At 39.1% G+C, this 64556-nt stretch overlaps 2 protein-coding genes and 1 pseudogene across 3 annotated transcripts; 1 reads left to right on the plus strand and 2 right to left on the minus strand.

The window, feature by feature from the left end:
• Positions 1–1424: 1424 nt before the first annotated feature.
• Positions 1425–34683, minus strand: LRRC66 (leucine rich repeat containing 66). Its single transcript, XM_050790563.1, has 4 exons — positions 31225–34683; positions 17201–17370; positions 5528–5717; positions 1425–3974 (listed from the first exon to the last, which is right to left on the minus strand). Exons 1-4 carry the CDS (start codon positions 31718–31720, stop codon positions 2368–2370), a joined length of 2463 nt encoding a protein of 820 aa, XP_050646520.1. The 5' UTR covers positions 31721–34683; the 3' UTR covers positions 1425–2367.
• On the plus strand, positions 17849–18780 carry LOC126954752 (40S ribosomal protein S2-like; annotated as a pseudogene). Its single transcript, XR_007725714.1, has one exon. The product of XR_007725714.1 is annotated as a 40S ribosomal protein S2-like (transcript).
• Positions 34684–34763: 80 nt separating the features above from the next.
• Positions 34764–52017, minus strand: SGCB (sarcoglycan beta). The gene is made up of 6 exons (XM_050790616.1): positions 51762–52017; positions 46938–47147; positions 43235–43420; positions 42277–42468; positions 41824–41955; positions 34764–38187 (listed from the first exon to the last, which is right to left on the minus strand). Exons 1-6 carry the CDS (start codon positions 51795–51797, stop codon positions 37984–37986), a joined length of 960 nt encoding a protein of 319 aa, XP_050646573.1. The 5' UTR covers positions 51798–52017; the 3' UTR covers positions 34764–37983.
• Positions 52018–64556: the final 12539 nt, after the last annotated feature.

Genomic DNA, 64556 nt, shown 5'->3' on the forward strand with positions numbered 1-64556 from the left:
CAAGAGAAACATGAATGGACCCATGACCTTGGGTCATGAGAGGACACGAATGAGGGTAGGTGTGCACATAAGAAGTGCACATAGCTATGGAGTAGGTGAGTGAGGAGCTTCTTCCTAAATATTCTCAGTGAAAATTCAAGGACAGTGAAAGTTCAAAATAGCAATTGGGGAGAAATTGATAAGGGGCCCAGAAAAGGTCTAAAGGGTTTGCTGAAATAAATAAATGATTAATGTTACATGACATAAACCAGAATGTAGAATGTGCAGTTGAGTGACAATGTGATGAGATGAAGTCGGAAAGGTAGGGTGTGTCTAGATTATGGAATTTGGTTTTTATACAGGCAGTGGGAGTCATCAAAAATTTTTGAGCAGGATCATGATGGGTTAGATATAAGATTATTTAGGGGTGAATGAGGGTCAAGGAGAAGTACTAAAGGTCACAATAATCTAGGTAATAGACAAGGGATGTGCTTTATTTGGGGATTGAGAGCACATGTAACAAAGTTAAGAGTCATTGAGGAGTTAGATCTGGTTGGACTAGTGATGATGCCAACAGGTGGACTAGGGGGCTCTTAAGGCCCTTCCACAGAACCCCAACACCTTCAACCTTAGTCTACCCTAAGTAAATATACACTGTAAGTAAAAACAGTGTGTTTTCTATGCAAACAATGGTTTAACACAAATTGGCTAGCCCTCCTCCATATTATCAAGCCTAAATGTCCACCTGTATAGACATTCAGGAACTTCCACCACACAGAGCTTAGAGGCTGCTCAGATATAGAAAATGAAAAGGAGACAGATAAGTCAGAAATTTTAACTGGGTTTACTGGGTGGATGTTATGATACTGTTGACCAAGAAAGGGAATATGAGAGATTATATTTGTGAAAGAAAAAGATGAATTTGGCCAGACACAGTGGCTCATGCCTGTAATCCCTGCACTTTGACAGGCTGAAGCAGGAGGACTGCTTGAGCCCCAGAGTTCAAGACTAGTCTGGGCAATATAGGGAGATTTTGAGTCTATTACTATTTTGTATAAAAAAACAACAATGAATTTTAGATGCTCAGATGACCTATATGAATTTGGGCAACTAGGGTTAAGAATGCGAGTCTGGAGCTTGGGAGGGAGGTAGGACTTGCCATGCAGGTCTGGCGTATCTGTGTAGAGCCGGTTGCTACACAGTGAGGTTCAAGGAGAAAGGAATCATAAAGAAAGACTAGGAATAAACAAACACCCTTGAGGAGTGCTGTCTTTAAGAGGGCAAGCAGAGGGGGGATATCAAGAAGGAAGATGAGAAAATATTGTGAAGCAGAGGATGAACAGAAGGACACAGCTCATGATGGCTAGAGTGTAGCAAGTCATGCCAAGGAAGGGCTAGGCAAGGATATGCCAGAGAATCTTTTTCTTTATAGAAATCATCAATTCTTTTCTTGAAAATTGATTTTTTTAATTTACACTTCGTTCTAAAAAGTGGTCCCACTTCTCTTTTAACATAACTTATTTAAAAACATTTATAATTACTCAGGATTTTCTCAATTTTGCAGTTTCATGATCAGCCTCCAAAAAGTTGTGCTAGTGTGTGTTCAGAATTCATTAAAATCTATCCAGCATTTCCCCTTAAGTGCTTCAATATGTATGAAAAAATGTCACTTGAATTCTCTTTGATGATAAAGTTGAACATCCTTGTCTTTGTCATCCTAAAGCTGTTCTTTTCAGAGAGCCAAATCCCATCAGATTGCTCCACGTCTGTATTTGAGAAGGAAAGTTAGAATCATTTTGTCTAACTGCAACAGATTATCTTCTGAATATTTATCCCAATCTATTGATGAAGTGCTCCTGTGTTCTTAGTGAACTGGTTTCATTTGGGAGCTCTTGTAATAATGGTGCATGGTTCTTGGAATGATCTCAAAATATTCCCCTCTTTCTCTTTCACACTGAAGAGCAGGTTCATCCCCACAGGATGTTAACAAGTGTGTTTAGCTTATAACCCTTCTAGAATCATCCTCCTCAAGTGGGCCCACAAAACCCTCATTTGCATCAGTGTCCACCTGGTTGGAATTCATGTTGTCTCCTTCAGGATCTTGTTGTGAAGGTTTTAGTTTTCCCCTGCCATGATCATTAAAGGAATATTGTTTAGAGCTGTGAATATTTCCTTAATGAAAGTTTCTTATTTTAAAATGTCTGAGTCCCTTTCATGGAAGGCAGCCTTATCAGGATCTGAGGGAACTTCAGCAGAACATGGTGGTGTTTGTTGTAAAACATCCACATTAGAAAATTCTAAGTCTCTAAGTGAGCAATGCCATTCTGCTGCCTTGGACTGAAAAGCTGTGTCATAATTATAAGTAAACATGCCCGGAATCTTATCCCCTCAGGGACTATTCCCCAGTGACCTGGGCCAGGGTGATGGGCCCTCAGATCTGTCAGTGTCAGAGGCATTTTCCAGATGAGTCTTGTACACACCAGAGTCTGGAGTGGAAATGAGAGATTTTTCAAAGTGATCTTCCTGATTCTTGCATTTCCCTGCAATTGTTTGGAAGGTGACATTGTCCTCAAGACTGTCTATAGCCGTCACATTGTCCTTGCTTGCCCCTGAGCTCTCGTCCTGCAGGGGCTCCTCGTCAGGTGCTGCCTCTTCAGTCTTGCTCCTCGCACCTTCTGAACTTATGGAGCTCAGAGTGAACAGAGACCCCTCATCAGAGTCACAGTCACTCTCCAACTCACAGCAAGTGTCAGAAAGAGTGGATTTCTGCACTGGTTCCTTGTTAGCAGGAGTGATATCCAGGCCACCATCCCATCTTGGAGGAAAGACTGATGGATCCATGTCTCTTGGGTCACCGTGTGGAACCTCGCTGTAGTGGGCTGAAAGTGCTCCCTCAGCACTTGCCCCCGAGAGCCTTGGCTGCTGTATGCTCAGCAAATCAATGGATGAACTCACTTGCCTTTCCTTAGAAAATTCCATCTGCAAGTCCCAAAGTGACTGTTCGGTGCCCCCTCTTTCCTTACTGTCTCCAATCCTCTGTGCTTCTGCATGTGTTAGCATTTTACAGAGGGAAGCTGTCATTTCTCCGGAGAGGGACGGGTCTAATTCATTGGAATCATAACAGCTTGAGCCAGAGGCAGCGTGAGAGGAGCCAGAGACAGCACGAGACGTGCCAGCTACAGAAGAGACGCCCACTGAATGTGCACTGAGAGACTCTTCCTGGGCCACAGTTTCATAAGTCCGTTCTCCAAGAACATCATTCCTATGGATGTGATCCTGTGTTGCTGACATTAGTTCATGGTTACCAGCATGTGGGTGTCTCTGGAGAATGGAATAGACTGCACTATCATTTCCACTTCCTGTCCCGGTGTTGTCCCCGCACTGTCCTGAGCTCTGCGGACTGCCAGGATCCTTCCTGCTGCTTCCCAGAGTTCTATCAGGAATTATGGTGGCATGTGAGTGTGGCTGTGTCGCCCAGAAAGGGGTCTGGTTCTTGTAGAGGCTTAGATGAGGAAATGCTTGGCGCAGATGGGACTCTGGGTGTGGTGTGTGCCCCACAGCTTGGATGTCATCGTAAAAGCCCTCGTTTGAACACGCGTTGTCCAGGCTAGGGCTTTTGTTCTGGCACTTTTGTTGCCACAGTCTGTCAACATAAGGCCTTGTGAAAGCCCCCAGACAGAAGGCGACAAGGAATGTGATGAACACTGACAGGCACACTGCCAGAGCCAGGTCCTGGGGAGCGTCCTCCTTTCTGCTGGCAGCCTGCACATCGCGGGTGCTTCTAACACTCCTTGGCAGCCATCTCTGCTTCTCCCTGAGACCAGAGCTGGTCCTTGCCTTCTTCCCCAGAGTGGAAACACCCATGTGCCTTCCTCCCTGGGGCCTCTCTGCTTTGCTCCTTATGAGGCTTTTCACGGGATGCAGATGAATGGGAGGAAGGCTGGTTTCCCTGGAAATCCTGCTCTGAGGAGTACCCCCATTGGCCTCCTCACTCCCTGAAAGTGGGATTAAAAAAATACACATTAAGCAAACATTGAAATAAGATTGCAGGGGCTTTTCTTCTTTCTTTTTTTCAGAATTGGGGTCTCTGTCACCCAGCATGGAGAGGGGTGGCACAATCATAACTCACTGAAGCCTCAGACTCCTGGGCTCAAGCGATCCTCCTACTTCAGCCCCCAGAGTAGCTGGGACTACAGGTGTGTGCCACCATGCCTGGGCTGCTTTTTTTTTTTTTTCCATTTTACAGAGACAAGGGTTGTAACTACGTTGCCAAGGCTGGTCTCAAACTCTTGGCATCAAGCGATTCTTGTCCCTTGGCCTCCTGAACAGCTGGGACTACAGGTGTGAGCCACTGCCCCCAGCTCCAGATTCTAGGGGTTTCAGAAGCTTCTGTGAGTCCTCCTCAGTCCTTATCTAGCTACAAGTTAAAGTGTACATTACATCACGATCAGCAGTTTAAAAATATTATTCATTCATTCGTTTTTGTTTAATGCCAACAGCATGTTTATGGTTGTATGCATTTATACATGGCTATCAGGCTGAGGTCTGTTGCTGAGAGGTCCTGGAGGTTGTATGTACCTTAGGCTTCCTGCCTCACTGCTGCCTGTGGGAGGAAGAAGCCAGACTAGAGGGACAGCCACATGTACATGGCTTCTCCTTCCTCCATAATCTTACCTACTCCATGTACTAGTAAACAGCAAAAATATTCAGTTTTCTTTATTGGTTCCTGACATTTTGCTCTCTACCCTCAGAATGTCAGTTGTGGAGTGAAACAAATGTAGCTGATGACATTAAGACTTCTCTCTGATCTTCATGAACTTCCTCTAAACCTGGTAGGCATGGCCATGTTCCTACTTGAATGGCAGTCCTGAATAGAACAGAATCTATGACTCATTTTTTTTCATGGACTTTTTTTTTTCTATATATGAGGTTGAGATTTAGCCAAGGTAGTTAATGTAAAAAAAAGCTTCCCAGAATGTTCAACCCCAGTAACATATTCCAGCACTTTGGGAGAGGGGCAAGGAACAAATTAAAGGAAAATATGCTTTTGTAATATGTGTGTGTGTTTTATGTATGTAGAGGATCACACCTTTAGAATGTTAGCAAACATCTAAAATAATTATATTTCTAATTTTAAAAGTTCTTTCTTTAATAGGTTATTTGTTAGGAATTTGGATAAAACTGTGACATTAAATTTTACTCAATTTTTAATTCTTGTCTAATGCCAACAGCCTGTCTAGGGTTCTTGAGAATAAAGTTTGGTGTGTCAGAACAAAACTCTCTTCTAGTGGAATTCCTCCTTTTGACCAAATCCAATTGATGCTGAGTGAGTTGAACTGTGTTTCTTTGACCACATGAAGAAAATAATTGATGAACTGAGGAAAACAGTTATTTGGCACCAGTGATTTTTCTATGACACAGACTGACTAATGCCAAGGATCAGCACTTTTGCTTTCAGGGGGACTGTCATTATTTCAAATGAGACTAAAATGTTTATGTGCATTTTTCAGTATAAATGGAGCCTTTCAGAGAGACGTTACTGACTTACCTATACACCTGTTGCAAATGACATTCCACGTTTTCCTCCAGGATTCAGAAATAAAATTTTGAAAGACTGTCACACTATCATCACACTGCCAGTGATTATCAGCCAAGTCAACCACTAGATGGGGAAATTCTAAAGCTATGATCATCATTGGTAGGATGGTGGACAGATCATTGTTGCTGAGGTCTACGACCTGTTTGAGAAGAAAGAAGTTTAGGATGGTCTGTGGATAAAGACATTTAGAGATAAAATAAATGAGTTACAGAAAAATACTGTTTATGTCTCTGTGGAGGCAATATGGATTTGACACTGGTTTACAAGTCACGGAATAGTGGGTTTTAAGTCTCTGTTCTACCCCTAAAAAGTTTACAAGTCTTGACAAATTGTTTACTTTCTATAAGCCTCCCTCCCAGGGTTGCTGGAAGCATTAAATGTATGTGAAAGCTTTAAGTATCATGCCTATATTTGATGCTTAATCATTTTCTCTTCCTTCTTTCCTGAGTGTAATTTGTATTGTTAAATAAAACCTAGATGCTCATGTTATCAAGGTCTAGAATTGGATACCAGGTCAAGAATTTCTAGAACTACACCAATCTTGAAAGCAGCAGAAAATACTGGATGATGAAAATATAGAACACAGAACTGTGGTTGACCAGAAATCTTATTTATTTATTTTTTCTGGTAGAGATGAAATCTCACTATGTTGCTTAATTGGACTCAAATTCCTGGGCTCAAGTAATCCTCCCAAGGCCTTGGCCTCCCAAAATGCTGGAATTACAGGCATGCACCTGGCCTCAAAGAGAGGTCTTTTGAATCAAATATTATCTCAAGAGTAGTAATACATTTCTCTGCATCCGTGGCTATTCAGTACATGCAGTATGACTAATTTTTCTAGTCTGATCAGAAATCAAGGGGAAAGGGGAACAAGAAGGATCCAGTGTCTCTAGAAACAGAAAGCAGGATCTGTAGACGTTGGACATGACAGGAGCATGACATAGCAGGGAAAGCACAGTTAGGAGGAGCTTTAGCTGCCATTTGCAGAGCCCTGCTGGGTCCCAGATATGCCAGTAGGTACTTCACATACATGACCTCTGATCTTAACAATTTCTTCATTTTCACCTATTATACAGAGGAAGAAGCTAGGTTAAGTCACACAGTATATCCTACATAGACCCTAGCACCTAGTACACAGCAGGTACTGTGTAAACAACAGAAAGGAAGGAAGGAAGGAATGAAACGGTAGAGCTGAGATCTGATCTGCCTTCACAGTTGTGTGCCTTCCACTGCAGAACATACCCTCTTGGAGTCTGAGCCCCTGCAGCACTTGAGTGAAGGAAGGGCTGCGTTGAGGAGGCCTGGGGCAGAGGCACCAGAGTGGCTCATGAGGTTTGGGGAGAGGCAGGTGGTTATTAGGAGAAGAGAAAATCATAAAAATGAAAATACAGTCCTTGCTTTCAAAAAAGAGGATGATGAATAAAAGCTAGAAAGGCTGACTGTTATCAAGGCCAATTGTTTTATAGACACCTGGGAAAAATCAGCACTTACGTTTTGGGTTATGTAAATTGCTAAAGAAGGGCTTATTCAAGCAAATAATCAAATAATGCCACAAACAAGACCATTACATACAGAATCACAATTTTTTTTGTGAATTTGGGTAGTAAGCATGAATTTTCCATTAATGAATAGCCAAGCAGTGTTGACTCTCAAAAGAAGGTTGCCAGAAATTGGAGGTAGGAGACTGTGGGATTGGAAAGAAAAAATATTTGGCTTTAGCCTCATCTTGGTGAGGATCAGTAGCTTTCTTATATATCGCTTGACAACAGATTGAAATATTCTGATGTTTTTCAGGTAATTATTTTCTTTTAAGTGCATGTCTGCATTTATTTTTTGTCCTAGCATCTTACTATATTACAAATAATGGAACCAAAAGCAAAACTGGAGGGAGGATAGAAAAATTAATAAAATGACTCAGGAGGAACAATTTCTGAGAGAGGAGTAAAACAGAATGGTACAATTTGGCTAAAGAAATACCCATCTACCAGCATTTGAAAGGGGTATACATTAAGGAAAGATTGGGAGAAACATATATAATATTGCTTCACAAATCACTGCATTTAAGAATGGGATAAGATTAGGAAAAGAAGTGCTAATTTGAAATGTCAGTGAAACTTATTTCATCCATCAAAGCATGGTGATGAATTTATGCTTGAAAAATCTATCTGGCTTCTGAAAAGATTTCCACATGGGAAATCACATAGAATAGTGCAAGTATTAAATTCATTGCCCAGAAGAAAACAACATCCATTTTGATATTCAGCATTTTTGGTACCAAATATGTTCATCATGTTCCAAAACCAGATTTAGAGATATTGCCAAACATGCAGAAGGGATATTAGAGGAGAAGAAATGGTATGATTCTAGGGCAGTTACAGTGCATTGAGAATTACAGCTGTATATAAAACATCCTCGAGGTTGATTTTTAGTCTGGCTGTGGCATCCATTACCTGTGAGCTGCAGAAGACTCATAGAGCACAATAAAATGCACAGGAAATACAACAGATGAAGGGCAAATTACATATACAAGGAGTATACAATATACTACCAATTAACTACCAAATTAGGTGGACCTTTCCATCTGTCCTCATGACTACTGTAGCAGACAGACTCTAGGATGGTCTCCAATGATCCTGCCTCCTTGGTGATCAGGCCCTTGAGTACTGTCCTCCCCTTGGGTGCAGGCAGGACCAGTGATTTGTTTCTAACGAACAGACTATGGAAAACAATGGAATGCCACTTCCATGATGACATTTATGAAGAATTATAACGTTCTTGCTAGCAGACTCTCTCCCTCACTGGCTCTGAAACAAGCTGCCACATTGTGAACCGCCCTATGGAGAGGCCCACATGGCATAGGACTGAAGGCAGGCTTTGTCCAACAGCCAGCAAGAAATTGAGCCCTTACTCCAGCAGCCCACAAGGAACTGAACCCTGCCGACGGCCACATGAACTTGGAAGAGAATCCTTTTCTAGCTGGGCTTTTCAGTTAGATGCTAGCCTTTGCCAGTGCTTTGATTGCAGCCTCTTGAGAGACCCTTAAGTGGAGACCCCAGGCAAGCCATGCCTGGATTCCTGTCTCATAGAAATTGTGAGATAATCTATGTGTGTGGTTTTAAGTTCGTAAGTTTGTAGTAATGTATTATGCAGCAATAGATAACTAATACTTCTATCCATGTCCATCACCAATTTATTCATTCCTTTGTTTATTTGATAAGTATTTTAAAATATGTGTTAGGTACCAGGCATATGCTAAGCATGGGAAAAGAAAACAGATACGATGTATGTCCTCAAAGAGCTTACCATAGGGTAGAAGGGTGTGAGGGCACAGGCATTAAAAACTAATCATACCTAAAACTAAGTAATTTCAGCTGGGACAAGTGCAATGAGAGGAAATGTATAGCATATTATAAGTGTTTAGGAAGGGGAATTAATTTAATCTGGAGGCCCAGGGAAGGCCTCCATGAGGAAATAATATTCTAGCAAAACTGACAGGATTAACAGAAGTTGGCTCCAGGCAAAGGACCAGCAAGTGGGAAGGAGTTGAAGTGAAAACAGAGGCAGGAGTGCAGACAGCCAGGGAAGAGGCTTGAAAGGAGACTGGAGAGGCAGTCAGGGGTCAGGTCCTTGCAGTGAAATCTTGGAAGGGTTTTAACCAAGAAGTGGCAGAATCAGATTTCTATGTTAAAAGAGCAGGAGACAGTGGCCATTTTAAAATTTCTATACACAGACTACATTTATAAAGTGCTTACTGTATTCTAAGCACTGCTCTAAGCACTGTATATGTATTAAAACAATTCTCACAAAACTCTGAGAGGAACTAAATTATCTTCATTTTTCAGAAGAGAAAAGTGAAACACAGAGAGATTTGATAACTTGCTTAAGATACTGTGGCTGGAAAGTGGCTGAGGTTAAGTTTAAGCGCAGGCAGCTGGCTCAAGGCCACACTCCCCATCACTGCTTCACTAGTCTCCCTTCTGCAGAAGAGGGATTCCAGGAGCCATTCTGGTTGGAAGTGGGGAGTTGGAGGCTTATCTTGCAGCTATGCCTGAATAGCACTTTGCAGAACACTGGGAAAACCTGTTTTCTATGTTGGCATTGCTTAATATGATAGCCACACCAATAGATGACTAACACACCTATCCGTGTCCATCAGCCACTTATTCATTCCTTTGTTCATTTAACAAGTATTTAAACATATGTATCAGGTACCAGGCGTATGCTAAGCACTGGAAAACAAAACACATATCATATATGTACTCAAAGAGCTTAAACGTGGCTATCGAGCAATTAAAACAGGGGTGGTCCAAACTGGGATGTATGGTAAGTGCAAAATATCCACCAGGTTTTGAAGACTTACTATGAAAAGGGGATATGGGGGGGTGCACCCAAGATGGCCGAATAGGAACAGCTCCAGCCTGCAGCTCCCAGCGTGAGTGACACAGAAGACGGGTGATTTCTGCATTTTCAACTGAAGTACCGGGTTCATCTCACTGGGGCATGTCAGACAGTTGGCACTGCTCTGCGGCTGCAGCCCGACCAGCGAGAGCTGAAGCAGTGCGAGGCATCGCCTCACCTGGGAAGTGCAAGGGGGAACGGAATTCCTTTTCCTAGCCAAAGGAAATTGAGACACACAACACCTGGAAAATCGGGTAACTCCCACCCTAATACTGTGCTTTACCAAGGGTCTTAGCAAACGGCACACCAGGAGATTATATCCCACACCTGGCAGGGAGGGTCCCACGCCCACAGGGCCTCCCTCATTGCTAGCACAGCAGTCTGAGATCTAACTGCAAGGCGGCACCGAGGCTGGGGGAGGGGTGCCCACCATTGCTGAGGCTTAAGTAGGTAAACAAAGCCACTAGGAAGCTCGAATTGGGTGGAGCCCACCACAGCTCAAGAAGGCTGGCCTGCCTCTGTAGACTCCTCCTCTGGGGACAGGTCATAGCTAAACAAAAAGCAGCAGAAACCTCGGCAGAGGTAAATGCCCCTGTCTGACAGCTTTGAAGAGAGCAGTGGATCTCCCAGCATGGAGGTTGAGATCTGAGAATGGACAGACTGTCTGCTCAAGTGGGTCCCTGACCCCTGAGTAGCCTAACTGGGAGACATCCCCCACTAGGTGCAGACCAACACCTCACATCTCACACAGTGGGGTACACCCCTGAGACGAAGCTTCCAGAGCAAGAATCAGACAGCAACACTCACTATTCAGCAATATTCTATCTTCTGCAGCCTCCGCTGTTGCTACCCAGGCAAACACGGTCTGGAGTGGACCTCAAGCAAACTCCAACAGACCTACAGCTGAGGGTCCTGATTGTCAGAAGTAAAACTAACAAACAGAAAGGACACCCACACCAAAACCCCATCAGTACGTCACCATCATCAAAGACCAAAGGCAGATAAAACCACAAAGATGGGGAAAAAGCAGTGCAGAAAAGCTGGAAATTCAAAAAATCAGAGTGCATCTCCGCCTCCAAAGGAATGCAGCTCATCGCCAGCAACAGAACAAAGCTGGATGGAGAATGACTTTGACAAGTTGAGAGAAGAAGGCTTCAGTCAATAAAACTTCTCAGAGCTAAAGGAGGAACTATGTAACCAGTGCAAAGAAACTAAAAACCTTGAAAAAAGATTTGACCAATGGCTAACTAGAATAACCAATGTAGAGAAGTCCTTAAAACAATTGATAGAGATGAAAAACATAACACGAGAACTATGTGGCAAATACACAAGCTTCAGTAACCGACTCGATCAACTGGAAGAAAGAGTATCAGCGATTGAAGATCAAATGAATGAAGTGAAGTGAGAAGAGAAGTGTAGAGAAAAAAGAGTAAAAAGAAATGAACAAAGTCTCCAAAAAATATGGGATTATGTACAAAGACCAAATCTATGTCTGATTGGGGTGCCTGAAAGTGACGGGGACAATGGAACCAAGTTGGAAAACATTCTGCAGGATATCATCCAGGAGAACTTCCCCAACCTAGTAAGGCAGGCCAACATTCAAATCCAGGAAATACAGAGAACGCCACAAAGATACTCCTCGAGAAGAGCAACTCCAAGACACATAATTGTCAGATTCACCAAAGTTGAAATAAAGGAAAAAATCTTAAGGGCAGCCAGAGAGAAAGGTCGGGTTACCCACAAAGGGAAGCCCATCAGACTGACAGCAGAACTCTCAGCAGAAACTCTCCAAGCCAGAAGAGAGTGGGTGCCAATATTCAACATTCTTAAAGAAAAGAATTTTCAACCCAGAATTTCATATCCAGCCAAACTAAGTTTCATAAGTCAAGGAGAAATAAAATCCTTTACAGATAAGCAAATGCTTAGAGATTTTGTCACCACCAGGCCGGCCCTACAAGAGATCCTGAAGGAAGCACTAAACATGGAAAGGAACAACACATACCAGCCATTGCAAAAACATGTCGAAATGTACAGTTCATTGATGCTAGGAAGAAACTGCATCAACGAGCGAGCAAAGTAACCAGCTAATATCATAATGACAGGATCATGTTCACATATAACAATATTAATCTTAAATATAAATGGACTAAATGGTCCAATTAAAAGACACAGGCTGGCAAATTGGATAAAGAGTCAAGACCCATCAGTTTGCTGTATTCAGGAGACCCATCTCACATGCAGAGACACACATAGACTCAAAATAAAGGGATGGAGGAAGATCTACCAAGCAAATGGAGAATAAAAAAAAGCAGGGGTTGCAATCCTAGTCTCTGATAAAACAGACTTTAAACCATCAAAGATCAAAAGAGACAAAGAAGGCCATTACATAATGGTAAAGGGATTAATTCATCAGGAAGAGCTACCTATCCTAAATATATATGCATACAATACAGGAGCACCCAGATTCATAAAGCAAGTCCTTAGAGACTTACAAAGAGACTTAGACTCCCATATAATAATAATGGGAGACTTTAACACCCCACTGTCAACATTAGAGAGATCAACGAGACAGAAAGTCAACAAGGATATCCAGGAATTGAACTCAACTCTGCACCAAGTGGACCTAATAGACTACTACAGAACTCTCCACCCCAAATCAACAGAATATACATTCTCAGCACCACATTGCATTTATTCCAAAATTGACCACAGTTGGAAGTAAAGCACTCCTCCGCAAATGTAAAAGAACAGAAATTATAACAAACTGTCTCTCAGACCACAGTGCAATCAAACTAGAACTCAGCGCTAAGAAACTCAATCAAAACTGCTCAACTACATGGAAACTGAATAACCTGTTCCTGAATGACTACTGGGTACATAATGAAATGAAGGCAGAAATAAAGATGTTCTTTGAAACCAATGAGAACAAAGATACAACATACCAGAATCTCTGGGACACATTTAAAGCAGTGTGTAGAGGGAAATTTATAGCACTAAATGCCCACAAGAGAAAGCTGGAAAGATCTAAAATTGACACCCTAACATCACAGTTAAAAGAACTAGAGAAGCAAGAACAAACACATTCAAAAGCTAGCAGAAGGCAAAAAATAACTAAGATCGCAGCAGAACTGAAGGAGATAGAGACACAAAAAACCCTCCAAAAAATCAATGAATCCAGGCACTGGTGTTTTGAAAAGATCAACAAAATTGATAGACCCCTAGAAAGACTAATAAAAAGAAAAGAGAGAAGAATCAAATAAACGCAATAAAAAATGATAAAGGGGATATCGCCACTGACCCCACAGAAATACAAACTACCATCAGAGAATACTATAAACACCTCTACGCAAATAAACTAGAAAATCTAGAAGAAATGGATAATTTCCTGGACACTTACACTCTCCCAAGACTAAACCAAGAAGAAGTTGAATCCCTGAATGGACCTATAGCAGGCTCTGAAATTGAGGCAATAATTGATAGCCTACCAATGAAAAAAAATCCAGGACGAGACGGATTCACAGCTGAATTCCACCAGAGATACAAAGAGGAGTTGGTACCATTCCTTCTGAAACTATTCCAATCAATAGAAAAAGAGGGAATCCTCCCTAACTCATTTTACGAGGCTGACAGCATCCTGATACCAAAGCCTGACAGAAATACAGCAAAAAAAGAGAATTTTAGACCAATATCCCTGATGAACATCAATGCAAAAATCCTCATTAAAATACTGGCAAACCGAATCCAGCAGCACTTCAAAAAGCTTATCCACCATGATCAAGTGGGCTTCATCCCTGGGATGCAAGGCTGGGTCAATATATGCAAATCAGTAAATGTAATTCAGCATATAAACAGAACTAAAGAGAAAAACCACATGATTATCTCAATAGATGCAGAAAAGGCCTATGACAAAATTCAACATCCCTTCATGCTAAAAATTCTCAATAAATTCGGTATTGATGGAACGTATCTCAAAATAATAAGAGCTATTTATGACAAACCCACAGCCAATATCATACTGAATGGGCAAAAACTGGAAGCATTCCCTTTGAAAACTGGCATAAGACAGGGATGCCCTCTCTCACCACTCCTATTCAACATAGTGTTGGAAGTTCTGGCTAGGGCAATCAGGCAAGAGAAAGAAATCAAGGGTATTCAGTTAGGAAAAGAGGAAGTCAAATTGTCCCTGTTTGCAGATGACATGATTGTATAGTTAGAAAACCCCATTGTCTCAGCCCAAAATCTCCTTAAGCTGATAAGCAGCTTCAGCAAAGTCTAAGGATACACAATTAATGTGCAAAAATCACAAGCATTCTTATACACCAGTAACAGAGAAACAGAGAGCCAAATCAGGAATGAACTCCCATTCACAATTGCTTCAAAGAGAATAAAATACCTAGGAATCCAACTTACAAGGGATGTAAAGGACCTCTTCAAGGAGAACTACAAACCACTGCTCACTGAAATAGAGCAGGACACAAACAAATGGAAGAACATACCGTGCTCTTAGATAGGAAGAATCAATATTGTGAAAATGGCCATACTGCCCAAGGTAATTTATAGATTCAATGCCATCCCCATTAAGCTACCAATGACTTTCTTCACAGAATTGGAAAAAACTGCTTTAAAGTTCACTTGGAAGCAAAAAAGAGCCCGCATTACCAAGACAATCCTAAGCCAAAAGAACAAAGCTGGAGGCATCACGCTACCTGACTTTAAACTGTACTACAAGTCTACGGTAACCAAAACAGCATGGTACTGGTACCAAAACAGAGATATAGACGAATGAAACAGAACAGAGCCCTCAGAAATAATACCACACATCTACAGCCATCCAATCTTTGACAAACCTGACAAAAACAAGAAAAGGGGAAAGGATTCCCTATTTAATAAATGGTGCTGGGTAAATTGGCTAGCCATAAGTAGAAAGCTGAAACTGGATCCTTTCCTTACTCCTTATACGAAAATTAATTCAAGATTTATTAGAGACCTAAAACCATAAAAACCCTAGAATAAAACCTAGGTAACACCATTCAGGACATAGGCATGGGCAAGGACTTCATGTCCAAAACACCAAAAGCAACGGCAACAAAAGTCAAAATTGACAAATGGGATCTAATTAAACTAAAGAGCTTCTGCACAGCAAAAGAAACTACCATCACAGTGAACAGGCAACCTACAGAATGGGAGAAAATTTTTGCAATCTACTCATCTGACAAAGGGCTAATACCCAGAACCTATGAAGAACTCAATCAAATTTACAAGAAAACAACAAACAACCCCATCAAAAAGTGGGCAAAGGACATGAATAGACACTTTTCAAAAGAAGACATTCATACAGCCAACAGACATGTGAAAAAATGCTCATCATCACTGGCCATCAGAGAAATGCAAATCAAAACCACAATGAGATATCATCTCACACCAGTTAGAATGGCAATCATTAAAAAATCAGGAAACAACAGGTGCTGGAGAGGATGTGGAGAAATAGGAACACTTTTACACTGTTGGTGGGACTGTAAACTGTTAAACCATTGTGGAAAACAGTATGGTGATTCCTCAAGGATCTAGAACTAGAAATACCATTTAACCCAGCCATCCCATTACTGGGGATATACCCAAAGGATTATAAGTCATGCTGCTATAAAGACACATGCACACATATGTTTATCGTGGCACTATTCACAATAACAAAGACTTGGAATCAACCCAAATGCCCATCAGTGACAGACTGGATTAAGAAAATGTGGCACATATACATCATGGAATACTATGCAGCCATAAAAAAGGATGAGTTCCTGTCCTTTGTAGGGACATGGATGCAGCTGGAAACCATTAGTCTCAGCAAACTATCACAAGAACAGAAAACCAAACACCGCATGTTCTCACTCATAGGTGGGAATTGAACCATGAGATCACTTGGACACAGGAAGGGGAACATCACACACCGGGTCCTATTGTGGAGAGGGGGGGAAGGGGGAGGGATAGCATTAAGAGATATACCTAATGTAAATGACAAATTAATGGATGCAGCACACCAACATGGCACATGTATACATATGTAACAAACGTGCACATTGTGCACATGTACCGTAGAACTTAAAGTGTAATAAAAAAAGGGGGATATAAAATATTTCATTAATAATTTCTATATTGATGACATGTAAAATATAATATTCGGTAAATAACACCACTAAGATGAAATTCACTTGTGTATTTTAACTTTTTCAGTCTAGCTACTAACATTTAAAACATTTCACTCTAGCTACTAACATCTAACATTTAAAATTGCATGTGTGGCTCACATTCTATGTTTCTATTGAATGATGCTGGCCTATATAAAGAATGGGAGTTGTGGTGGAGGTTATGGAGATGGAGGACTAAAGACTCTTCCAAACCATCTCGTAGTGCTACACTGCAGGCCACTCCGGTGTTGCTAAAGGACCACTGAGAGGAGATTTTACAACATTCTCCCAAAGGGAAGGGTGTGGAGAAAAGTGCTTGGAGGAGAAGAGGCTGAAGCTGCCAGACCTAGAACAGGGCTTCAGGAGTTCCTTAACGCTTACAGCTATTGGCACCTTGGGAGATTAACTGCAATGCACCAGAGACAGGAACTATGGGGCCAAAATGTGACATAAATCTCCCCAATATGGGTTTGGACATTTAGAACTACATGTGGCACATGTGTTATACAAGTAGGGAAATATTATCATTATCATTTTTATTGTTTTGTGTCCAATTTTGAAATGGAAGCAACAGGGTCACTGGGTTTCAGAGGCCCATCTAGTCCTGGGTCGTTGACATCTTAGCATCAGCCAGGTTGGTTTACAGGGGCCTCCCTAAGCGTTCCATATTGCATAAGACCCCTGAGACCTTTCACCAATCTTGTAGCTTAGGGAGACAGCCTTACTAATAACTAAGATTTAATTTCTTGCCAACTGGTAAGTGGAATGTAGGAGTTGGATATAATTTGATTTAGAAAAATAATGTGTCAATTCTTGCTGTTGAGTATTATGTTGGAGTAAAATTCATGTCCCTTATTGTGGCCTTTGATTTTTGAGGCAAGAAAGAGACTTGAGCTCTTTAAGGGATCTTAAAATAGACTAACAGTTTTTGATTAATAGCCAGTACTACTGGACATGAAGAAACTCTTCAACAGAAATATGCTTCTAATGTAATTGCCCATGTGTCTTCCTTATTCAAATATTATAAAAATGATTTTAGAACCTGTAATTTTTTGAGGTCCTTGAAGGCTTGTGGGTGAATTTTGAATATCTTGTTGCTCTTTAAATAGAGATTCTCCAGTTTCAGGCAGTTGTGAAAATCAGACCACCCTCTTTGCAATATCCCATTGAATGACAGATCCAAACTCTGCAATGACTTCAGTTTCCACAGTCCTGTTAAAATGAAAAAGTAAGTTAAAATCTAAACTGGTGAAATTTACTGCAGCACTGTTTGTAATGTTGAAAAATTGGAGACAACATTAAGAGTTCTCAACTGAGGTATTGCTAAACAAAGTATAGTATATTAATACTATGAAATAATATGTAATCTCAAAGGATAATGAGACAGATCAACATGTAAACTGACTGAACAGGAAGAAAAAAGTTAAGTACAGAATAGTATAGAGTATAAGTCCAATGTCCTTGGGAAAAAGAGCCATATGCAAACACATACATAGATTTTGAGTGAGCAAGAAAAGGCCTGGCAGGAGATAAACTCAACTACTAGTAGTTACACTTAGAACTAGGATGATTGAGGGAAGTGAAGAGGGATAAGAAAAGAAACGTTGTTTTGAACACTTTTGAATTCTTTCTTTCAATGAGCATGTACTACTTTTAAAATAAGAGAATCACTTCTCCAAGAAAACACCAAATGGCAGATGATGCCGGTGCAGCGGGGGGGTGGCCCGGAGGCCCTGGTGGCCCTGGGGTGGGGAAGGGCGGTGGCTTCCGCGGAGGTTTCGTCAGTGGCATCTGGGGCTGGGGTCCCGGCTGTGGACGGGGTCCGGGCCGAGGCCGCTGAGCTTGCAGAGGCAAGGCCAAGGATAAGGAGTGGATGCCCGTCACCAAGCTGGGCCGCTTGGTCAAGGACATGAAGATCAAGTCCCTGGAGGAGATCTACCTCTTCTCCCTGCCCATTAAGGAATCTGAGATCATTGACTTTTTCTTGGGGGCTTCTCTCAAAGATGAGGTTTTGAAGATTATGCCGGTGCAGAAGAAGACCCGTGCTGGCCAGCCCACCAGGTTCAAGGCCTTTGTTGCTATAGGGGACTACAATGGCCACGTCGGCCTGGGTGTTAAGTGCTCTAAGGAGGTGGCCACCGCCATCCATGGGGCCATGATCCTGGCCAAACTCTCCATTGTCCCCATGCGCAGAGGCTACTGGGGGAACAAGATTGGCAAGCCCCACACCATCCCTTGCAAGGTGACAGGCCGCTGTGGCTCTGTGCTGGTGCGCCTCATCCCTGCATCCAGGGGCACTGGCATCCTCTCAGTGCCTGTGCCCAAGAAGCTGCTCATGATGGCTGGTATAGATGACTGCTACACCTCAGCCCAGGGCTGCACTGCCACCCTGGGCAACTTCGCCAAGGCCATGTTTGATGCCATCTCTAAGACCTACAGCTACCTGACCCCTGACCTCTGGAAGGAGACTGTGTTTACCAAGTCTCCCTATCAGGAATTCACTGACCACCTTGTCAAGACCCACACCAGAGTCTCCGTGCAGCGGACCCAGGCTCCAGCTGTGGCTACAACATAGGGTTTTTTATACAAGAAAAATAAAGTGCATTAAGCCTGAAAAAAAAATAAGAGAATCAGTTAAAAATATAACCTTGATTGAAAGATATGAAAAATATTTATTTGACTGAACTATATAGTAAAACTAAATAATCTTGCTAAACAATAGAGGAAAAAAGTTGTTTTGATGCTTTATTTACATGGATAAATTCTTCCAGTTTTAAGATTTTTCTTATTCTATTTTTTTCTGAGGCAGAGTGTCACTCTGTCACCCAGGCTGGAGTGCGGTGGCACAATCCCCACTCATTGCAACTTCCACCTTCCAGGTTCAAGTGAGTCTTCTGCCTCAGCCTCCCGAGTAACTGGGATTACAAGTACCTGCCACCATGCCAGGCTAATTTCTTTTTTTGTATTTTTGGTAGAGACGGGGTTTTACCATGTTTGTCAGGCTGGTCTTGAACTCCTGACCTCAAGTGATCCACCGCCTTGGCCTGCCAAAATACTGGGATTACAGGCATGAGCCACCACACCCAGCTGTCTTATGCTATTTTGTAGCCATGTCCTTTCTTGTAGCTACTTATTGTTGACATTATGACTATTTCCTAGGCATTCTTGTGTTTTCCAAAGGTAGTAAGTTATAGCTAGATTTTGTTTTCCAGCAAAATAATCAAATTGAATTTTGGTCTCTGCCTTTGTATTTCACTTGATTTCAGAGAGTAATCAGGAGGTCCATTTGGCACTGAAAATAAATAAAGGTTCAGAAGGAGGTGCTAGTCATAGCTGTCTTTCAAATTTCATTTCCCATATGGGTTTCAGAAGGAAATGTTTGCATTTTTACATTTCCTTCTGCTCTGTTCTTGCATGTAGCCTGTGTCTTTAATCAACAGAACAAGATCAGGTTGGTTCAATTACAGGAGGCTTTATTCCTTGCCTACTGTCTGCAAGCTACTTATTGTAAGATTGATTATACAGGGAGATGACTTAATTTAAATGGCTGCATCATCAAGATTGTCATATGTTCATTTAATTGTATACATGCTAAGCAAGAGATCATCAGGACAACGAATCGATCAAAACATTATGGGCAAGGCAGTCAGTGCTGAGGACAAGCATGGACAACATGGAATCTTTACTCTTAAGAATTTAATCTGATCCAATGATAAGACATAAACTCAAGGTAAAGTTATTAGTTATACAGAGTAGTTCATCACATGGACCGTCCGACCATAAAATTAATTTTTATTTGTTTGTTTGCCTATCAGATGATCAAGTCCTCTCAGGGCAGAATTCACATCTTTGAACTTTTGCAATGCTTGGTGGAATATAGTATACATTCAATAGGCCAGAGGCCACCATGTCTGGCTTGCATAGAGATTTAAAAATCATTGTACTGACATTAAAAATTCAATAAAAATTTGCATTTCTGGCTTCTCTTAAGAAAACTGGAAGTTCTAATTGGCACAAGATGACATTTGGCTGGAGCTGAATGAAGGCTGCCTGCTGTCAACGAGGGTATGAGCTTATAGAAGATTATCATTTCTTTGTACTCATGTCTCTGTCAAAAACAAGAAAACAGACTGGGCACAGTGGATGATGCCTGTAATCCCAGCACTTCGGAGGCTGAGGCGGGTGAATCACTTGAGGTCAGGAGTTCAAGACCAGCCTGGGCAATGTGGTGAAACCCTGTCTCTACTAAAAATACAAAAATTAGCCAGTGTGGTAGTGTTTGAGTCTAGGAGGCAGAGGTTGCAGTGAGTCGAGATCCATACCACTGTACTCCAGCTAGGGCAACAGAGTGAGACTCCGTCTCAAAAACAAACAAACAAAAAACAACAACAACGACAATGACAAAAAAACAGGAAAACAAAGGATAGGCCAAGACGACTTTTTTTTTTTTTTTTTTTTTTTTTTTTAATGGGAGAGAAGTAAGACATATTCAGCTTATTCTGGTAAAAAATATTTCCATACTGGTTTGGAAATGACCATTGCCGAAGTCCCTGTGCACTACCCTGCTGCCCTGAGCACTTACTTCAGTCTATCTTCTCCTTGCCCCCGGTCCAGCTGCACCTGGCTCCAGCACTACAGCCAGGAGGCATCCAACTGTGGAGCCCAGGCTGAAGGCCAGTTGTTAAATATTTTGAACATAACCTCTGGAGAAAAATGTTTCTTTGTGCATAGAAGCATATTCCTACATCTTTTAATATGCAAGCATATGGGTCTGTCAGAAAAAAATGCAAAATAAGACACCAATATGAAAGAAGCTACAGCGTTCTTAACATTTTCATGATACCTGCCTGGCCTATATAGGGATGCAAACTCATGATTCCTAAAATATCTCAGTGCTTAATTGAATTGAGTAAGTGCCCTAGGAGCTCAGTGGAGGCAGCGATCATGCCTAGCTTTAAAGTGACGGAAGAAATTATTTTTAAACTCCTAATTGTGTACTCTTTATGCTCTAAACATTTCACAAACATCTCCTTTTAGCCTTCACAAAGCCTGAGGAGTTATCAATATTTTACAAACGAAAAAAAACTAGGTTCAGCAAAGTTAAGAACTTTCTCAACAACACCATGTTGGGTGGAGCCGGAATCAAAACCCAGATCTCTTAACCATTACCCTTAACCACGCCCATCTTTTATTAACTAAAAACAAACAAAAACAAACAACCCTCCCTCAAAGCCACAAAAGGGTGGTCTGGGTCATGGAATACATAATGAAATTGCCAGATGTATTGGAGGTTGCTTAGTTAATCTGCTTGTGTCACGGAGTAATAGGATGCTGGAGAGGAACTTAAGAGACTGAGGTTTATTCCACCTTTATTTGTGAGTTTTTGTTTGGTTTTGTTTTGAGACAGGATCTTGCTCTGTCACCAGGCTGAAGTGCCATGGCACAATCATAGCTTACTGTAACCTCGAGCTCCTGGGCTCAAGCGATTCTCTTGCCTCAGCCTTCAGAGTAGCTTGGACTACAGGTGTATGCCACTATGTCTGGCTATTATTTTTTTTCTTTTAATTTTTTGTAGAGATAGAATCTCACCATGTTACCCAGGCTAGTCTCAAACTTCTGGCCTCAAGCAATCCTCCCACTTTGGCCTCCCAAAGTGTTGGGATTACAGGTGTGAACCACTGCTCTCAGCCCTGTTTGTGACTTTTGATGTGAGCCAAAGAAAATCACTTAAGGCCTCCATGCTTATTACATTCCTTAAAAATGGTTTTTCATAGCTGGAATTGAGACATGTCTTTGATTACTATGATCTTCAAGCTTTTGGAGTTCAGTGGAAGCCAGGTCCATTAGTTTGGATGATTGTTCATCAAATATTCATTGTCCTGTGGGCCAAATACACTTCCCCATCCCACTGAGTTGAGTTTGGCCATGTAATTTGCTTTGGCCAAAGGAATGGCAGCAGAGGTGGTGTGAGCAAAGATCTGAAACACGCTTATGTGGCAGGGCTTGCTTTCTTGGTTTCTGCTAGTGTCATTAAAATAACATGGCCTGGTAGCCTGCTGGTCCAAATGAGGGCCTTGTGGAACAGACTGGGACCCATGTGTAACTTTCAAGATAATAGGGATGAGCCCTTGAGGGATAACAACTAACTATATTAGAGTAGGGTTAGAGCTCTTGACTGTCATTTTTTTTTTTTTTTTTAATGTATAGAATCGAAGTTGTTTAGTGAGATCTGGCGGGAGTTCTACTAGCCTCAGGTGACTATGTGTGAATTATGCTGGATTAAGTTCTGTTAAGTTCTGACACTATCTCGTGAATGGGCTGATGCTAGGATGAAGATGAAGACAGAATCTGTTTGATAGGCTAGAATCGAAGATGGCTTCCCAACTCTGGTCTGCAGAAAATTCAGGGCATGATACCTAGCTGGCCCTGACTAGTGGGGATGAGATGCTCTGATATCAAGTTTTCAGGAAAAGAGCTCCTGATTAAATAATTTGACCTGGGTGAATTCCAGCGATCCGCTGCAGACATTATTATAATCTCCACACAACAAAGTAAATTTCAGTTGGATTATAAGTATAATATGCCTGAAAAATCTTCTCTGACAATTTTGCCATCCATGGAGTTAAGGCACATATAAATAAAATATTGGTGTAGTTGCACATGGGGAAAGCTGTTTTTGAAGATTAAAAAAAAGAAATTATGAAGGAAAATATTAGTACATTTGATTGCCAAAAATTTAAATTGAGTGTATATCAGGAACACTATAAAAAGAATAAAGATAAGGATGAGAGTAGATTTCTTATTGGAAATAATGCAAATTCAAAATAATGGAGCAACATTTAAACAAACTGAAAATCTTTAAAAAGGTCAGCCTAGAATTCCTTATTGAGTAAAAATATACTTGAAAAACAAAGGCAAATAAAGACCTTTTCAATAAAGATTTGAAAGCATTCATCAGGAGAAGACCTAGACTAGAAAAAATGTTCAAGGAAGTCCTTTAGAAGAACAATGAAACCAGATAGAAGTCCGGATATAAGAAAGGAACAAAGAGCTCCAGAAATGTATGTACATTAATTTAAATATTTTTTCTTATATTTAAGTTTCTTTAAAAGCAACAGTGAGAAGCAAAGATAGTAAAAACATATTGTGGAAATTATAACATATATAGGGGTAAAATGTAGGACAATACTTGCACAAAGGACAGAAGAGGGGAAAAAATGGGAGAACGCCATTGTAAGGTTCTTATGTTATAGGCAAGTAGTATAATACCAAATAAAAATAGACTGTGATCTTAAGATATATATTGGAAACCCCAAAGCTAGAACTGTAGGATATCCATAGATTATTGGATATTCATAACACACTTCTAAATAACCCATGGTACAAAGAAAAATCAAAATAGAAATAAAGTATTTTGACTCAACTAAAAATGAAAACATCACATATCAAAATTTGTGGGATGTAGCTAAACCATTTTTAGAGGGAAATTACTAATTTATTATTAAATTGCACTAAATGCCTATTAAAGAAGAAATGCCTCAAGTCATTGACTTCAGCTTCTCCTTTAAGAAACTTGCAAGAATGAATGAAATTGAAAGTAAGCAGAAGAAAGGAAACAATAAAGACCAGAGAAGAAATAAAGTAGAAAATGTAAAAATAATAGAGAAAAATCAATAAAACCAAAAGCTGGTTCTTTAACAACAATAAAATTGATTTAAAAAGACTTCTAGTCAGGCTGATCAGAAAAGATAAGATATAAATTATCAGTATCAATAATAAGAGAGGTGGCATTACTACAGAGTCTATAGATATTAAAAGGATAATGAAACATTGTGAACAGCTTTATGCTAATAAACTACCAATACTCACTCAAAAAGCAATAATGTGAATACCCCTGCATCTATTAATGAAAGTAAACTTGTAATTAAATACCTTCCATGAAAAAAACTCCTGTTCAGATAGCTTCACTGGGGAATTCTATGACACATTTATGGAAGAAATAAAGCCAATTCTAAACAAACACTTCCAGAAGACGGAAGAGGAATAAATATCTCCCAACTCATTTTATGAGGCCCGCATTACTCTAATACCAAAACTAGACATCAACAATATAGCAAAAGAAAATAATAACCCAATATTCCTCATGAACACAGATGTAAAATTTCTTAAAATTTTAGCAAATTGAATCTAAAATATATAAAAAAAGATAATAAATCATGACAAAATAGAATTCATCCCAGGAATGCAAAGTTGATTTAATATTAGAAAACACAATTCTCCAAATTAACAGACTGAAAAAAACCCCATATGATCATCTCAATGGATCCAGAAAAGGTCCTGGGCAAACTGGGAATAGAGAGAATTTCATTAACCTGCATACAGCATTTATGAAAGATCTAGCAGCTTTATTTTTAATAGCTAAAAAGACAACCTAAGTGTCCATCAACAGATAAATGAATCCTCAAGATGGAATTCTACACAGCAATGAAAAGGAATGAACTTTTTCCCCACAGTTCACAGAAGTTTTTCTTTCTGTCTTATTTTTAAAAATAATGTCAACTTTTATTTGAGAGTACATGTGCAGGTTTGTTACATAGGTATATTGCCTGATGCTGCCAGGTAGTGAGCATAGTACTCAATAGGTAGATTTTCAGCTTTAGTCTCCCTCCTCCCACACTCCTCCTCCTTCTAGTGGTCCCCAGTGTCTATTGTTCCCATCTTTATGTCTGTTTGAACCCAATATTTAGTTCCCATTTATAAGTGAGAATATATGGTACTTGGCTTTCTGTTCCTTCATTACTTTGCTTAGGATAATGGCCTGTAGCTACATCCATGTTGCTGCAAAGGACATGCTTTCCTTCTTCTTTAGAGTTCTGTAGGAGTCCATGATGTATATGTACCACATTTTCTTTATCCAATCCACTGTTGATGGGCACCTAGGTTGATTCCATGTAATTGCTATTGTGATTGGTGCTCTGATGAACATATGAGTGCATGTGTCTTTTTTGTAGAATGATTTATTTTTCCTTTGCATATACACCCATTAAGGGGTGTGCTAGGTCAAACTGTAATTCTGTTTTTAGTAGGAATGAACTTTTAATATACACAATGACATGGATAAGTCTCAAGATAATTGTGCTGAAAAAATAAGTTAGACCAAAAATAAAAGCATATATTGTATAATGCCTTTTATATAAAATTATAGAAATGCAAGTGAATCTATAACGAAACAGAAAGATCAGTCGTTACCTGGGTTGGGGAGAAGGGATGGGTGGAAAAGATAGATTACAAAGGGGGATGAGGAAGCTTTTGGGGTAACAGTTCATTATCTTGACAGTGGTGATGGTTTCATGAGTCAATGTAGTTCAGAGAGTCAGAGGACAGATCAGAAAGTGCTCAGAAAAAGGAAGAGCAGGGGCTTCCAATATTATGCAGACCTATATTAATATCAACAGAGGCACCAAGACTGTTGGCAAATACTCTAAACATCTGAAGACAGAGAATGAGAATCCCCTTTAATTATCTATTGTGCCTGAAATCAAGGAAGTTACCATTATAGTAAAGACCAGGGCGAGAAATACAGAATTAAAGACTCAGGACAATCAAGTGGCACTAAAGAGGAACTAACACTTTTGAACACCTGTCGTGTGCCAGGCACTATGAGAGATGTTTTACATGTATCATCACTCTATGTGTTATAGTTTTGATATACACTGTCTCTAACCCTCACACCAACCCTATACATATAATTATTCCTAGTTAAAGATAAGGACCAGGAAGCTTTTTTAGGTTAAGTGACTTGTTTAAGGTCAATAAACAAGTAAATAGAGTAATATAAGATGTGTAAAAGAATTATAAGAGTAAATAGGCTGAGGATGGTGGTTGATGCCTGTAATCCCAGCACTTCGGGAGGCTGAGGCAGGTGGATCACTTGAGGTCAGGAGTTCAAAACCAGCCTGGCCAACATGGTGAAACTCCATCTTTACTAAAAATACAAAAAAAAAAAAAAAAAAAAAGTTAGGTGTGGTGGCAGGCGCCCGTAATCCCAGCTACATGGAAAGCTAAGGCAGGAGAATCTCTTGAACCCAGGAGGCGGAAGTTGTAGTGAGCTGCAACCATGCCATTGCACTCCAGCCTGGGTGACAAGAGTGAGACTCCGTCTAAAAAAAGAAAAAAAAAAATTAGTAAATAAAAAGAATGGGAACTGAATGTACCCAAGCATGTGGGGAGAGGGTGATTTTGATTTTGAATGCAGTTATTAGAGAATCCTCTTATTTAACTCCCCTCATAATATCAAGCCGAGATTTTCCAAGAGGAAGGTACATTTCTTCTGGAGATGAGAATAAAGACCAGGAAGTTCAGTTACTCCTCCTGGATGAAAACTTTTCCTTTACTTTCAATTTTAGATAATTAAGATTTTTTTTTTTTTAAGGGAACTGGTTTGGTCCTTCAGATAACCTGGTTTGTTTAGGGTCTCTCAAAATGGAGTCGGAAAATTTAAGAAAACTCTTTCATGGTACTTGATTACACTTCTCAATGGGAAAATGTGTTCTTTTAATATTTTTGCTTGGTGAGCCAATGTTCAGAGGGTAGTCAAATGAGTGAAAGAGGCTGTATGGTGCATTCATGGCTGGGGCTTGAACATCAGGGGTAGATTTTATGTTTCAAGAGAGGAGAGTTGAATGCCGGGAGGAAAATACAGAGGTACTTTGTGGAAAGGGAATTATTTATTGAACTGCCTTCTAAAGATTACAAAGGCCACAGTAGGCAGGAATTTTATTAGCCTTTGCATTTAAGTGGCCAGAGGCAGTTTTATTATTTCCAAGAAATGATCTATCAGAAAAAAAAAGGCCATAGAAAGGATACTCGGACATTACACTTAGTAAATACACCCTCTGTACTATGAACTTCTTAAGTGCTCTCCCAAGTGTGATAACCTGATAACATAAAACAACAATATTCAGGGATTGTGGCTTTTAGTCCAAAGAGCAGTAAGAATTGGAATAGAGTCTAGAATGGTCCTGGGTAAGATATTTGATTCATTAGGTCAGATCTTACTGTGGTCAAATTATGTAGGTGAGCCAAAGGCCTTGCCTTCTTAGTTTAGTGTCTTACATACTTTTTGTTTCTTTAGAACCTGAATTAGTTGTCAGTACATTGCTTATTGATAATTCCATAATCCAGTAGCAATCAGGATGAAATCTTTAATTTTCTATGAATAAAGGAACATAATATACTTTACTTTTTAATAATACATTGTGGTTTTTTTTTTTTAATTCCACCAGTTTCAAATGTTAGGTACTATTTCATCTTATTTCTAACACATTTATCTCTTGGGTTCTGGAACTTAGTTGGTTAATGTGAGGCTGCTACATTTGGTCTATCAACCTAACTGGAATCCCAACAAGATGTTGTTCCTGCTACATTTCCAGTTACTCTGTGAGCACTCCAAAAATACCGCTTGATGAAGGTAAGACAGATTAACCAGAGACTGATCCCATTGTTTTCAAGTTTTAAAACTAGTTTTTCAATTATTGATGCTATACTCCAAAAATATGGGAGGAAGGTGGAAACATTATTAAGATTAAATTCATGGTTGGCTTCTGTTTTATAAATTGCATTGGCCAGCACCTCTTCTGGGCGTTTTCCCAACATGAAGCTTATTGATGACGCCACAACTGACTCTGAAGACAGGGTTAGTTCATGTGATATCTCGCCCTTACAAAAGTGGGCTTTCCTGAGTGAAAGAAACTTTTCATTGGTTCTAGAAATAGTCCCCATTTTAAAATATGTGGTACATAGTTATGAAGGTTGCTTGACTGTTGCTTTCTGAGATGTCCCTAATTTATTATTATTATTTTAGATGAATGCAAGTGCCTATATAGTCAGACACAAATAATTATCTGCTCATGAATTATAGTGGGCTACTACTGCAATAATTGTTTAACATTTTAAAAAATAACTTGACGCCGGGCACGGTGGCTCATGCCTCTAATCCCAGCACTTTGGTACGCTGAGGCCTGCGGATCACCTGAGATCAGGAGTTTGAGACCAGCCTGACCAACATGGAGGAGCCCCTCTCTCCTAAAAATACAAAATTAGCCACGTGTGGTGGCACATGCCGGTAATCCCAGGTGCTTGCGAGGCTGAGGCAAAAGAATCGCTTGAACCCGGGAGGTGGAGGTTGCAGGGAGCCGAGATCATGCCATTGCTCTCCAGCATGGGCAACAAGAGTGAAACTGCATCTCAAAAAACAAAAACAAACTTGAGATTTAGACAAAAATTAATTATTTGTTTCTAAATATACTGTTATTCTCAATTTATGACAAGAGAATAATAAAAACTAGTATTTCCAAGATAAATCTTCAGACAAGATTCTGAAGTACTTTTCACATATTTAAATTATGACAGTTTATTATGCCAAATTCCATGTTAAGTTAGGTCTTTGAGATACATTTTTTCATTTGATCCTCACAATGATCCAATGAGTAAATCTTATCTTATCCAGATGTCACCTATAAATAGACTTAGATTGAAGAATTAAAGAACAAAGAAATAGGCCAAAAATAGGGTATGCCCTAGGCAGCATCTCTCTCTTACCAGCAGTTCCCTTCAAAATGAGATTTCAAAGTCAGAGCAACCCAGCCATAGTCACAGAATCATAAAATAGGAAAAGTTGTTAGAGGAGACTCAACCTAGTGAAAACTAATATGATGATTATGGGAAAATAATTTAAATAACAAAATACTATAGATAAAAGGACTCTGAATTATATCCAATCAGACTCATGCCTTACACTGAACTTCCAACATTTATATCTTTTCATTCATCTCTCTATGACTTCATTTGCTAGAATTTTAATAGAATTTCAGATATAGAATTTGCTCACTTCACTTCTTTTTTCCCCCTCCTCTTCAAGTTGAACATTTTTCTTGATCTTTTGGGAGGCAATAGCTTAACTCAAAAAAAGATGGATCTGTATCTGCATTTATAGGGATATTTGGTCTTTAAGTGGAACTGTATTAGTCCTAATCCCCAGTTAGCTCAGGGGAATTCATTTGCCTTAAGGAGAGAAACTCAGCACTTCCCTATTTACTCTTGTGGTGGGATCATATTTTGACCTGTTAATCTCTTACCTTCCTATATTTTCCTCTTGCTCTTTCTCTCCATTCACACAGAGACTAGGCTCCACGTTCATTGTCCCAGGGAAGGCACATGGCAAGGCAGAAAGTAGCTGAGTCTACAAGTCTTTCTGGCTTTCGTTATCCAAAACCCTAAACCTTTAGAAGAAAGTGTTTGCCAGACAGAGGGTTTTGAAGAAAAAAAAAAAACGGAGAAGAAATTTTCTCCAAACTGAAGAGACTGAAAAGAAATATTCTCTGGCTAGCAGGGGTAAGGAACATTCACACCTTGATGACTTGTTACGAGTATACGACTCTTGAGCTGGGTACAAATCCGGGCAAAGGCAGAGGAAAGCTGATGAAAGACTGATGTTAAGTATCCCTACGACTCCCCCTAATGGGGGCTCAGAATCAGAAATTATGTTACTACAGACAATAGAAGGTTATATCTCTAGTACACTTAAGTTTGTGGATTGAGATTCACATCTACCATACCAGTTAAAAATTTTTGTTATATTACATGTCTATATGTAGCTATAATGACGTCCATCAAAAAACAAAACCTGGAAATAACCTAGTGCTTGATTAAACCAGTTATGATATATGCATATATAAAAACTATTCAACTATTTGAAATATTTGTGAGGTGGCTTATTATATAAAGATATTAAAATATTCTACGATATGAAAATACAAATAAGAAATATGGACAGTATGATCCAATTTTAAAAGAAAAAGGTACAAATAGGCATAAATAATAAACTAGAAGAATATATATAACATGAGTGACTTTAATTTTTCCCTTTAAATTTGTCTTCAGTTGTTAAATGTTCTATAAGTAACAGGTATTCTTCTTGTAATAAAAACAATACAATAAAAATCATAAAATAAAATGCATTTCATTTACACTGAAAATATGACACACTACTTTTATGGAGAAGGTCAGGGACAGAAGACTCCAACCCTTCTCAAACAATTCTGCTGACATGGTGACTGTAATAATTCCTATACCTGCTAGGCTATTATTGCCAAAATAATGCTTAAAACAAAGCTGGAGAAAGAGCATGAAAATAAAAACATGAAATGTCAGAACTGGATAATAAGAAAAACCAAATATGCGCAACTTGGAATGGAGAAAGAGAACAATATCCTTATACATTTTTTTGTATAATGTCTTATATAAAGTAGGTGCTTAGCAAAGAGTGAATGAGCCTGGAAACAAACAAGGAAAGGACATTAATTGTCTAGCACTCTGGAATATAAAAAGGGCAAAGGAAGTTTTGCTTTATTAACTTGATATATTTTCTAAAGAAAACATTGGTGTTTACTGTTAAGGATCTCCAACATGGAGACTATTGAATGTCAGATGAGAATTTATGATAATAGGAGGCTATCTGGAGTACCCTGTTAGAAACTAGGATAAGGAATTCTGATTTTGACTTGATAACCAGAAGATTTACATACCAATATATAATATTAGGATACTTCTGCTGTACTTTTGGAGGACAACTAGATAGACTGAGGCAAAATGTACTCAAAGAAGAAAAATATTATGAATATGACATTTAATTTGAATTGCATTACATATTAAATATATTTGAACTAGTTATTGCTCAGTGCTTTTCTATATTAACAAATATATGATAACCAAAGTAGGTAACTTAGAATCACTCATTATTATTTAGCACTTACATACTTCCTAGTGTCTCGATAACTGCACATAACATTAATGTCAGATATACTAATGGGAGACTAAATTTCATTAGCTGTAAATTCCAGACACTATAACTTCCAATGCCACTAAGAAACTTTATTATACATACTCTGATCAAATTGCTTTACTTTCGGCTGTGTCCTTGAAGCTGAAAACAAATGTGGAATTCTTATGAACATGAAACACCTCCACATAAGCATTGTTTCTCTGCCTAGTTAAAATTGTACTCACCCTTGGGAGTGTCACTGAGTTTATTTCTTTGAAGAATGAGCACCTTCAGCAATGGAAACCTATTTCTGAAGCTGCTTCTGTGGCGTTTCACCCATGAGGACTTAGGACTGAGTAGATCCAAGGAGAGGGAGTGGATGGCATTGTTGCTGAGGTTTAACACTTCCAAAGCATGTAAGTATGCAAAAGGGCTTAAGGTTATTTTTGATATGAGATTGTTACTGAGGTCCAGATGTTTTATTTTCCACTCTTCTTTTTTCATGTGAAACTGTAAGATAACTCTAAAGAAACTGAAACTTACATCCACAGTGGCTGCTGTTTGTGGTATGTCCACAGGTATATCATGCTTTCCGGTAAAAGAACAATTTGTCAGAACATATTCATTCCATTGGCATTCAGAATTGAATAAAATATTACTTTTTCTTGATGCATTTGTCATTATTCCAGTAAAATAAAGACCTATAACTATGGTAATGACTCTGAAACAGAGGATTTTCATAATGCCTGGAAAAAGGAAAATGAATTGACTTATTCACAATAATATAAAAAAACTAACAGCAAATAAGCAGAAATTTTAATTTTCAATTTAAGATTTAGGAAAGTTATCCTGGTTGCCAATTTAAGCGAATGTTTGATTTCTTACTGGGGCATGAAAATGTAGCTACCAAAATGACATAGCCATAGTATAAAATTACATTTATGTCACATTTTAAAGAAAGGACTCCCCTGATTTTTCAGAAAATACATATTCACTTAGGCCTTACCTCTGCATCTGCTTTTCCAGTATTGTTCACTCTGCAGTGTGCTTTGGGATGAATGAAACCTTACCAAGATTAAAGACTTCCTTGTTTCCTTGCAGGCCATTAATACAGAGCAAAGTCTACTATGCTTATCTACGACATCGTAATCAACCATGTGGTTTATTACATAAATGACAACCAGTTACACTAAACCATGACCCTCCATAACTCTACGACTAAAAAGTTCAACTTACAAAAGAGGCTCTTATTTTTCATAACTAGAAGAATTACAAGCTTTGCTGTGTGGCTTTTGTGACTTTTCAAATCATTATGAAATCATTTAGATATATACAACATAATGTGTTATCAAATACATGTTCTGGCTCTGAACCATGAAGATGTAATAAGATACAGAAACACTGAGTATCTTTTGTACCAAAAATTTTTGAGAAGAAATTGAAAGTTTTTATAAAAGAAGTGTGTTACAATTCCTGAATGTATCATAAAAGTAATTTTAAAAATGGGTAATTTTTGTGATGTTTTAAACTAAATTCCACTTAAAAACCACTGTGTACAAATAATCCATTAATGAGTATATGAGTTTCCAAGAAATCATGCCTTCCTCTGTTCTAATGGCACTCAGTTTAGTTTTCATCACTGCAGCAGTCTGAAACACTAAAACGACTTAACTGGGTTTCTTGCCTCTGCCTCTTGACTTTTCCTCTTCGTGATCCATCCTAGGTGACTCCAAAGGATTATTTTCCTACAATAATGTTTTCCCTATATTATTTCGCCTATAGTCCAAATCCCTCAGGTTGGTATTCAAAGCCTGTGTTATCTAGGTAAACTTATGACCTAGCTTGATAAGTTCATGTGGAGCCACTAAAAGATGTGGCTTGTGCAAAGAATGATCTATGCATATCGCATGCTGAAATTCACTTTCAATTCATTCCCAGTTCCAAGTTCAATGCCTTTTCCTCTGAGCCATAGTCTTGAGATGAAGTTTCGCTCTTGTTGCCCAGACTGGAGTGCAATGGCACCATCTCGGCTCACCACAACCTCTGCCTCCTGGGTTCAAGCAATTCTCCTGCCTCAGCCTCCCGAGTACCTGGGATTACAGGCATGTGCCACCACACCCGGCTAATTTGTATTTTTAGTAGAGATGAGGTTTCTCCATGTTGGTCAGGCTGGTCTCGAACTCCTGACCTCAGGTGATCTACCCACCTTGGCCTCCCAAGGTGCTGGGATTACAGGCGTGAGCCACGGCACCCGGCCAGCCAGTCTTAAGTATCCTTCCAGGCTCACCTCACATCCTATGTCTTGGTCATTTTTCCTGCTTTAGCCTCCATATTTGTCTATTTTTACAGAAATCTTTCAGTAAACACTGAAGGAATGGATACATATTAGTAACATTCAGCATTGCGATTGTTTTGCTTTGTATCTGTTCTGAACTCCTAAAAAAGAGAACATTATCTATCTATCTATTTATCTATCTAATGTTTTATATTTTTAATAGTCTGCAGTCTGTCACTGGGTTATGCTGTTTCTGTGTAAATGAATGCATGGAGTGAATTGAATGAAATTTACAATATAACTTTAAAACTTTTGTTTCATACAAGGTCAATCCTCCCATATTTTCAAGGGCATTTGAATTCAGGTACACATGGCCATGAACAGCAAAGGTGCCCTACAGCATGGAGGAGTGATTTATTTTTACAGTGTGCTTCTTATGCAATACTAGAAATTGAATTGATTTGCCCAGGAAGAAAGACATTTTTTCTACATTCAAAGCTGAGATCATTATATATACAACTGTGCACCAAGCTAATGTAACAAAATCAGCAACAAAAAAATATAGTCACCACTCACAGGTACATTACTTTGTAGTGTTGAAGAGAAAGACATGGTTGAAAAATACTTTTTCTTAAGTGGACATGAATTAAAATTGCCCTGTTTCTTTTTAAGCTGAAGAGATTTATACACGATAGGTTTGAGTTCAAAACAGCTAGACAAGAACAATCTTATATCTTAAAGTGAAAGGTGTTAATTTGTTAAAAAGTTATACTATTTATAAATTTATACGTATTAGGTAAGGAACCACTGTGAACTCCAGAAAAAGTTGCTTAGGAAACTGGAAACAATTAGGCAAAATGTAAATTTCAAAAGGGACATAGTCAAGCTGAAGTATGAGGAAGCAGTTAGAAATACTGGGCGTGTATATTTGTGTGTCAGCTAGTGAAAGACAGGAAGAAGGCAGCAGAAAAAGCAAAGTATTATAGAAAGGAAATGAAGAGTTCATTTACACATAAAAGAAAGAGGGTGGGAAAACTGAAGGAAAAAAGCAACAGAGGCGACTTCAGGTAAGGACGAGATCTGGAAAGTAATATTGCTTCTAAGACATACCTTTGTATCCTAAGTGGTTTTCAAATGGGTGGATTATCTGGATCAAGCCAGGTAGGGATTTAAGACCTGAACCTTTGAGGCTCCACCCATCCTGCCATCAAGGCTGCCCAGTGGCCAGCCCTCATCCTTTCATCTCCGGCTTTGGCCTCCTGCCATGGTGACAGTGTGCACTTTCCGCTAGGACACCAGGGAAGCACGACTGGACAGAAGCCTTTTGCAATGCACAGAGGGGAGGGCATTCAAAACTGGGAATGTACAACTTTCTAACTTTGAGTTCTAGGAGTCCAGAGAGATTACATAAACACTGACCGTGTCCCATTCTCAAGTCATATTTAAATTCATCACGTTTGCATGACTAAATAGAAAACAGTTAATATATAACCATTAAATAACAGCAAACAATTTACAGAATTTTTATTGTAAACAGAAGTTCATAACTAGTTATTACAAACTGAATCAACTGAAACACAAGTTAGCAATGTGAAACACATTTATAGGCTTATTTTGGTATGGCATAATTGGTAATTTTTGCCCCCTCAATACTTTTAAGAAGACTGCTAAAATTTTCAGCATTTCAATGATCTCTTCTTTGTCAAGTTTAGCTCCATGACATTCTCATTACCTTAAAAAAAAACTCATTCAAATATAGGTAGAACTTCTACCTTTCATCATCAAAACTATCACACAAAATTTATTTTTTCACAATGCAAAAAGAAGATAAATGTATATTTTAAAACATTATCAGCAGACCCTGTTTTATGTTGTTTTTACATTTTTTCCGTCTGCCCATTATTCTCTAAGAAATCTTGCACTAATTTCATTTGCCCTCCTTGTCATTGCAGACCGCCTCTAGAATATTGTGGTAATTGAAACTAGCATGTACCTGCGCCCCCTCCCAGGGTCCTATCTTTGTCACTCACCTCCCCCATGGCTACTGCTTGTCATATCTGTGCTCAGTGCAGGGATGAGTGTACAGCTGGAAGAGGCGAAGTCAGCATTTCAGTTTACAGAAAAATACCATCTGGTGGACAGAATGAGTTGTTGAAGATTTACTGTGAACAAAAATAAGCCGGCTGGGCACGGTGGCTCATACCTGTAATCCCAGCACTTTGGGAGGCCAAGGTGGGTGGATCAAGAGGTCAAGAGATCGAGACCATTCTGGCCAACATGGTGAAACCCCATCTCTACTAAAAATACAAAAATTAGCCAGGCGTTGTGGCACATGCCTGTAGTCCCAGGTACTCGGGAGGCTGAGGCAGGAGAATCGCTTGAACCCGGGAGGCAGAGGTTGCAGGGAGCCAAGATTATAGCACTCCAGCCTGGCAACAGAGCAAGACTCTGTCTCAAAAAAATAAATAAATAAATAAATAATAAAAAAGCCATAAGTAAAATTGAGAGTTTGCCCCTGTTCTGCTTTCTAATAGATTTTCCAAGTCTACATTTCAGAGAAACAGCCAGGACTACTGTAAAGTATCCTAAAACGCTATGCCTGTTAACCATCATTTGTATAAAAACATCAAAATAGCCTCTCATGTCAAAAGCACTTCATGGAGATGTATCAAAAACACAAGTATTTCCCAAAAAAGAGTAAAAATAGATTATTTCATGAATTACATTTAATAAATAATATTTTGTAATATAGCGTTTTCTGGGTTTTATAAAAATATTTACTTAAACTTTTAAAAGAAATCTAAATAGAGCAGACAAGTAATGAATATGCAATTTATAGACCATCTGAATGAAAATTTCGGCAACTTTTTTGTTAATTCAGATATTAAATGATATTGAATATATTCAAATGAGTTCAAATATCACTACAACAACACTCAAGAGGTTATAAATCTCATTCTTTTCATTTAAAAACTGCACTCAATGTTAGGTAGTAAGTCAATCCAATTTCAGTACAATTTAATGACTTCATAATCTCTAAGGTATTTGATTTTTCTACCAGAGAGAAATGTGACAATATTGAATACAAATTGTTTTTTGTATTGGTTTTCTTATGTACACAATTCAAAGTGACCCTGATAGAATGCTGTTACACTTGACCACAGGGTTGTGCCCATGCCACATCTCTACTGCCTATTTTACAGTAAACTCCTTTGGGGGCCCTGTCCCTGATCCTGTGGGAGTCTTAATAATACCAGAGAGTTCTTTTCCAATCAAATATATTAAAAATCAACTAGCTTGAGGGTTATAAATAATTACAATGAGATAGTAATATTAGGAGCAGAGATAAATTATTATCCTTATCTAAAAATTATGTGTATTATTTCCTGCATTAGCACTCTTTAATCCAGTGCTTCTGGACTTATTTTCAAGGCATGGTGTACTTACCAGGCCATGCCTGGCCCAAATAACTTGTTTGGGTCTATGGCCTCCCCGCTTTCCACTGTGTTGCCCCGAGTGCTGAGGGTATAAACATCTTGGCAACTCTGTTATGTATTGTTAACTCCAGTGTGCCAAGGTCCATTGTTGGGAAACTGAGATAATTCACAAGTAGGTAAATTTGACCTCTGCATCATATAATATTTTGGAATTGGCCCAACATAGTTTAAAATCAGACAGTGATTGGTCCTTTCTGGGTCTGACATGAGGTTTCTTTTCTTTTTAAGTAGAGTAAGCATACCTGTTTTGTTTGACTCTCATCTTCTTATGTAAGTTTAAATTAACCTTTGTTCATCTTTCTAGAGTTTTAAATAATTAAAAAGTCAGTGCAGACAGTGAAAACAACATGGCATTTGGAATCAAGTACATCCAGGTTTGAATCACGCCTGAATTCCAATCCCATCTCTGCTACTTACTATGTGATGTTGGCCAAGTTTCTTAACTTCTCTGAGCTTCAGTTTCTTAATGGGTAAAACCTGGATAATACCACCTACTTGCAGGGTTGTGGTAAGAATTGGGGATATAAACATGCGACGCCTAGGACAATCAATGCCTAGGATGTAGAAGATGCTCAATAAAAATAGTTATCATTATTATTTAAAAGTTAAAGCTGAGATGGTATTTTAATTTCTACCACATTGTGAACAATTGATAGTTATCATTATTTCAAATAAACATTATTTTACAAAATATTTTCTTCCTAGTGCAAAACTAAGGAACCATTGTTTCTATCTCACATATGTAAAGTTCTTTAATGACTTCACTTACATGTGAGAATATGGCTCAGGCTTAATGCACTAGAAATCCGCATCTTTCCTTTTAGAAGCCAAAAGGCAGAGCATGAAACATTGATTTAAATATCCTAAGTGGATCTATCCCCATTAGAGTTACCAAAGTATACTTACAGTGAGTCTAAACAGCTGCTTCAGCCTTTTAATCTTTAGAAAAGGGATAGTGGACTTTTAAAAACACTTCTTTAAACATGAATTTTCATTTGCTTCTCATAATTATTTTAGGGAACAATAAATATGAAGATCAGCGTAAATTAACAAAATGTATTAGAATTTAGGCTCTCTGAGAAGATTTTAACTATGTAGATCATAAAACAGATACAGCAATGCTATGCCATTAAAATAATTATGAGTTATTACAAACTCTGTAAAAATAATGATTTGCATGCATAAAAAAGTCAAGTCAAGATATAAACAAGTTGGTGACCTCTGGGGTTCTTCTAATGAGTGTTTCCACAGGGGTTGTCTGAGATTTGGCAGCCCATGTTCTGGCTGGTTACTTGCACCTTGAAGAGTGTCCCATCAGCACACACGCAGAGCTTGTATCGCACCCAGTCACCACTACCCAACTGGTCTGCACTGGAGGAACTGGGTAGGCGGGTGGTGCTGACCATCACAGATCCATTTAGGATGATACTGTTTTCCTATTAGGAGAATACTAATATGATTTATTTACCTCCATGAGTGGGTACAGAACAAAGTCAGTAAACAAAACTTACTGAAATATCAATGAGAAAAGAAGGCAGTAAGAAAGAGTAAAGACACAAACAAAAAAAGAGCAACAACAAAAAACAATATCAGGATTCAACAAGTGACTTCTTCGCTTCATATATCCATAATGTATGTAAATAAATCTGCAACATAATTTCTCTATTATTAGTTAAAATTACATCAAAATTCCTAGGTGCATAATAAAACTGATGTGGATAAAGTGTCAGATCATTTTCAGTTTTAAGTCCTAAGGGAACTATAACAAAGTTACTGATTGATAAGTTTGTGATCATGAGTACGATAAGACTTTTCCTCCTTAAGGGAATTAATTTTAATTTCCAATGTTTTTGCAACACTGCAAATGAAGATTCAAACCATGTAATTTGAAGACCAGGCACTTCCAGTCTGGAGGTTCTTCACGCCCACTGTTCCAGAAACATTATTTTATTGTGGTTCCTTAAAATCCTTCTTGTTAGGGACTCTTAGGCCTCTCTTGCTTTCTCCCTTTCCTCCTTTCTTCTTTTCATTCACTCAACAAATAATTACTGAGTGCCTGCTCCTGCTACACGCCAGACACTATTCTAGGTGCTGGCGAATACAACAGTAAGTAAAATAGGCAAAGCCCAAGTTCTTATTGAGTTGATGTTTAATGAGGTAGGGGGAGACAATAAAAAAAATGAATAGTAAAACACATAAGACATCAGGTGGGATAAATCCTATGAGGAGAAATAAAGCAGGATAAGTAGAGAGAGAGTGAGCAGGTGGGGACTGAGTTTTACATAGGACTACCTGTGGTTTGATAAGGTCACATTCCAACAGAAACTAGAGGAAGTGAGGGAGGAAGCTGTCTAGGTAACTGGGGAAGGGTACTCCAAGCAGAAGTAACAGTGCCTGCAAAGGCCCCGACGTGAAGATGTGGCTGGATTCCAGGGACAGCTATGAGGTCAGTGTGAAAGAAGCACGGAGAGTGAGGGGGAACAACTGGTAGGAGATGAGTCAAAGAAATACCTGAGGATCAGACATGTAAGCAGGGAATAGACTTTAGATTTTATTCCAGATTACACGGGAAGCTTTGGAGGATTCTAAATACAGAAATGACTTGATCTTTTTAAAATGGCCACTCTGGCTGTTGGGTAGAAAACAGACTGTGGGAGTGAATATTTGGAAGTAAGATCGGCTAGGAGGCTGTTCCAACCATCCAGGCAGGAAATGACAGCAGTTTACACCAGGGTGGTGATGGCGAGAGGTGGTGAGAAATAGCCAGCCTCTGTATCTTCTGAAGGTGGAGCCAGAAGGCTTGCTATGGACTGATGGGTGTCATTTAATGGTACAAGAATACTGAAAGAAATGCATGCTTGTGGGTAATGGAGAATCTAAATTTTCAACTATTAAATTTGAGATGCCTATCAGATATCGAAATGGAGAATGTAAGTAGGCAGCGAGCAAGATATGTGACTCTTAGTTCAACGAGGAGGTTAAAGCACAATTCCAAATTTGGGAGGCATCAGCTTACAGAGGGTATTTAAAGCAAAGAAAGAAAATTGGTTATAAACAATGGAGATGGCTAATTGATTATGCAGTGGTAGCATATGGAATAGACAGCAATTCTTAAGTGACTAGTTTTCCAATTTGTTCCAATGCTGCCATCTTGTGGTCATTTAATTTTACTTTCTGTAAATTTTTTTTTTTTTTTTTTTTTGAGACGGAGTTTTGCTCTTTTGCCCAGGCTGGAGTACAATGGTGCAATCTCCACTCACTGCAATCTCTGCCTTCCGGTTTCAAGCGATTCTCCTGCCTCAGCCTCCTGAGTAGCTGGGACTACAGGCACCCGCCACCACGCCCGGGTAATTTTTGTATTTTTAGTAGGGATGGGGTTTTGCCATGTTGGCCAGGCTGGTCTCGAATTCCTGATCTCGTGATCCACCTGACCCGGCCTCCTAAAGTGCTGGGATTACAGGTGTAAGCCATCGTGCCCAGACTAAATTGTTTCTTAAACAGCTTTTTCAAAAAAGCAGTTTAATTGATAAAATTATTTGTAATGATTGGCTTATACACTTTAAACTAACCACTGATATTAACAAAGTTATAAAGCTAATTATCTTTTTAATACTAGGTTCTTTTCCTTTAACAGTGAAGAAACTGATATGTGTATATGTATATTTCAAAGTATTTAAATATTTGTCATATTAACTACAAGGTAGAATGGGACAAGAAGTGGCAGGTAGAAAAAAAAAAAGGTGTGGTAAGTTGCTAATGGTCTCTATACAAATATCTTGCTTCTGTGACTTTCTACTGCTGAGAATAGCAGTCGTACTGTGGCTATTCTCCAACAGTGTTCTTAGAAGAATGGCTTCTTACACCACAATATACGTAAAAATTAACTTGGTAGGTAACTGAGTTTCTGGCAATAATTACATTTTATGTTCATCTTTACTATTTAGAGATGGGATTATGTGTTGTTGGGGGGGAAACTGCTTACGAAAGTAAAACAGCTACTTTTAAACAGTGTTTTTCCCAAGAACTATGAAATTGAAATTTTTTTAATAAGGAAGAATGATAAGTCCCTATGTTTAAGTTCCCTTTTGTCATGTAATGCTTGGTAAGACAAATTTAATTCGCTTTAGTTAAATAATATATTGTAGGTACCCAAAGCCATTTTGAATAAGTATACTTTGACCAGAATTGTGAGCCATTAAAAAGTTTTTGGACTTACAGCACATGAAATACCATAACTGTAGAAGTTCAGATATAATCTGTTAAGCACAAAGAAAATTCACTTTCAACAGCCACAATAAAGACAAAAACCTTTTTCCTTTACAATTAATAATAGATTAAAATACATTTTTAATAAATATGTCTAAATAAAATAATTTTATACATTTGCTAATTGTTTTTTTTTTCACATCACTGGATATGAAACTCAGGAAGGGATCTGAAAAATCTTTAATTAAAAACAATAACTCCAAGGCATGAATATTTACTTTGATCTTCCAGAATTCTCTTTTAGAAGGTTTTTGGGTTTTTTTTTTTTTTTTTTTTTTTTTTTGCCTTCTAAAACAATACAAGCAATCATTATACAAGAAAAAAAAAATACAGGCTACTAGAAATAAAAATAAAACAAATAATCTGTTATCTTGCTATCCATAACTAAATATTGTTGACATTTTGGCATACCCTGCCAGGTTTTTATAAACATACATATGTTTTGAAGAATGAAAATGTATTTCACGAACTGTTTTGTAACTTTCTTTTACTTCACAACCCACTTTGAACATATTTCCATGTCAAAAAATAGACAATTATATCATTTTCAATAATTGTGTACTATTCCACATATGGATTTATGTATCCAAGAACCTAATAATTCTTTTTTTTTAAATTTATTTATTATTATTATACTTCAAGTTGTAGGGTACATGTGCATAACGTGCAGGTTTGTTACATATGTATACTTGTGCCTTGTTGGTGTGCTGCACCCATCAACTCGTCATTTACATCAGGTATAACTCCCAATGCAATCCCTCCCCCCAAACCTAATAATTCTCTTAAGCTCTTAAAAGAATACTCACCGCCTTTAACTCCATATTACCACCCATGTGAAATTCAATGGTTTTGCCCATAATGAATACTCCTTCATTTCCACGCACAATAGCACGCCCATCAACTTTTATATTTAAATCACTGGTAGCATTGCTGGTAATCTGAAAATTTAAAAAACAAGTACTAAAAAAAGTTTCTAAATTAATGTGAGAATTGTCATCAGAGGTAGAGAAACAGAAGTTTCAGTCATGAGACATGAAAGTCAGATGTTTCTATTAATGTTTTAGAGATGTGGAAATTGAGATAAAGATGACTTGATAATGATCACACAAGCTAGTTATTGACAAATCTAGAATTAATCCTTTCCAGTGTTCTGGAATATATTCTTTTATACTACTTTAAAACAGTACAACTCTCCATCCACTTTATAACTGTAGAGAGTAACTCTCTCCCATTAATAAAGCAAAGCCAATAAATCATACCCTTTCAGTAGATGCTTTTTGAACATTTAAACTTTTCACTCCGCTTGGCAAGTGAAACTCATGAGTTTCATAGTCTGTGCTGAATAAGATATTTTGAGTCCTCGGGTCAAAAAACTGCATGCCGATGTCACTTGTAATAGAAGTTTTGTTGTTTTCTACACTGAGCTTTGTTGTTCCTTGCTGAAAAACAATCTTAAAAAAAAAAAAAACAGTTAATTGTGAATATATTTTCAAAGAAGACTGCAAACAAAATTCCTGAACAATATATTTAAAAAATTACAAAAATTACAGAAATTTAAAAACCACAATAATAGGCTAACTTCAAATACTTTTAACTGTGTCTGTCTGTCCTCCCTCCATCCACTTGGAAGAAGAGTTCTTTAGAATGAAGGCTTATACGTTTATTTGCTTATTAGCTATGCAAAAATACATGAGTCATGGAGGAACATGGCCCAAGGACTAAGATAGGCAGGGGTGGTGGTAAGAATACCTCCTTGAGGTTTTATTCAGTTGAAAACTATGTTTTCAACTCTTGGCATGGGATGCCACTGACTAGATTGGCATATTCTCTTCCAGAGCCCCCAAAACTACAGAGTATTCTCACTGGGGAAAGTGCTTTCTTAATGGCTTCCTCATATGGAGAAGCAAATAGTAACCTATGTATTCTCATACTAATTACATCTGTCATAGAAAATGCTACCATTGAACAAAATCTCAAATATTAAGAAATCATCTAATTTTAACAGATTATAAAAGCAATAGTATTATTAAATATTAATATTTATGGATGTTTTAAACTGTATTCACTATATTCATACATTGATAGATATATTATAAATACACTAATTTTTCTAAGGGAAAATATCTCTTTCCAATAATCAATCTAGGTTTTTGCAAAGTATTTTTCTCTAATGCCCCTCTCCTGTTTGCATTTCTTTCAGTTAATGTGGCAACTTACAGGCTGGTTGTTGCCAGTGATGACCAAATTTTCATTTCGCCTTCCTCCTACTGTGCTTTTATAAAGAGGATGGATCACTCCCATGTCAGATACTTGCTTAAATCGAAGCAGGCCACTTTCATGAAACTCCATACTATCACAGCCATTTGGTCCAATGCGAATCACAGCCCAAATAACAAGTGTTATCTGAAAAAGAACACAAGTCCACTGTTGGTAGGCTGCATACATTTAATGTAATTGGAAAACAAATAGAAAATATTATCACCAAAACGTTAAAGACCTCCTAAAATGTTTAATCAGTGAGGTAAATATATCAATTAGTTTTCCACTTATAAACAAAACCAATTTTATTTTTATTAAGGTATTACATGCAAATAGCTAAAAGTCAAAATGTCCTAAAGGTCTATAATTTAAAAAGAATAGTTTCTTATTTTTTCTACCTTCTCCATATCTCATTCCCAAGAACAACCACTTTCAACAAATTTAGCTATTTCATCCAGAATTTATCTCCTTAGTTCTAAATATATATATTTCTTCTAAATATATGTTAGTTTTTCAATTATCATAATTTAGGTTTTATCTATTCATTTTCTATTTTAGCAGATGAGAAATTTAGCTCATTTATATCTCTTTTCTTTTCCAGCTCCAATCTCAAGTTTTAATTAAATCCAAGGTCATTATTTTCAGTATTACAACCATGTAAATATTGTTCATTACCAAACCAAATACTGTCCTATAATGGCAGTTTCTTTCCTGTACCTTGTCTCTCAGAGTTTAATACTTCGTTTTCCTTAGTTTCTTTAAACATCTAATTAATCTCAAATCCTCCAATATTTCTGTAAAATCTCTCAATACAATATTCTGTAGGTCTGAGCCTCTCAGATAATGTATTAGTTCTATTTTTCTCTCTCGGGAAATCTTTCTGGAACCTTTATCTTTCTGGTTTGGTCTGTGTGGGCTGGACTGGTCTGTATGGGCCCCCTGCACAGCTGTAATCATAAACTTTCCCTTACTTTCATGCTGAACTTCCTTTTGTTCTTCTCCTGTGACAGACACCCAGTTTCCTATATCCTCGTCTTTCTTTTGGTAGAGCACATCCTCCAGTGGCTTCTCAGCAATGAATGTATGAGAAGTAAAAATTTTTGGAAAGTGTGCATGGCAAAAATATGTCTTCATAATTCTACACATTTGCTTGCTACACTGGCTAAGTTTACAGTTCTAGACGGAAAATTATTTTCTTCCTGAATTTTGAAAGTCATAGATTTATTGCCTTCCAGGTCCCAATGCTGCTTTTGGGAGGTCCTATTCCATTCTGATTTTATATTCTTTATAGATAACCTGTTTTTTTTCCTCCTCTGGAAGATATTAGGATCTTTTCTTTATTACTGGTTTTCTTAAATTTCATAATAATGGCCTTGTGTCTTTTTATGCATTACACTGGACCCAGATGGTAGTTTTCAATCTGTTCTAGGAAATTTTCTTGATTTATGTATTTGATCATTTTCACCCCAGTGTTTTCTGTGCTCTTTCTGAAACACCCATTAATAGCATGTTAGAGCTCTGGAGTTGATTCCTTAATTTTGTTGAAATTTCTGGAAGAGTTTTTTTTTATCCTCTAATATCTTCTGTCTGTCTGTCTGTCTATCTATCTATCTGACTACTTATCCATCTTCCCACCCACCCATTCATCTCTGTGTGTGTGTGCGTGTGTGTGCGCATACACATTTCTATGAGTTATTAATTGTTCCTTTTGATTTTTGATTGTTTTGTTTTGTTTTGTCTTGTTTTTTGGTAGAGACAGGGTCTCACTTTATCAGGCATAAGCCACTATGCCTGCCTTGGTCCTTTTAAAAGGCATGTTATTCTTGTTTCATTGATGCAGTATATTCTTATTTATCTGAAAATACTGAATTCAGGTTTGGTTTTTTGGTTTTTTTTTTTTTTTTTTTGGTAGTTTTTGTGGCATTTTCTCTATTCCATGAGTTTCTACTTTTCCCATGGTTTAGGTGTTTTCATCTCTATCATTTTTCAATTCTTCCCACTTTCCTCAAAAGTCTATTGATCCCTGGCTCAGTATTCATACTTTGTGATGAATTCATAGAAAATTCTTTGAGGGGTGGGGCTTGTGACTGACAGGTGTCATAAGAGGGATATCAGGTGGCTTTTTCACTGGGACTTGTCAAATGACAGTATCTTCAGATCTTTTTCCTACATGCATCAGGAATCCCAGAGAAGGCTCTTCTATCTCTTGCCTGGCTGCCAAGGAGCTGAAGGTGGAGGATGAGAATAGAGTGTGGGAAAGGAAGTCGCAGGACCGAGACTTCCCTGTTTCAGCATGGAAACCCAACCCCTACCCTCCAGTATCCTCAGGCAGAAAGAATCCTCTCTGGTCCAGTGTGTCCAGAGACATAGTAGTTTTGTGTGACATTAGGAGGGGTAGCTGTCTAACTGCTGGCTGGAAGGGAGAGGAGGCCTAGGGATCTCACAGCTTCTTATACAGATTTTTCAAATGACTTCTCTGTTTTCAGTTCTTGCCTCACTTCTGCTTTTCAAGGTACTGGAACTTCTAATTCCCAAGGCTTTTTAGGGTTTTACAAGGTACTTCCACCAACATCCCTTCCCCAACAAGCAGATTCTCCTCTCTGATAAGTTATCTGCCATTGTTCCTCCTACTTTGTATCTTCATATATTATGGTTTAGGATTTCAGTTGCTTCCCACTTTCTTCAAAGATATTTCTGTTTCTTGACACTGTTACTTTGGAATGAGCTTTTTAGAGAAAAAGATAAAAATGTCTTTATGCTGCCATCTTGACCAGAAGTCTCCGATAAATTTATAAAATGAAATCCATTCAGAATTTGTGCTCCTAGTAAAAATGTACATATCTAATATGAAATTTATATAGGAAGAGGTCTTTCTGATTTGAGTGAAGAATTAGACAGAAGTACTTTGGACATACATAAATACAAAAAGACTGCCTTGCATGCATTAGAAGTAGAAAATGACACAAAAAGAATCACTTTAAGACTGCTGCAGACTACGTTCATGATCTGAAAATATCTGTACAAGCACATGTGAGAGAGTTTCAAATTTAACCCCCAGATAGTGACAACTTCAGATTAAAAGGATTTCTTCATTAAAAAAGCAAACATCTTTGGAAAAGGCATCCTATCAGGTCCTCAGCACTTCAGTGCAAATCCGTCTACCAGATCCTTGCATCCTTTGACAACAGGGACTTAGGACTATAAAATATAACCTTTTACTGCCATCAAAGGGTTTAAAATTTTAAAATCCAGCTGAGGAGGCAACATTAAATGTAGGAAAAGTTAAATGAAAACAGAAAGGATTATATTTTTAAGGACATGTGAAAGCAATAAAATCATCTTGGCAAAGTTCTCTTCTATTGAGTTGATCCTATCCTTATTAAAAGCCTCATGCTCTACCGACTGAGCTAGCTGGGAGCTACACAATTCTACCCTTGCTAAAAGTTAAGTCCATTAAAGGGATAAACTCATGCACATTTTTTTCTAAATGAAATTAATATGTGAAAATATTAGCACACTAGTTTTTTATAAAGTATTCATTAAAATTCAATAAGAGACAAGACGTATAGAAAAGGAGAAAATGAAGTCTATGATTTCACTATAAAGCAGATAAAAAATTCCCCATGGCAATTAAAAGGAGTATTCTGTACAATATACTCACAATTAAATTGATGACAGCCAGGATAAACAAGAGGATAATCACACAGATGGCTAAATTGCCCTTTCTTCCTCTCAACCCTGTTTTGTGGAGACGATCTTCATCAATCGGAATGTACCCAGCTTTAAAGTTACTGTTGTGCTCCTTATTGACATTCCTTCTCTCAACAGCCTTCTCACGCATGGACTTCTTTACAGGACCATTGGAACTTTGCTAAATATGAAATACAACATAATGGAACAGTTATACCCTCTCATTTTGTGCATTTATCTATTAGGTGCAAATTCATACCTATAGCAAGCTGAACTGGTTACTGACACATTTTCCATGAATAAACTGCAAGTCACATTGAGTCACAGTTCCAACTAAGGGCGTAACTGTGCTTAGAGGAGAGTATAGAAGAAACTTCAAGGTCACTATCTGATAGTTTTCCTCTCTGCTTTCAACAGTCCCACTGTCAAAGTATACAGCTTGTTTCTGAGCAGAGTTGTTATACATAACCTATAGTGAGTAACTGCTTTTATTAATAATTTATTAATTTTTGTATATATAAATCTGGCCCTCCATATCCATGGGATCCATATCCATGGATTTAACCACTGTGGATCAAAAATATTTGTGGCCAGGCGCAGTGGCTCACGTTTGTAATCCCAGCACTTTGGGAGGCCGAGGCAGGTGGATCACAAGGTCAGGAGTTCAAGACCAGTCTGGCCAAGATGGTGAAACCCCATCTCTACTAAAAATACAAAAAAATTTAGCCGGGCGTGGTGGCACGTGACTGTAATCCCAGCTACTCCAGAGGCTGAGGCAGAGAACTGCTTAAACCTGGAGGGGCGGAGGTTGCAGTGAGCCGAGATCGCGCCACTGCACTCCAGCCTGGGCAACAGGACAAGACTCCGTCTCAAAAAAAAAAAAAATTGGAAAAAAGGTGAATGGTTGCATTTGCATTTGTACTGAACATATGCAGACTTTTTTCTTGTCATTATTCCCTAAACAATACAGTATAACAACTGTTTACATAGTATTTACATTGTGTTCAGTGTTGTAAGTAATCTGTAGATGGATTTAAAGTATACAGGAGGATGTGCAGAGGTTACATGCAAAAACTACACCACTTTATATAAGGGACTTGCACATCAATGAATTTGGCTAACCTTTGGGGGTCCTGAGACCAATCCCCCACAGATTCTGAGGGACAACGGTATACATTTTCATTTATATGAAAATAAGACTGGGAAGGCTGACACAGCTTTTTACTTATGATTTCACTGACTAGAGCTCACATTACCCTAGATCAGTAGTTTTCAAATGCAGAATGGGGAGTCCTGGGAGGGTTCCATGAACCCCTTTGGGGATCTGTATTTTCAAAATAACAATAAAACAGTAACAGATATTGTTTGCTGTTTTTACTCTCCTAGGCCCATGAATGTAAAGGCTACATGACCAACGTGATGACATCATCACTCAATGGAATGTGTGCTTGTATAGCCCAGTACTTTAAACATTTCTCCGTTTTAACTTCTCCTATAGTGAATATCAATGAATATAATGCACATAAACCAAAGCTCTTTGGAATCCTCTGTTTTTTAAGATTGTAAAGAGAACCTGAGACCAAAATGATTTGAGAACCTCTAACCTAGACTATGGTTGAATGACATTTTGGGTAATAATCTTGAATATCAAGAGCACAAAAGAAGTGGGCAGAAATGGATACTGTCCTACCTATTTCTTAGAGCTCTGAGAAAATTCAGTTGTTGAATATGCGTGTATTAAGCACTTTATGCTTAAACACTAATTCCATAGATACGAATACAAAAGAGCTATAGGAAAGCGTCTTTATCCTCTATGTATTAACAGATATGATTTGTGTACATGTTAACATAAAATAGTTAACAATGCAATAAAGCCTGCTGTATGTTCAGGTGCCAAAATTAATAGTCTAGGCAATACACGCTGCAGAGTTCAAAGGGAGGAGAGACAGGATGACCTGGAGTTGTTAGGAAAATGGGGAGAAGTAGATGGGTCAGATATGGCAAGGCAGGGAAAAGAAAGTTGGAAAAGTAGGGCCAGGCCGTGAAGGTTCTTGGACAGCAGGGTACAAATTCTAGTCTTTATGTTCTATTTAACTGGGAGTCACTGGAGGTTTTTGAGCACAAATTCAGAATGTTAAATGTGCAGGCATTTGTAGGAGAGGGAAAAAACAGGAGTACCAGTAAGTAGGCTGCTGGGGATGTTGTAGTAATGGAGGATTAAGGTAAGAGGACCTAAACTAAAGTGGTATGAAAAAGGACAGATTAAGAAGATACTTTAAGAGAAGACCTAACTGAATTTGTAGTCAAGTTCCAAAAAAAAAACCTCACTATGGGCTTCTGACAACCCTAATAGATGGGCAACTTAAAAGTGTTAGCCAGAGTTTGAATATAGGTCCGCATAAAAGACAGAAAGGACAAAATTCATCCCTCCTGAGACGTAGTCTTTACTCTTCTCTGCCAAACCATGCACATTACTGTCTTCATCTTGATGCATTTAACATTTATTGAATAGTTACTATAAGCCGGATGCTCCAAGCTACCAGGATGAACATAATGTCCACCCTCAAGGAGCTTAATTACAGGCCAGTCAGGTAGATGGACAAGGTCACTAACAGTTCACACAGCATGGCAAGTGCTGGAGTGGAGCAATGCACACAATACAGAAAGGGTACAGAAGAGGAATGCATCTCCACCTAGTAGGCAAGGGCATCAGGGAAAGATTCTAAGAAAAGCTGAAGGTTGAGTTGACTCTTGAAGGATGGACAGGAGCTAACCAGGCAAGAGAGCTGAGAAGGTCATTCTAGGCAGAGGAAGAAGCATGGAGACTTCGAGAGGCAACCATCTCTGGGAGAACTAATTTTGGTCACTTTATGTGGATGGTGAGAAGGATAGGTGTAGGGAGAAGCAAGAAATACAGTAAGAGATGTGCTTAGGGGCCAGTAAGCGACATAAATACCATGACAAGAACAATGGACTTTATCCTGAAGGCAAAGGGGAACTACTGAAGAGTTAAAATAGGTTTCCTATACAATCAGATTTGCACTGTAGCAAAATCGCTCCAAAAAGAGATGAACTGGAACTGAAGAGCCTAGAAATGAAGATATCAACAGCAAGTTTCTCTAAGAGTCCCAGTGAGGTACTGACTGAGGTTTGACTCTGAAGCTGAAGTCTGGGGAAAGGTGTTAAGAGGCAGAACTGTCAGGATCTGGTGATTGTTTGGATATGAGTGTGGCACAAAAGGGTCAAAGATGACTCCCAAATAGGACTGGCTATATAATTTGTGGGACCCTGGGGAAAAAGGAAATGTGGGGCTCACTCTTTAAATCTCAAGACCCGGACAGCAGAACATTAAACCAAGTGCAGGTCCTTCTCAGCTCCCTTAAACTGGCCTTGGTCCTAAGTTTCTGGCTAGGTTAAACAAGTTAATGGATGGTTGTAGTCTTTTTAATAGTAAGTATGACAGAGTCCAGTTTTGAACATTTTTGAGTTTGAGATCACTGTGGAAAATTCAGTTAAGTTCAGGGCTGGAGACGTAGTGCGTAAATTTGAAGTGGAGACTGAGAAATGGATCAGACTGCCCCATTTATGTGTAAAGCAAAAACAGAACCAGATGGAAAAAGAATTATCTGAAACAGAAGCCGATAACTTAGGCGGGAAATGAGGAAAGCCAAGGCACAATTCAAATCCCAACAACTCCAAGAAGTTTTGTCTCCTTTCAGTTTCACTCATTCTTCTACGTTTTATTTTACTGTTACAAATCTGCAGCCTGCCTATTGTCTTTAGCTGATTTTTCTGCATGTATTTGGCTGTATGACTTTAAGCTTCTGGAAGGCAGATTTTCCGTCTTTTATCTTCAGAATGAGCCCTCCAGTGACATTTATCTAATAGGTCTCTAAAAAGTTAATTATCTAAGAAAATGGTTCCAAAGGTCAAAACTTGACTCATTTTTTCAACAATGTTTTAGAATGAGCCTTTTTCAAGAGAAACTACTATAATTGTTCAAAGGAAAAGTAAGTTAGGTAAGGGCGAAAGTGACTGAAAATTATTTGTATTATAATAAATCACCCTAGCGATTACATGTATGTATATATTAATACATATATATTTGTGCACGCACACACATATGCATGTACATGTATGCATACGGATAGCTAGATTTTGGGGGGATAAGAAGCCTTTTAAACCATTCTAAGTTACAAGTTTACAGCGCAGGTCAGGAAACCTTGGTTAAATAATTTTTAAAAGTGGACAGCAGATAGTTTTAGACTGGTGACTAAATCTTCAAAAACCAAAGCGGGAGGGGAAATCTGGGATGTCTGCATATTGGAGATGGCAGAAACAAAAAGCGGCTGCAAGCTGACACCCGGGCAACAGCTGACCCGTTTCTTGGCTAGTGTCAGGGGAGCCTTCTCGCTGGGGCTGAGGTTATTTTTATCCGAATCGCTGCTGGCGGCTGGACGGGGTACGTCCCTGAAACGTCCCAGCGCAGGCTTCCAGGCTGGCTCCACAGCCTCCAAGGCTCTCTGGACGGAGTCCCCTCCTCACCCAACCCCGCCGAGGGTCAGCCAGGCCAGGCCGAGCCGAGGCCGAGGCCGCCGCTGGCTCCTTGTCCCCAGCTTGTGCCAGCATCCTCGGCGGGGGACAGCTCCTCCTGCCCCGCACCGATCGGCCCCGCCTAACCCAGATCCTGCGGCCCGCGCGCCCCGCACCCCCGGCCAGCCCTCCCGCGGGCCTAGCCGGCAGGACCCGGCCTCCCCAGCTCCTCCAGCCCCCGGCTGGGGCGGTGCTCACAGACCTGCTCGGCAGCCGCTGCCGCCGCCGCCGCCGCCATCTTCCCGCGCCCGCCGCCGCCGCGCTCCCTGCCGGGCAGTGCCCGCCCCTCTGCGACCGCACCCCGCGCGCCTGCGCCTGCGCCCTGGCGGTGGGACTCGGGGTACCCGCTGCTCACACCTTCTCCTCCCCAGCCCGCATCCCCGAAGATCCATATCCCGGCCCTGCGGGCTCAGGCTCCGCCGCGGCCCCTGTCCGTAGGACAGTGGCCTCGGGCGCTTTGTATCGCGCAGGGGCCAGAAGGGGCCTATGGGGATTCTGCGCCACCTCGGGCCACCTGCAGATTCCTCAGAAAAGGCACCCTCAAAAACCGAGGACGCTTCTCCCCGTCCCCTTTGTTCCCCACCGCTGAAACCTGGGCACCATCCGGTGCCAAAGAGAGCTGTGACGCTCTCTTTGCTTCTCGGACCAAGGTCTCCTGGGCTAAGGTGGGAGGGGCCGATATCAAGACCACAAGTGGACGCGGACCGGCGTGGTGACTGCGTGGGCAGAAGTGAACAAGTGGTCACTTAGGCAGCTGGAGTCTTGAAGACAGAGTCCTCAAGGAGGAAGTTGAATCACTTAGGGCTGCTTAACTTTGGAGGCCTGTGAAGTCTGATGTTTTTATCCTGCGATACTGGGGATGCAGTTTTCATTTAGTGTTGGAGATAGTGTTACCATGTATATCCTTGGGAACCTAATTGAACGGACATTTACCGAACACTGGGAAGCCACTCAGATGTACGAGTTACTTGGGTAGATATTCATTGTTCCCTGTTGCAGATATAATTCAATAATTATTTTAGCTGAAAAAAAAAAATGCAGTGAAGTCAATAGCAACTGTTCCTCATGTAGCTGAATCACTTCTAATAAGCATCTTTGGGCCCTAGTACTGTCTAATTCAGTAGGAGTCAGTACCTAGCTGGTCATCAGTCTCTCTGCATTTCTTTTGTCCCGAATGCTGGAACCACTTGACTCATATTTCTAGACTCACTCCTCTCTGAGTCTGTGGGACAAATCTGCATTTTAGGCAGGAAAACTCTTAAGTTAAAGCCCAATGATGCAGGAGTCAGCAGTAAGGCTCTGTGTTAATATTCTGCCTGTGGTCTCATTGATCAATTTGCACAACTAGGCTCTTAACTGATTCTGAGTTCCTGTCTCCTAGTCCTTAATTCCTACGCTTTGCATTTTTCTCTCTGCTGGGAAAGTTCTTCTTTCCTGGCTCGCACACTCTTATTCATCCTTCAAGAATCTATTAAACATCGTATTTTCTGTAAAGGCTTCAGAGGCTCCCACAGATTTATTGCTTAACTCTGTGCCTAGCCTTTTGTAGCACTTCAGATTGCATTCTATTTTTATCTTGTCTACCTGCTGACTTCATTCAAAAGATGGTGTGTTCTATCTGGAAGGTAGGTGTCTTACTCATCGTTCAATCTCCAATGTCTGGCACAGTAATTAAACTTAATAAATATCTTAGAAATCTGCCCAGTATCCCAATTTCTAAGCCCTGACTTGATTTTGCCAACCTCCCTCCGACTTAGGTGGTAAGACACCTGGTAGCCAATTTTCCTGAAACCAAATGCCCCTTTGGCTATCTGAACATCCCCTTCTCTTGGATTCTTTCCTCATTGCTGATGTCCGTCTCTGACAGGACATCCCACTATTCTTAATGCCAATTTCTATTCTCTTTTAAAGAGATCCAATTTACTCACATGACCACATTTTAATGTGGGTTATTTTCAAATGTACTATTGTCAGCTTTTTTTCTCCCTGAAATAATGACATTTAAAGTCAACTATGTGCCTGGCAATGCCTCTTTTACAAATGAAGAAATCAAGACTTGTAGAGGTTAAATGGCTGACCATATTTTCAACTACTAAGGAGCCAGTATTGAATCTAGGTTCATCTGACTAGTCTTTGCTCTTTCTGCCATACATCACGGCCTTTAATTTTGCGCTTTTTTTTTTTTTTTTTTTTTGCCTTTTGCATGATATTAGCATTTGGAAGCACAAAACAGAGCTCCCCAGGGCTGGAGTATGAGTCAGATTATGAAGACACTTACACCTTTGTTCACTTTTCAGTGGTTTGAATAGTGCCCTGCAAAAAGACATATCCAAGTCCTAACCTCCAGTATCTGTGAATGTGGTGTTACTTTGAAACAAAGTCTTTGCAGATTGTTATAGAATGAATGTTTGTGTCTCCCCTGAATATTTCATATGTTGAAATCTTAGCCCCTAATGTGATGATATTAGGAGATAGGACCTTTAGACGCTGACTTAGTTCATTTTGTGCTTCTATAACAGACTATCTGAGAATGAGTAATTTATAAAGCACAAAAATTTATTTTCTCACAGTTCTGGAGGCTGAGAAGTACAAGCAGGTTCAGTTGTCTGACAAGGATCTGGTCTCTGTTTCCAGGATGTTACCTTGAACACCTTGTCATCCTGAGGGGAGGAATGCCATGTCCTCACATGGCAGAAGGGAGATAATGGGTGAAAAAAGACAAAACTCCATCAAGCCCTTTTGTAATGGCATTAATCTATTCATGAGAGCCAAGCCCCCATGACCTAAACACTTCCCAGAAGGCAACACCTCCCAATGCTGTTGCATTGGAGATTAAATTTCCAAACATGAATTTTTGGGGACACATTCACATTATAGAAGGAAGTGATAGGTGATTAGCTATGTTCTCATGAATGGGATTAGTGCCTTTATAAAATAGATCCAAGAGGATGGGTTTGTTCCTTCCACGATGTGAGGACACAGTGACATCTATGAATCAGGAAACAGGCCTTCACCAGACACTAAATCTCTAAGCATGTTGATCTTGGAGGTCCCAACCTCCAAAGCTGTGAGAAATAAATCTCTGTTGTTTATAAGCCACCTAGTCCATATTCTGTTATAGCAGCCCAAATGGACTAAGTCAGATGTTATTAAGGATCTTGAGATCACTGTGAATTTAGGATGAGCCCTTATCCTTATCCTTATAAGAGGACAGGACGGCAACATACACAAAGGTGATATGAACATAGAAGCAAAGATTGGAGTGATCACTGTACTAGGCAAGGAATACCAATAATTGCCAACTGCTACCAGAAGCTAAGAAAGAGGGATGGAGAAGATATACCCTTAGAGCCTCCAGAAGGCTCTGATTTCTTCCTTCTAACCTCCGGAACTGTAAGACAACAAATATCTGTTGTTTAAAGCCACCAAGTTTGTGTGTTACAAATACACACTTCAAGCCCAAGAACTCAAAATCTTTCTTCCCAGTCTAGTCCCCCTATGTTCCCTTAGTGAATGATATCACCATCTAGTCAGACACCTCAAAGTAGTTCTACACTATTTCTAGAATGATCTTTCTAAAATACAAATCTGATCATGTCACTCCTCACCCTCAAGCTTATCATACTCCAAATAAAATTTAAGCTCCTTATATTAGTGCATAAGGCCCTTCACCAAAAGTATAGAACCTTTTGGTCCTTCTGCCCCTTGTTAGCCTTGTTTCCTGCACGTCCCACAAATACATTCAACTACAGAGGAGTCAGAGAATCAGAGACAAAGTAATCTATCCCTTTATCCATGTGCAATATTTGCAGCCCCCATCTAGTTGCCTGAGCTCATCAAGTTCTTAATGGCTCTGTTCCTTTGCTTATGTGGCTCTTTCTCCTTTTAATCTAGCTGTTCTCTACTTGTCCACTAAAACTCAGATCAAGGGATATCTCTTCTGAAAAGCCTTTCTTAAACCTTCTCCCAGTCATACATTTCTGATTTGTGTGCCCCTCTCTGTGATCCCCAAGCATGCTGCTATTGTCACATCACACTATACTGAAATTTATGTATTTGTCCATCTGTTTTACTTATCTGTGAATTCATGCCTCTCCAGATTCTTCCCATTTTTCAGGACGAACCTCAGTCCTATCTCCTCCTGACAATCACAGCCTGTCCTTATTGCTCGTTCCTTTTAACTTTTCACTAATTTGCTGTAACACCCCATTTAATACTTAATGCAGTATATCATTACTTTACTTTTCATGATATACAGTTTGCTTCTGATTAGACTGAGTTCCTTACAAAGCAGAGGCAATGTGTTATTATTTTCCATGTTGCTGTAAGTCCTGAACACATTAAGAACCAAGTACATAATACATACTTAATAACTCTGATGAATATTAAATTAATTTTTTCTACTGGGTAAAAAATATTACTAGCATCTAAGTATTTCTGATGTCGGTATCTAATACTCACCATACCATACCCCAGAGAAGGCCACTAGACTAAGTCTCATCTCTTTGTCTTCTATGTGCTCTTTCTGGGTCCAGTTCTGCCCCTTCCATACTTAACCTCTGTGACCTCCAATGTGATATAAAAGAGACCCAATCATACAGTTTTTCTGTTTACAGCCCTTTGCTGCCTCCCCACTGCCTATGAAATAAAGATCAATTCCTTTAGCCTGATATATAAGTTGAAACCAGGACTATCTTTGCAGTCTTGTCTCTGATTCCCTGACTACTCTGTAGTTACATTGGACTACTATTTGTCATTTTCTGCCCCTCCATTCAATTTCATGCCCCTTTGCTATGATTCCTCCTGTTTCAATTTGCTCTTCTCTTCTTGGTGAACGTCTCTCCATCTTTCCAAAACAGGATCTAAACATCACCTTTCTATGACTTTCCCTGATCCTTTTTCAGAAGATGGGAAAGGAGGCAAAGGAGGAGTCATTGTTTCCGCAGAACATTTATCTACTCTAACTGATCACATTGAACTATGGTTGTTTTTCTCTCTCTTGAATAGATTATGAGATCCTAGGGAGCAGAGACTGAGCTTAATTCTACCCATGCTTAAGGCAGATGGTTGTGTCACACTAGAAATCCAGTAAATGTTTATTAAAAGTGCTGAAAAGGATCTATTTTAACATTACTCATCCTAGGGATTGTCTCATGCTATCCCATATCCCTCTCCCGATGTGCTTAAGGACATCTTGCAAGGTAGACCATACCCACTGTGTCTCTGCAATAGCTTAATGTGTCCTGAGCTCCTCCTCTGGGGATTTTCACAGAACCATGACCTTGCCATTGCATTTAGCTAGCAGAGCTGAAAAGATGGAGGGTGAGGACTCCTTCTTTTCTGAAAAACCTGTGATGTAAACCTGGGTTGCAATAGGAAAAATAGTTTTCAGCTCTCTAAAATCACACTACATCTACCTTGGGTTTTTTCTCCTTCTAATCTGTATTTGTTGCAAATGTTTTATAATTTATTTAGGTGCTAAGGTGATACACTTGTGATATATTTAAAATTTCCTCTTGTTTTTATAGTTTAATCAATAGTGCACATGAAATAATTGTACAAAAAAATTCTGAACTGCTGCTCTGAGTGGGTAGTGCTTGATATGACACAGGAAACAGCATTCTTGCTTCTGTCAGTGGGGTAACCTGCCTCCCGCTCGGTTCCCAATAAATTCATTTGTTCTCCAAGGGGTGTTTTTTAGAAAATATTTTCCTTTCCCTTAATGTGTCAGAGAAAAGGACAAAACAGAACTCCTGAAAGGAGAACACAGAGCACTCAGGTTAGAAAACACTTAGTGGACAAAGAAGTGTTTTGTTACCTACAAGAACGAAGTGCCTCTGAGCACGAAGGACCTAAGCATTACCTTGGATAAACATTGCATTTAAAGGCAACTTTATGCAAGTGGGTCAGCAAAGACTAAAAGATTTTCTTCAAATAGTAATACAGGCCCTGATCCAAAGACACAAAATCCAAACACAGACAGCAAAAGGACAAGAATACCATGGCTCAGCCAGGAAAGGATGAGGAGTGCTTACAAGAGCATCCAAGCCAAACATAGGTTGTTCTTATCAGTCCCTTGGCTAAGGGTTAGCAACTGTCCTTAGGAAGACTAGAAATTAAGATGAAAATCCTACTGCATAATATAATCCCCTGTAATTTATTGCATATATTTATGTTTGGTGTAGTGTGAACTAAATATACATAGCTCTCACTTCAGCTCAGTTCAGGCAGTGGATTCAGCTTATCTTTTGTTGGCTTCTTAAAATACCCAGTTAAAAATCTTTTAAGCTGGCTGATGTAGGTAAAAATCCAGGGTAGACAAAATTAAAATCTATTCCAAGGCTGGGCATGGTGGCTTACGCCTGTAATCCCAGCACTTTGGGAGGCTGAGGCGGGCCAATCACTTGAGGTCATGAGTTTGAGACCAGCCTGACCGACATGGAGAAACCCCATTTCTACTAAAAATGTAGTTAGCCGGGCGTGATGGTGCATGCCTGTAATCCCAGCTACTCGGGAGGCTGAGGCAGGAGAATCGCATGAACCCAGGAGGTGGAGGTTGAAGTGAGCCAAGATGATGCCATTGCACCCCAGCCTGGGCAACAAGAGTGAAACTCTGTCTCAAAAACAAACAAACAAACAAACAAAAACCCTGTTCCATCTAGATACTCAACACATTACCCTTTCTAGAACAAATCACTCCTGGCTAAATAGTAGAATTATGACACCGTAAGAAACACCAATTGGCTGTTAAAATTGCCTTCTATCTCAGTGGATTATGACATCAGATACAAAGCAGCCAATCGCTTCCTTTCCTTTCCATTCCGTTTCCTTTTCCTTCCTCCTTTCCTCCTCCTGGCCCCCAACTTGTTTCTTCTTTCTTATGTGCCAGTTGCTGTGCTGAGGATATAAAGCTAAATAAGCTTCTCTCCTTTTCTTCATGAAACTCAAAAGCTTAGATAGGAAGTAAATAAATATAATATAGCATGATAATTACAAGAATATTAACATGTCCAAAAGTTAAAGAGAGAAAGCATAAAGGAGAAAGTGATGAGCTCTGAGGGTTTGAGGTAATTAGGAAAGGTTTATCAGTTTAAGTTGGGTTTAAATTTATTAAAAATGCAACTATAGAGAAATTCCTTGTTTATTGACTGGAGGTTAGAAATAGTAGTTATTCTAGCAAGCTTGCAGAATAAATTTTACTAAAAAAGGGTGCCCAGCTTTTGGTGATTGTCTAATGCGCTCAAAATCAAGGCTTGACCTAAAGTGAACTGTCAACCAAAAATTGAAACAAAGAGCAAGATTTGCTCAATCATGAACCTAATCAGTATGGCAAAACAGTATTAAAGACTGTTAGAACTGCAGGGGATCTTGCAGCTCATCTAGTCCATATTACTCATTTTATAGATGAAAAAAAATGTCTCCTAGTGATTAAAGATTTATATAAAGTCATAAGAATTCACTAATTGGCAGAGTGTGAGATAAACCAACAGTGTTCATGTTTTGAGTTTGCTGTTCTTTCAACTTCTCCTAAAATTGCTTAATTAGTAATATCCTAAAATAATCAAATTGGGACAAAATTTGAGCATCAAAATATTCCCCAAAGAGAATCATTACTTATCTGGTATTTTCTGTCATATGTGAAAAAAAGGAGACTTATCAACATTTATTTATTTATTTATTTATTTATTTGAGACAAAGTCTCGCTCTGTCACCCAGGCCAGAGTGCAATGGCGCCATCTTGGCTTACTATAACCTCTGCCTCCTGGGTTCAAGTGATTCTCATGCCTCAGTCTCCCGAGTAGCTGGGACTACAGATGTGCACCACCTAATTTTTACATTTTTAGTAGAGACAGGGTTTTGCCACGTTGGCCAGGCTGGTTTCAAACTGCTGGCCTCAAGTAATCTGCCTGCCTTACCCTCCCAAAGTGCTGAGATTACAGGCATGAGCCACCACTCCCGGCCAAGGCTTATCAACTTTTAAAATAGAATCGCAGTCATATTGACTACATGCTTATAATTTAAAACACATGGACTCTTTAATCAGAAATATAAGCTATTTGCACTCCAGGCTTTTGCTCTGTCTTAAATTGATTGCTATTTAGCACCCACCCATCAAAAGCTCTGCAGAGGGGACCATCATTAAGGGCACTTATGAAGACATCCACTTATTCCAACAGGTATGCAAATTCTAAGATTGTATCAGATGACATCACCTGAGAACTAAAAATGGGGTGTCAATTACTTGGCCTGCTCTTTGATGCTCTTTCTAGCATTACTCTAGTAATGCTTTCTAGCATTTCTCTCTAGTAATGCTCTCTAGCATTTCTAGTAATGCTCTTTCTAGCATTACTCCTTCAGCATTGATCAAAGATGGTTTCACAAAACAATAATATCAAGATTTTTTCTATATATTTTTAAAAAAGGTTTATTAAGATATCTTTCATCTAGGTTGTCCAATACTCTTTGGAAATGAGCAAATACATTTTACATTGGTACCAAGAAAATGTGTTTTCATTGAAAGAGCTCGTATGTATACTTTAAACATCAATCATTATCATAAAACTCATTTTCCTTTCTGCTTTGCCTTCCACTAAGCCCAGAAAGAAATATGAAATGTGGCTTTTAGTACATGGGCATACATTTTGGGCATATTTGCTTTTTCCTCTAAAAAATATTACTAATCTGACAGTATTTTCAAGTGTCTTGCTATCAGCCATCTCAGACACTTTTTTTGGAAGTACTGGGGTAGGGAGGGTAAATAATGAATAAACATGTGAAACATTTCCTGTATTTTGATCATCAGGAGAAAGACCAATGCTTCTTATCATAAACACAAGTTCCTGCTATACACAACACATCTCTTGAATTCTAGTGAAGCCAGGATGTACATTAAATGACTGCAAGCCTTAAAGGTCTTGAATCTAATTGTGAAGCTGGGGCATATGTAGAGATAAATATCAGGGAGCATATGCTAAGGTGATTTCAAAGATCCGTTCTATCTTAAGACACTGTAAGTCTAATTATTAAATGATCAATACAGACATTTAGTCAAAGCATGTTCTGTTTTGAGGGAGCTGCTTAAATATTGATATTTTAGCCGACATTTTTCTTTCTGAGGGTGGTAAAATTTTGGGGTAACTGTATTAGTCCATTTTCATGCTGCTGATAAAGATATATCCAAGACTAGGCAATTTTAAAAAGAAAGAGGTTTAATGGACTTACAGTTCCACATGGCTGGGGAGGCCTCGCAATCCTGGCAGAAGGCAAGGAGGAGCAAGTCACATCTTACATGGATGGCAGCAGGCAGAGAGAGCTTGTGCAGGAAAATTCCCCTTTTTTAAAAACCACCAGATCTTGGGAGACTTATTCACTATCATGAGAACAGCATGGGAAAGACCTGCATCCATGGTTCAATTACCTCCCACTGGGTCCCTCCCATAGCACATGGAAATTCAAGATGAGATTTGGGCAGGGACACAGCCAAACCATTTCATTGCGCCCCTGACCCCTCCTAAATCTCATGTTCTCACATTTCAAAAGCAATCATGTCTTCCCAACAGTCCCCCAAAGTCTTAACTCATTTCAGCATTAACTCAAAAGTCCACAGTCCAAAGAAGGACTAGAGAAGGCAAGTCACTTCTACCTATGAGCCTTTAAAATCAAAAGCAAGTTACACGTTGTGCACATGTACCCTAGAACTTAAAGTATAATAAAAAATAAAATTAAAAAATAAAATCAAAAGCAAGTTATTTACTTCCTAGGTACAAAGGGGGTACAGGCATTGGGTAAATACAGGCATTCCAAATGGAAGAAATTGGCCAAAACAAAGGGGCTACAGGCCTCATACAAGTCTGAAATCCAGTCGGATAGTCAAATTTTTTTTAATTTTTTTAATTTTTAAAATTTTTTTTTCTTTTTGAGACAGAGTCTTGCTCTGTTGCCCAGGCTGGAATGCAGTGATGTGATCTCGGCTCACTGCAACCTCCATCTCCCTGGTTCAAGTGATTCTCCTGCCTCAGCCTCCCAAGTAGCTGGGATTACAGGCACCCACCACCACACTCAGCTAATTTTTGTATTTTTAGTAAAGACAGGGTTTTGCCATGTTGGCCAGGGTGGTTTCAAACTCCTGACCTCAGGTGACCTGCCTGCCTCGGCCTCCCAAAGTGCTGGATTACAGGTGTGAGCCACTGCATCCTGCCAGTCAAATCTTAAAGCTCCAAAATGATCTCCTTTGACCCCATGTCTCACATCCAGGTCATGCTGATGCAAGAGGTGGGTTCCCATGGTCTTGGGCAGCTCTGCCCCTGTGGCTTTGTAGGGTACAGCCTCCCTCCGGGCTGCCTTTACAGGCCAGTGTTGAGTGTCTGTGGCTTTTCCAGGCACACAGTACAAGCTTTCAGTGGATATACCATTCTAGGGTCTGGACGACGGAGGCTTCTCACAGCTCCACTAGGCAGTGCCACAGTAGGGACTCTTTGTGGGGGTTCGCCCCCACATTACCCTTCTGCACTGCCCTAGCAGAGGTTCTCCATGAGGGCCCCACCCCTACAGCAAACTTTTGCCTGGGCATCCAGGTGTTTCCATACATCTTCTGATATCTAGGCAGAGGTTCCCAAACCTCAACCCTTGACTTCTGTGCACTCACAGGCTCAATACCACATGAAAGCTCTGAAGGCTTGAGGCTTATACTCTCTGAAGCCATGGCCAGAGCTCTACATTGGCCCCTTTCAGCCATGGCTGGAGTGGCTGGGATGCAGGGCATCAAGTCCCTAGGCTGCACTGGAGACATGCCCTGGAGATATTTTCCCCATTGTCTTGGGGGTTAACATTTGGCTCCTTGTTACTTATGCAAATTTCTGTGGCCCGCTTGAATTTCTCCTATGAAAATGGGATTTTCTTTTCTATTGCGTTGTCAGGCTGCAAATTTTCTGAACTTTTATGCTCTGCTTCCCTGACAAAACGGAATGCCTTTAACAGCACCCAAGTTACCTCTTGAATGCTTTGCTGACTTACAAATTTCTTCTGCCAGATACCCTAAATTATCTCTCTCAAGTTCAAAGTTCCACAAATCTCTAGATCAGGGGCAAAATGCTGCCAGTCTCTTTGCTAAAACATAAAAGGAGTAACCTTTGCTCCAGTTCCCAACAAGCTCCTCATCTCCACCCACCTCAGCCTGGATTTCATTGTCCATATCATTATCAGCATTTTGGTCAAAGCCATTTGACAAGACTCTAGGGAGTTCCAAACTTTCCCACATTTTCCTGTCTTCTTCGGAGTCCTCCAAACTGTTCCAACCTCTGCCTGTTACTCAGTTCCAAAATGTTACTCAGTTCCAAAAATACTTCCACATTTTTGGGTATCTTTTCAGTGGAGTCCAACTCCCCATAAGAATTTACTGTATTAGTTGGTTTACGTGCTGCTGATAAAGACATGCACGAGACTGGGCAATTCACAAAAGAAAGAGGTTTAACGGACTTACAGTTCCACCCAGCTAGGGAGACCTCACAATCACGGCAGGAGGCAAGGAGGAGCAAGTCACATCTTATATGGGTGGCAGCTAGCTTGTGCAGGGAACATTCCCTTTTTCGAAACCACCAGATCTTGTGAGACTTACTCACTATCACACGAGAACAGTACAGGAAAGACCTGACTCCATGATTCAATAACCTCTCGCTGGACCCCTCCTACAACACGTAGGAATCCCAGATGAGATTTTGACAAGGACTCAGCCAAACTATATTAGTAACTGTTTTGTGTAACTTTTTTCTGAATAAGCTATCATAGAAACAATTCATGTTCATGGTAGAAACTTGAAAAAAATCAGAAAAATATAAAAGAGCAATTAAAATAACCCACAATTGTACCTTGGGTTCACATTGTGCAGTTTAACACAGTATATACAATTTAGTGTTCTGCCTTTTTCGTTATAGTGAAAATTTCTAGATAGTATATATTCTACAATAACAAGATTTTTATTGTGCAACATTTCATTGAATGATGTGCTCAACCATTGCCCTATTGTTGGAGGTTTAGATTGTTTACAACTAGTTTTCTTTATTAAATATAAACTAATACTAATCTACATTCCTAATAATAGCGAACATAGGTCAGTATTAGTTTATATTTAATAAACAGCAATTACTACAGCAATTTCTACAGCATAGGCCCAGCATTGTACTAAATACTTTACATGAATTATCTTACTAAGTTTCATAATAATCCTATGAAAGAATTATTTTCCTTTTACAGATGATGAAACCAAGGATTACAGGTGAATTAAGGTGCTCACAGCAAGAAAAAATACTTTACGTCTAATTTATCTGACATAAATGTTCCAATATGATTTTTTTATGAATAAGTAAATGGGACTGTTCAAAGATTCCAAATGCCTATTGAAATATGTAATTATTAGGTCCAAATTGAGAAATTTGAGGCTTTTCTCAATTCATTATATACATATATGTGTATATGTATGTTATATACATATATGAAGTTGTTTAATGAATATTTAGTTGTTTTGTTGAGGGGGTATTTTTAACATTAGAAATTATTATTCTACTCCGATCAAATAACATGTTACCCTTATAACATATACCCTTACTATACCGTTATAGTCCTTATTTTGTGGTCTACAGAAAATAGTAGGAACACAGACTCCAAAACTGAGCCTTTCATTTCCATTAGCAGATAGTAAAACCACTGTAATCAAGAGAAATAAAAAACAAGAGGTGGTGAAAATTCTTGATTTTACAATACTTGAATATATGCAGTGTTCACAGATTTTCAAGTACCTACAGAGATGAAACTAAGTTAAACTAGCTAGCTAACCAGCTGAGGCTCTGCTCCCCACCGCTGTTTTAAAGAATGGATAGGAATGGTTTACAATCAGCACATTTTTTGATGGTATATAAAAGAGCTTGCTTCGAAAGCGCTTAAAGATGGTCGAAATGGTTTCCTAAGTAGTTGAATCCATTTCTGTAGCAGAATACACACTTTT

This window comes from Macaca thibetana, chromosome 5 (assembly GCF_024542745.1).
Source record: "Macaca thibetana thibetana isolate TM-01 chromosome 5, ASM2454274v1, whole genome shotgun sequence".
NCBI classification, from domain to species: Eukaryota; Metazoa; Chordata; class Mammalia; order Primates; family Cercopithecidae; genus Macaca; species Macaca thibetana.

Coding starts and splice junctions, on each gene's coding strand:
- LRRC66 (XM_050790563.1), bottom strand. CDS start 31,720: ATGAAAATCCTCTGTTTCAGAGTCATTACCATAGTTATAGGTCTTTAT. Junction 5,718..17,200: donor AGGACCTCAAAAAATTACAG/GTTCTAAAATCA, acceptor CTTCTCAAACAG/GTCGTAGACCTCAGCAACAA. Junction 3,975..5,527: donor CATTTGCAACAGGTGTATAG/GTAAGTCAGTAA, acceptor TCCCACTTTCAG/GGAGTGAGGAGGCCAATGGG.
- SGCB (XM_050790616.1), bottom strand. CDS start 51,797: ATGGCGGCGGCGGCGGCGGCAGCGGCTGCCGAGCAG. Junction 42,469..43,234: donor TCACTGGCAACAACCAGCCT/GTAAGTTGCCAC, acceptor TTTTTTTTTAAG/ATTGTTTTTCAGCAAGGAAC. Junction 38,188..41,823: donor GTAATATGGAGTTAAAGGCG/GTGAGTATTCTT, acceptor TTCTCCTAATAG/GAAAACAGTATCATCCTAAA.